The sequence below is a fragment of the Dipodomys merriami genome, unplaced genomic scaffold (genome assembly GCF_024711535.1).
Source record: "Dipodomys merriami isolate MVZ:Mamm:240054 unplaced genomic scaffold, mDipMer1.0.p SCAF_10, whole genome shotgun sequence".
NCBI classification, from domain to species: Eukaryota; Metazoa; Chordata; class Mammalia; order Rodentia; family Heteromyidae; genus Dipodomys; species Dipodomys merriami.
The window spans coordinates 53,025,823-53,097,067 of NW_027202271.1; the positions used below are offsets into that span (position 1 = coordinate 53,025,823).

The 71,245-nt window shown below is 42.4% G+C and overlaps 2 protein-coding genes across 5 annotated transcripts; both read left to right on the forward strand.

The window, feature by feature from the left end:
• Positions 1 to 6,209: 6,209 nt before the first annotated feature.
• On the forward strand, positions 6,210 to 51,249 carry Txnrd1 (thioredoxin reductase 1). 4 transcript variants are annotated; one of them, XM_069991732.1, is made up of 14 exons: positions 6,210 to 6,309; positions 20,305 to 20,427; positions 22,454 to 22,526; positions 24,596 to 24,715; positions 27,301 to 27,443; positions 29,031 to 29,146; positions 33,968 to 34,193; positions 36,053 to 36,145; positions 36,772 to 36,848; positions 37,717 to 37,873; positions 41,407 to 41,514; positions 42,958 to 43,053; positions 45,358 to 45,492; positions 49,453 to 51,249. In XM_069991732.1, the coding sequence occupies exons 2-14, from the start codon at positions 20,341 to 20,343 to the stop codon at positions 49,513 to 49,515; spliced, it is 1,494 nt and encodes a 497-aa protein (XP_069847833.1). In that variant the 5' UTR covers positions 6,210 to 6,309; positions 20,305 to 20,340; the 3' UTR covers positions 49,516 to 51,249. The 4 variants fall into 4 exon arrangements, with proteins under 4 accessions (XP_069847833.1, XP_069847821.1, XP_069847827.1 ...); XM_069991720.1 differs by lacking the exon at positions 6,210 to 6,309 and adding an exon at positions 7,119 to 7,200; XM_069991726.1 differs by lacking the exon at positions 6,210 to 6,309 and adding an exon at positions 8,976 to 8,994.
• Positions 11,861 to 13,129, forward strand: Eid3 (EP300 interacting inhibitor of differentiation 3). Its single transcript, XM_069991709.1, has one exon. The coding sequence runs from the start codon at positions 11,945 to 11,947 to the stop codon at positions 13,052 to 13,054; it is 1,110 nt and encodes a 369-aa protein (XP_069847810.1). The 5' UTR covers positions 11,861 to 11,944; the 3' UTR covers positions 13,055 to 13,129.
• Positions 51,250 to 71,245: the final 19,996 nt, after the last annotated feature.

Genomic DNA, 71,245 nt, shown 5'->3' on the forward strand with positions numbered 1-71,245 from the left:
TCACTTATATCCTACTCCAGAATTTAGTCACCTAGCCATATATGTGTCATGTGTCAAAAGGAGTCTGGGAAATTAAACCTTGCTTCAAGTAGTCACTGGCTCTGGAGTCCAGTCAGAAGTGCTAATAACATCTTAGTTTTGACTAAGATGGAACAGTTGAGATGGGTTCATCTGAAAAGATAAGTTCAATAATTTTCATATAACCATATATGGAAATACTGGTGCTGTGGAGAGTACCTGTAGTCCCAGCTACTTGGTTGAGAGGCTAAGGCAGAAGGATAACTTGAGACCAGGAGTTTAAGACTAGCCTGGGCATAGAGATCTATCTCAAAGAAGAAAAAGAAAAAAAAATCAACCCCAAATCTTCCCCCATAATTATGGAAGCCCTATGGTATAGTGTTTATATGATAGTTGTGAGATGTTAAGTTTTTCACATTCTTAGGCCAGTGACTAAATTAGAGGCCTAGTGTATGCTTTACCTTTAAGAAGGAAGAAATCCACTTAATGATTAACCTCTAAAGCCTTATCTGGGTAACAAAATTTCAGAGCGTTCTTGAGGTCATTAAAAGATTAAATAAGCATTTTAAATCTGTAGGTAAATAAAATTTAAAATCTTTGATGGAAAACTACAAGATTCCTATATGCATTTAGTGGAAAAATTAGTGTTTTAGTTTGGTTTTAGTGCTAGGATCAAACCCTGCCATTGAGCTATACCTGCAACCTGATCTTAATACATCCAGACAAAACATAGGTCACTCTTGGTTCAACCCAGGGCCTAGAGGTGCTAGCTATGACCCAGCAAATTACAGAGCTACTTCAGGATCAACTTCATGGAGGCGATTGTAGTCCTCCACTAATGACTACTTGTAGTCATAAACTTTCTAGAATTTGGGCTCCTAGAGTAATTAGAAGAGGTTGTTCCTTCTCATATTAGTTGTTATTAATTTAAAAATTGATAATAAGTTCTAGGACACTTCTTTCATCTGTAGGATCTAAAGGCTATTTACCACTATTAACATACAACCCATTGGCTGGAGAAGAGGGTGGCAGATCTCCAGTTTTATAAGATTAGACATTTGAAAGTTGACTAGAATGGAGCCTGCATTCCTGAGGCACTTCAGGCCAGTGTTTTTCTACATTGAAAACTTTTCCCTTCCTTTGGAACGGCCAGGTCATACTAGAAAGCTAGGTGAAATTGAAGGACTGGTTCAGAGGTCCATGAAAGAGATCTGGGTTCATTTGGTGGGCCTAGATAGTCCTGCATACAAAATAGGGAGGAGCAGCTTGAGATATATGGGTCCCTAAGATGAACTGGGGTTGAAATAGGCTGTGGAGCCATAGCAGACCAGAACAGTCCTTATTTTTGTGTACTCAGGTTGCGGTAAAGTCTTAAGTTCAGATTGTTGTTGTGAACGTTATCATGGAAGGCAAAGTAGCTTAAGCCTAATGACCTGAGTTCAAACCCTTATACTGCCAAAAATATTAAAAAATTAAAATTAACATAGACAGAAGATGTTAAAAAAAAGAAAAAATGCAAACGAACCAAAAATGAAAACCAAAACCACAAAAGACAAAACAAAACAACAACAAAAACCCCAAGTCATTCAGGATTGTGAGTAGTTTTGTAGCTTGAAATGGTTTACAGTCAGAAGTGTTTCTACCACCAGAGTAGGCAAACGGTACAAATCAGGCTTCTCCGCCAGCACTCCAAACTGGCTTGTCAGAACACCTGGGCTCCCTTCACCACTCCACTGGTATTCAGAAGCTTCCTGAAGGGCCATTTGGCTTCATCCCTTGAGTGAGTACCTCCCAGGTGGATGTATTATGCTAGGTATAAGGGAAACAATGAAACAATTCATGCTGGAGAAGAGCATGCCAGCACAAATAGGTCTTGGGCCAGTAGCTTACACTTGGGCTATGGAGAGGACTGCTGAGAATATGTAGAGTCCCCTGGCACACAAGTGCTCTTGAGTGCTGAGGGGGGCAGAGATGTCAAGCGATGGCTTTATTGTCATGTGACATGAGATACAAGGGAGGGGTGACTGGTTCAGTGTAAGACAGGTTAAGTCTTTATATACTGTGGTCCCCAAAGCCAGATTTCAAAATTTTTCAGGGTGGATTTTTCACAGATGGACTTCCTGGTTCTTGTCTGAAAGTTACTGCAGCATATTGCTTTTACTGCTCTTTAGCCTACATCTTGCTATATATAATTTAATAGGATAACAAGCAATGGGTTTGTAGGTCAGCACCAGGAGAGCTGACCTGGTGCTGACCTCTTAACACTCACCTACTTTGTCAAGATTCTTTTTTTTTTTGGGTGCGGTTGTGGGGCCTGAACTCTGGGCCTGGGCGCTGTCCCTCAGCTCTTTAGCTCAAGGCTAGCGCTCTACCACTTGAGCCACAGTGCCACTTCCAGCTTTTATTTTTGCTTACGTGGTACTGAGGAATCGAACCCAGGGCCTCAGGCATGCAAGGCAAGTGCTCTACCACTGAGCCACCTTCCCAGCCCCTGTCAAGATTCTTAATGTTCTGGAATCTTAGTTTCTAATATAATAATCTAGATGTACTATTTGGGTAATTTTGAGGATTCATTAAGAATGTATGAAGAGAGCCAGACACTTCCCTGTCTGTGAACCTCAAACTGAATCTAACCTGTCTTTATTGCTTTGTCTCCCTTTGATGCTCCTAAATTCTGTGTCTTTCCTAGGACTGTACATATAGCTGCTTCTGCCTAGAAGGTTTTGTTTAAGAGGCAAACAGCACTGTGGTAAAAAATTAAGAGCTGTGGTCAGTCTCAGCTCTGTTGCTTATGCCAGATGGCAGTGGGCAAGACATTTACCTTCTTCATACCTCCATTCTTTCTATCTGTAAAAAGGAAATAATGGTGTCTACTATCAGATTATGAGGATCCAGTTCATCCTGGAAAGATCTAGATTCACGCATGGCACATGCTAGTCACTGAAAATTCCTTAGGCATCATTCCTACTGCCATTCTTCCTGCCTTCATTATCCCTCAAGGTGTGGACTAGCGATCACTGGCTTTGTAAAACCTTGCCTTGTTTTCCCGTACCATCTGTAATTCTCTGCCAAGTGATGTTTACAGACTACCATATTTGAGCATTTCCTAGGTCAGGTACTTTCCTAAGCATATGACAGATGTAAGACTACTAGTATGTTCTCATCTCTACCTTTCCTTTGAGATTATTCAAATTGTTTTTTGTGTTGTTTTGGTGTTATGAGATAGAGTCCCATTATGTAGCCCAGGCTGGTCTCCAACTGTTTCACTTTTACAAATGCTTACCACACTCAGCATGAAATAGACCAAATTTTTGAAAGTCAAATTCACCTTGACAGGAGAATGGAGGACCCCTGACATGTTATATAAAAACTTTTTTCTTTCCTCTGTGGAAAAAAAATAGAATTCGAAGATTAACTAATATATCCTCATTTTCTAGATTTGACAAATACTTTTCAAATGAACACTATGTGTGCACACTGCACTTAGTGGTGGAATACAGTGGTGAGTGTGAATAGTAACCCTTATTTCTGCTCACACTGAAATGAATCAAACAGAAGTAGCTTCAGATCCATACTTTCGCTAAACATCTTTTGAATGCTCAATAATCACATGTGGTTCCTATCTGCAGAGCTGTACAATGCAAAGTTTTAGTATACAGTGCTTTTCTATAGGAGGAAGGAGGCTGATACTGACTAGATAGCCATAAATAGAAGTATAATAGCCATTGTGATAAGTAGTAAGTAGAAAGGCCATATGGTGACCTGTTTCATAAGAGGACTTGACTGCTTTGATGGCTTCCTCAAGGAAGGCGTGTTTGAACTAGATGAGCTGAGCACTTACTTGGGAGTTAGCAAAGCCCTGTGGTGAGAGAGAATAGAGTAATTAAAGGGACTGAGAGAAGGCTAATGACTGGGGTGGAGGAGTTGAGGAAAGGTTTGGGTGAGATGAAGCTGTAGAAGGACCACAGAGGGCCTTGTAGAAAGAAGATAAAGAAACTGGAAGGCTGAGTAACTTGACTCTCTGGTTAGTGACAGAACCTGGATTTTACTTCAAAGTCTATGCTGGGTAATAAATGTATGTTCAAAGGACTTTGTTCTGTAACAAACCTCCCACATTTCCTCTACTGGATTATGATCATTCTGTCTTAGACAAACAAAACCCAAAAAACCTTTCTTGATCCTACATCTCTTCAGGTTCTTTTCTTATCTTTTTTTTTTGTTTGTTTGTTTTACTTTGTTGTTTGAAGCAAAACTTCTTTAAAAAGCTAGCTAAAGTTACTACTGCCATTTCCTGACTTTCTGTTGCTGGTTGAACTATCTGAATTTCTTCTTCTCATTATTCTCATGAAACAACAATGACCTCCAGCCTCCATAACCAGCCCTTATCTCACAGGATTTCTCAGCAGCTCTTCTTATAGTTGATACTGTCTTCCTCCTGTCAGGAGTACTTTTCAGTGGCTTCTGAGACACCATGCTGTCTGGACTTCCTCCTATCTCCCTCTAGCTTTTCTCTGGCTCCTTCGCTTAATCCTTCTCCTTTGCAGTTTGATGTGCTTGGGCTGTGACTGGATTATCTTCTCTAAACATATTCACTCCTTGACAGTTCCATCTAACGCCTTCTAATGTAAGAATTCGTGCACTGATGGGTTTTGTTTATTTAATTAAAAAGAAAATCACTATGAAGTCCCTCAAGGGATCTGTGCAATAATTTGCTTACCTAGGAGCCATGTGATATGAAAAATGCCTCATCTAGCCTGTACCAGGCTGTTAGAAAATATGGATTACAATCACTTTGACCTATCTGTCCATACAAGATGCTTGTCAATTCAAAGGCCCTTGGAATTGATCCTTACCAGTGGCATTTAGTATAGTATTCCAAGTTATAAGATTTAAAAATTCCTCTCCAACTGAAGTCATGCTTTTCAAAAAGTAAGTTGTACTTTTTAATGTATATTTAAGAATGAATCATTCATGACCCTGGTTCATGGCCTGTTATAGGTTAAATAAGACATGGCATAAAAATGGTTAATGCAGAGCTTGGCTCAGGAGGAATCAGGCACAGGTGTCTTGGGTTCTCTCTTAGTTCCAATTTTCTCTTCCTCACAGGTTTTATTCTTTAGTCTTCAGTTGCATTGTTCTGGAACAACTGAGAGCATAGGCTGGACCATTTGTTTAATGTGTGCAGATAGGTGAGAAGCTGGACTAAGCCTCCGACTTTCACCTTGGAAAGAGGCTGGAGGCGTGCCAACTCGAGGAGGTGTGGTGTCCTAGCCAGACTTAGAAGCAGCCACCCTTTCACCTGTGTCTTTTTCCTTTACTCTGGCCTTGTCCTGACTAAGAAGGGGTGAAGATGAGAATCTACTTATTCATCAACCATTCCTTAAGGAGGGACGGTGGAGAAGAGCTTAAGAGCTGGGTGGTCTGGCAGGGCAGGAGGGCAGGGCCCTCTACGGCAGCTGCAAGAAACTTGGCACAGCTGGAGCTGAATCTACTGTTTTCCTCACGGCATACAAGGCAACCCCAAACTCAAAACTCAAACCAGGAGGAAGTTGCTGTGCTCTGCGGGGAAGCACGCAGGATTAGTCAGGGTGAACTACTAGATGTTTCTTTAAAAAGCCAGATAATAACTTCCTTTAGGGAATTACCAAAGTGAGTAATCCATTGCCTTCCGGCAGTGGGTTCCCTACTTCTGCCGTCTAGCAGAACCACCTTCGGAGTTCTTAAAAGTCAGATTACCCAGGTCACACGGTGTACAGTCCCCAGGTGATCAGAATGTCGGGATGGGGGCGAGGTGTGTGTGTGTGTGTGTGTGTGTGTGTGTGTGTGTGTGTGTGTGTGTGTGTGTGTGTGTGTGTGTGTGTGTGTGTGTGTGTGTGTGTGTGTGTGTGTGTGTGTGTGTGTCACGTGATCACCTACCCCTGCAGAGTCCCGGTCGTTCAGTTCACACACACAAGGACTTGCTCCAGGGTCCCCACGTTCCTTCCGCCGCGAGAGCGATGTCGCCCCATTAGGAGCTGTCCCTTGGCGGCTGGCCCGGGCTGCACGGGGCTGGATTTTGCTTCGTCATTCTGACACGGGCGGTTCGCCGCCCTCCTCCAGGGCAGGGCGTGGCTTCCCGCAGCCCCGGGGAGCCCGGCACCCTTTTCCCGGGGTTTGCGCCGGCCCTGGCAGTGCCTCGGCGGACGTCGGGAGGAGCGGGGCTGCGGGAGACCAGCCTGTGGGCCTCCCAAGTCCGGAGTGGGTTCCAGCCCCAAGCCACTGCGACCCGACCACCCTGGCTCCGGCCTCCACGTGAGTGCACCGGGGATCGGGACGCCGGGGCGGGGACCGGGCGGCTGGCGGCTTCCACCTCTTTCTCCTGGCAGAGACAGTGAGCAGGCTCGGCGGAAAGGGAGTCTTGGAACGTGGGGGGCGGATTCTTGACAGCACCGAGATCGCCTTCACGGGGTGCGCGCCGCCTCGTGCCCAGACCGGTGCCCGGGGAGACCGGTGTCACCAAGGCCGCCTGTCCGCCCGGGCCCGGGCCGTGCGAGCGCAGCGCTCCCCACCGGAGGCTGGCAGGGCCACGGTGCGCACAGCCCGCTCCGGGTTCGAGGCCCGCCTCCGCCTTTGACTCGCTGCTTAAACGTGGACAAGTCGGGTCGCTTTTCCGTGCGTGCCTCCCTCCGCCCGGGTGCAGTGGCGGCGCTGACGCGAGCCGCGGGGCGGCCCTCGGTGTGAGCCGGCTGCACCCGCGCGCTGGCGTCCGTGGTTTTAACCCTGCCCCTCATTCCCGAGGGCTGCCGTGCCTCCTCCACATCCTTCCCTGCGGCCAAGTCCCCGGAGCGCCTGCTGGCGGCTCCCAGGCCGCCTGGAGGCCATGTTTTCTGCGGTTCTGGGTGTCTGCGGAGCGGGGCGGGCGGGCGGCGCTGGCGGGAGCCGCCGGGGGACGCGGCGCGCGCGCGGCCGGAAGCCCCGCCCCGCGGACAGTGTTCCCGCCTCCGCCGCTGCCGCCGCCGCCGCCGCCGCCGGCCTCGGTCACCTCAGCCGCAGCGGCCGCCGCCCTGCGCTCCGCGCTGCCAGCCGTCCGGGCCCGTCCGCCCGCTTGGTGCGCGGCCTTCCACCTGCCGCCAGACCCACGGCCAGCGTGGGCTTGGGGAGGCCGCGGGACCGACGGAGGGCCGCCGTGGCCCGGCCTTGGAGGTAGGAGAGCCACGTGGCCCTTTCCCGAGCCCCGGGTGTGGGCGCCGCGGGAGGGCTGCCTGCGAGCCCACCGGGGAGCCCGTGCTCGCGCGCTCCCCGGATCCGCCCGCGCCTCCGTGTGGGGCCTCCCGCCCTGCTGCCCCCCTCCCCGCTGCCCCCCTCCCCGGCCTCGCCTTCCGCCGCGTCCATCTCCTCCCCTGCCCTCCCCCTCTCCCCCTCGTCTACTGGGACCCCTTTCTTCCGCGGCGTTTCTCTCCGCCCATCCTCCCTGCTTTCCTTCCCCTACCCTTGTCTTCCTCCCCCTCCTTCCCCCCTTCCCGCATCTTCCCCCCCCCCCCCGCCCCCCCGCCGCCCACTGGAAGTGACCTGGCGCTTGGGTACTGGGTGTCCCTTCACCAGAATAGATAACTTGGTGGTGGTGTGTAACTGCTTTGGTTGACTACCAGGTTCGAAAGCCTCTCAGTCCCAATATCTTGATTGTCCCGTCGTGATTTATGGAGGTTAACTTTGTCTTGAACCTTTTGTATCTATGCAACTTTTAAGAAATGGGACTCACATTTGAACATTACCCCCTGAGAAATAAATGCCAGGCCTGCACTAAGGGGTGAAATCTTAGTGCGTGTGCCCTTCGGAAGTACATTAACAACTAATCCACATTTTTATTTAATAACTGTCATTTCTTCTAAAAGAATCTTCCTTTTTTAAAATAACTGAGTGTAGGAAAGGGAGCTAGACAACAAAGACAAATAGCAAATTAATGGAAAATAATTGAAGAAAATTAAGGAAGCTTTTAGCTTTAAATGAATTGTATTACTCAGATCCTTAGTTTGCAACTAAAATGAAAGAGATCTATTAATATTTCTTCCTGTCTGATATTTCTTTTCACCAGTGTCATAAATTTAGTTATATAGGTATTTGGTTTTCATACAGTCCTATTGATGCTTCTGATTTTAACATCAGTGTGAGTAAAAGAGTCATTTTTTGTTGTTGTTATTGTTTGCCTGTCCTGGGGTTTGAACTCAGGATCTGGGCACTGTCCCTGAGCTTCTTTTGCTCAAGGCTAGTGTTCTACTCCTTGAACCACAGCACCACTTTTTCTGTGCATGTGGTACTGAAAAATAGAACCCAGGAACTCATGCTTGCTCTGCAAGCACTCCATTGCTGAGCCACATTCCCAGCCCCCAAAGAGTCAATTTTTATAAGCTTTGGAACTGACTTTATACATCTGAAATTCTCAATTCCATGTGATCACTGAACAACAAGCATGATATCCATACATATTTAGTTACTTAGACATAAGTAAACTTACTCTTCTACTTTGTATCATCAGATTTAGTATTGTTTCTAATGAGTGCCAAGAAATGGATTAGGAGAGACACAAGTTACTAACTGCTGTTTCACATGTCTGTAAATGTCCAACCAGATATGGCTTGGGGAAGTGGTGGTGGTGGTGGGGGGGGGGGGGAGAACTAAGTGATTTTTTGTTTTGTTTTGTTTTTGTTTTTGGTTTGATCATAGGGCTTGAACTTGGAGCCTGGATGTTGTCCTTGAGCTCTTCAGCTCAAGGCGAGCACTCTACCACTTGAGCCATAGAGCCACTTCTGGTTTTCTGGTGGTCAGTTGGAGATAAGAGTCTTGTGGACTTTCCTGCCCTGGCTGGGTTTGAACCATGATCCTCAGATCTCAGCTTCCTGAGTAGCTAGGATTACAGGTGTGAGCCACTGGCGCCTGGCTTGGACATTCTTTTAACATAGTAGAAGAGATGGCAGACATAAAACAGTGCATCATTAACATGTAAGTGGGAATTGTATGGACTGTTGTGTACATGTAATCATGTTATTCTCAGGCTTGCCGGCCCCACTGTCCATCCTTAGGATAAACCCTGCAGCACGGGCTATATGAAGTCTGCCTTCTAAAGTTACCTAATGTCAGACTCTTAACTAAATAGCTTCCAGGAAGTGAATGGTGACTCTTTCCATTTTTTTTTTTAAACTTCTACCAAATAACTGCCAAACAGCCAGAAAGCTTTATTTCTTTGAATTCTTTTGGAGAACAAGTAGTGCTATAACTACTTTTTGCTTGGTTAAGGATGGAAAGATTGCCTTCAAGGTGCAGGAAGTGTATAGGTTCTCTGGCTCACTTGAGAGGAAAATGAGGGCAAGGACTAATGAGATTTCAGAGGGTCACAGGCTGAGGATGTAGTTTACTGTTAGAGCTCTTGCCTAGCATCACAGAGCTCCCAAGTTTCATCCCTAGCATGGCAAATAAGTGAAGAATGGATGAGGCATAGATTGTTGAGGCTATAGATAAATTAGTCTTGTGCAGATGATCTAAGTGTTGCTGCCTGTGGATCCATTTGGGGATAAAACACATCCATCCTTCTTTCACTTCTGTTGTCCAGTGACAACACAAAAGTTTTTGCTTTGTCCAGTCTTTTACCATGATATCACCATTCTTTTGGTGGTCCAGGCTTTCAGTTTTCTCTGGCCTTTCCTATCTGTCTACTTGTCCAAGCCTGACTGTGTGCCTACTGCCTCCATTTAGTGTTTCCTGTTTATATCATGTCCACAATCTCTAACTGGCCTTCTCAGAACTCCACCTTCCCAACCAATCTGCTGCCAGTCATCTTCCTGATTATTACTTTCCTGTTGCTAGCTAGCTCTTCATCCAGGATAAAGGACACACTTATTTAGTGTACCGTCTGGGGGCCAGGCCCAACCTGCTTTTCTTATCATCTCTCTTGTTCTGCTCCTGCACTGTGTATATTGTATGTATTCCTGGATATATTGTAATAATGAGTCCCTAAAATTTTTTTCCTTTCCTTGTTTTGTTCTATATTTTAATTCTTTTTTTTTTGGTTGGTTGTGGGGCTTGAACTCTGGGCCTGGCGCTGTCCTTGCGCTCCTTAGCTCAAGGTGAGCACTCTACCACTTGAGCCACAGTGCCACTTCCGGTTTTCTAGTGGTTTACTGGAGATAAGAGTCTCACAGACTTTCCTGCCTTGGCTGGTGTTGAACCGTGATCCTCAGATCTCAGCCTCCTGAGTAGCTAAGATTACAGGCATGAGCCACTGGCACCTGGCTATATTTCAATTCTTGACGTCTCTTTCTGCCCCAATCCAGCTTTCTGGTTTCCTACCTATTTAGAGTACCAAGGCCTCATTTGGCCATTCCGTCCATCCTCTTTGTCCCCATAGCACTCTTACAAATCTTTTTTTTTTGTTGTTGTTGTTGTGGGGTCTGAACTCTGGGCCTGGGCACTGTCCCTCAGCTCTTCAGCTCAAGGCCAGCGCTATACCACTTGAGCCACAGCACCACTTCCAGTCTTTTCAGCTTATGTGGTGCTGAGGAATCCAACCCAAAGCCTCATGCATGCAAGGCAAGCACTGCTGTCAGTCATCTTCCTGATTATTACTTCCTTGCTGCTAGCTCTTCATCCAGGATAAATGACACACTTATTTAGTGTGCTTTCTGGGGGGCCAGGCTCAACTGAGCCACCTTCTCAGCCCCACTCCTACAATCTTTATTTCTGGAAAATGAGGGATTCTGTCAATAGTAAGTTTTTGGCTCACTCCAAATGTACTATCTAAGTGAATATGCCTTTTATTGATAGGCAGTGCCATTTATCAAATGTTTCTTGTGTGCTAGGTTCTAGATCCTCACTGAAGGAAGTGATGTTAGCCAGTATTGCAGGGAGGAAAATAAAGGCCTCCAGAATTAAAGGTGTTAGAGATCACTCATAGCTAAGGCTGGATCTGAGGTCCTCTTGTATATGAAGCCCACTGTAGTGTTCTCATGCCCCTGGCTCTCCTGTGTTACTTCTGTGGAGGACGCGTGCCTCCTTTAGGCAGTTGTATGCTCAAGGGTCAGGATTGAGCACATGCAAATCCTGGCATTCTTGTGATAATTCTGGCTCACTAGAGACATTTTCATTTGAGGCTTTGGAGGCTAGTAGACTGGAACTTTGTTCTACTGTGCCTACTAAATTAGAGGAGCAATACATTCTTTTTATCGTCTATTTGTTTTCTAGTACTTCACATGCACTCTGTAAATATTTGTTGAATGAATGGTGGTAGAGACAGAAACTCGTTCAGCAGCATATTGGGAAGCAATTCAGAATTTTAAGAAGCTGTATGGCAGTAATATTTTCCTTCAGCTTTTTATGCAGGTGTGTCTATCTTAGTGCTATCTCCACGCTGGTGAGGATACTGCACTCTGTGTGCACACGCATGTGTGTACATGTAAGCATGTGAGCATGTGCACATTCCCTGGTTCTAGGCACTGTTCCTGAGCCTCTTTGCGTAGGGCCAGTGCTCTACCACTTGAGCCATAGATCCACTTTCAGTCATTTGATGGTTAATTGGAAGCAAGCGCCTCATGAACTTTCCTGCCTGGTCTGGCTTCTAACCGGGATTCTCAGAATCTTTAGTCTTCCCTAAATTTTGTCATAAGGTCTCAAAGTGTTGCTTTAGAAATCGGAGTATTGCCAGTTTTGTTAAAATTTGCAGTAGCGGCCCCCCTTAGGGGAATTACTCCTGTCTGGGCCTGGGTCTGGGGCTCCTTAGTATGCTCTTAGGGGCCATCCAGGGGGCGGGGCCGTCCTGTGGGCGGGGCCTGGGCGGGACAGCCGAAGTGCGCACGCGCAGAAGCCTTCCAACGGTCCCAACTACCTGTCGCTGCTGCCGGCGGGCGGCCAGCGGCCGGCCATCGTTGGAAGTGTGAGGTGGTTATTGCCGGCTGCCAACATGTCGGAGGAGAAAGGGCCGCTGAAGAGAGGCCTGGAGAAAGGGGAGGAGCCCTTCTCCTGTGGAGAGCGCTGGGCCAAGCTGGTGGTGGTGGAGGGGAGAGAAACGGCGAAGATGGAGGCGGTGGTGGGGGCCGGTGACTGCCCGGACCACCTCAGCTCGGCCGACTCGGACGACTTGGACCCGGAGCTGCTGGCGGCCCGCGAGGACGAGGGGAAATGCCGGGTCCTGCGCAAGCAGTACCGGCAGCTCATCAACAGCGTCCAGCAGAACCGGGACAACATCGTGAACACGGCCAGCAACTCGCTAACCGAGGCCCTCGAGGAAGCCAACCTGCTCTTCGACGCAGTGAGCCGAACGAGGGAGGCGGCCCTTGATGCCCAGTTTCTTGTCTTGGCTTCGGATTTAGGTAAAGAAAAAGCAAAGCACTTGAATTCTGGCATGAGCTATTTTAACCAGGCAGCGTTTTGTGGCTTTCTTTTTCGAGCTGCGGGCCTGAATTGGTTGGAAGACGAGTGTGACGATTTCAGTGTTTGTGATGACAGTATTGTTCTTTCCTTCTGGAAGGCAGTGCAGAAGGAAGCAACATCCTGGATAATGCAGGCCGAATCGTTTCACTTTGTTTTTGGTTCATTCAAGCCAGAACCTTCTTCACGAAAGCCCCGACTTGACCATCACAAAAAAATGCGCAAACTGGAAGGAAATGGAGCTATGCCTACGAAGTTGAGGAAACTGGACCTGAGTTCTAACCAAGAAGCAACAGAAAAAGAAGTGGAAAGAATCTTGGGATTGTTGCAAACCTGCTTTCGAAAATATCCTGATACTCCTGTCTCCTATTTTGAGTTTGTGGTTGATCCACACTCATTCTCCCGGACTGTGGAGAATATATTTTACGTTTCTTTTATTATAAGAGATGGTTTTGCAAGAATAAGGCTTGACCAAGATAGGCTGCCAATACTAGAGCCAATTAATATTAACCAAATGGATGAAGAAAATGATCCTGGTTTCTTTGGCAGAAAACAAGGTGTTATATCATTAAGCTTACAGGACTGGAAAAACATTGTGGCAACTTTTGAAATTTCAGAGGCAATGATCAAAAACTCATACTAAGATTTTTCTTTATATATAGAAACATATTCTGTTGTTTTCCTGAATATCTCAAAATAGAATCTAAGCAGAAGCACATACTATGCTGTTCCTTTTGCATTTCTAAGAACATCTGAAATTGCCTTGTGCAGTATATTTTTTCATAACTTATAAGATTATGGTCTTAATGAAAAGTTCTCTAGCATGCTTGGGGAAATTGTTAATAAGTTTAGAATTACATATAAGATATTGACCAACTTGCAAAAAAAAAACATCAAGGGCTGGGAAGGTGGTAGAGTGCTTGCCTTGCATGCATAAGGCCCTGGGTTTGATTCCTCATCACCACATAAGCAGAAAAAGCTGGAAGTGGTACTGTGGCTCGAGTGGTAGAAAGCTAGCCTTGAGCTGAAGAGCTGAACAGCGCCCAGGCCCAGAGTTCAGGCCCCATGACCGACAAAAACAATCAAAATACTCTATAATAATACTTAACATTTGTTACAGTGAACTAAGAAAATCTTGTAAGGAGTGCCTAAAGTTGGGAATGTGTAGATGGAAAAGTTGGTCAAGAAAAGTTATCTGTAAGGTAAAAGATGCCATATTAAGATAAAAAATTCTCAGATAACATGCTTTGTTAGCCAGGAGTGTTATATTCTAGTTTCTCCTGTAAATGGACCCATCAAAAACTACTATATTGCTAAGTGGTTGAAACATTAAGGACTGATACTCGAAGAATTAGAGACAGGAAAAGCATTGTAGGCAGGGTAATAACAAGGTCAGGTGCATGGAATTGTTACAAATCATGACATGAGAAAACCATCAGATTTATGGGAACAAGTTGACTGTTAAGCTGGGCAAGAATTTACAGTGACCTCATCTATTTTTAGAGGTAGCGAAGATATTTTTGTAATCCACTTGGTTAATTCTTTGGCATGCTTTTGGCACGCCTTTGCCAGTTTTTGCTAGTACAGGATGCCCTTCAGAAGCACACACTGTACTGTAGCCTTTGCAGTTTCTGCTAGTACAGGATGCCCTTCAGAAGCACATTCTATACTGTACTATATATTGTTTCATCATGCAAAAACTTGGGAGTATTTGTCCCAGTTAAGTTAGCAATTCTTAGAGGGCTGGGCATTTCCCTGTTGAAAAATCTAAATTTATCCAAATGTTTGTTAAGAGTGTGAAACCATACAGGAATTTTTTAAGCTCAGTGGTAGAGTGCTCATCCAGCGTTTAGGCCCCTGGCTTCAGTCTCCAACATGAAAGAGGGGATTACAACCTAAGTTTAATCTGGAGATTACAGAAAATTATGGAAATGATTTTAGAAGTTGCTGTAGGTGAGATGAGCATGCCCATAAACTATTTTTCTTATCGCTTCAGGAATGTATACTTTGGTAGTGGAGGAATTTTGTCAAAATAATTTGGCAATGTCTTTGCTTAATCATAATAAACTTTCCTAAGTGTGGTACTTGGAAGGGAAATACAAAGTCTAAATGGGCTGGGAAGGTGGCTCAGTGGTAGAACACTTGCCTTGCATACCTGAGGCCCTGGGTTCGATTCCTCAGCACCACATAAGAAAAAAGAAAAAAGCCGGAAGTGGTACTGTGGCTCAATTGGTAGAGTGCTAGCCTTGAGCTGAAGAGCTGAGGGACAGCGCTCAGGCCCAGAGTTCAGGCCCCATGACCAAAGCAAAACAAAACAAAGTCTAAATGGATGACATGAAGATTTAAGAGAAAGATTTTAATATATGTCATGTGTTTTCACCAAAATAGAGATTTTAGATTTCTCATGAATCTTGAAGTTATTTTCTGAAGTAACCTCATTTTCTCCTTTCTCTCATAAAGGAGTGTTAACCTTTCCAGTGTCTGTCCTTTAACAAAGTTCAGCATATCTTTTCAACCAAGTTGAGATGTAGCCAGCAGCTCAGCTTCTGAAAACAGTGTACTGCTATTTCCAACCCTTCACCACACATTACTGATTTCAAACTCTCTAGACCAGGGATTAACATTTTTCCCTATAAACCCAAGGTTTTTTGTGTGTGTGTGTGTGAGTGTGTGAGAGAGAGAGTGTGTGTGTGTACACACATGTGCCTGTATGCGTCTGTACCTGTGCCAGAGCTCTTTCTCGGCTTTCTTGCTCATAGCTGGTACTCTGTCACTTGAAAAATGTCTCTAGTAGTGAATAAGATGGAGTCTCCTGGGCTTTTCTGCTTAGCTGGCTTTGAACTGAGGTCCTTCAGCTCTTAGCCTCCTCAGTAGGATGACTGATAGGAGCCATCAGCTCCTGGCTGTGCAAGCCATAAAACTGCAACAAATGAACTATGTTGCAGGAGGTTGGGGTGCGGGGAGTAAACAATATGGAAACAAATGGCTGTGGCTATTTGAGCATGTATGAAGTATTTTTCCAGTTTTCCCCAACCCACCAACCCATTCTCTTCACTCTCCCCCTCCCTGCTGCCAGTGGTTTAAAAATGAATAAGAGCCATTCAAGGGCTATGAAAAAAAAAAAAAAAACCCCAAAAAAAGGCCACTTCATTTGCCCTTTAGGCTGTAGTATGCTAACCTCTGTTGTAGGCCTAAGGCCTAGTCTTTTTTTTTTTTTTAAATAACATTTATCACATAATTTCACTTGATTGCTTTCTTGGCATAAAAAAGACGAAGTACTAAATGAGCATATAAATTTGTAATATCACCAGATTTCAAAGGAAACAGGTGGCTATACCTGGCATAGACTACATAGCCACTATAAAGGCTTTTGGTTTTATATGGTGTCAGTGAGGTTCTGTGGATGGAAGCCCCGTGGCCTTATAGCTAAACTACATCCCATCCTAATTAATTTTTCGAGAGGCCAGATGTGTATGTAGCATTAGGAAATGTCACACTGTTTATACACAAAGTATAAAACAATTCAAGCAATTTGGCACATTTGGGATATTGGGAATAAGAACTGATAGTATTTAATGCCTCTGACTTTTACCTGTTCTTTAGCTCTTTCTCTAGCTATAGCCTACACTTCTAACTATAAAACCATTCCTTTTTTGTTTGTTTTTGATACAGCATCACATGTAGCCCAGGCCAATCTTGATCTGCTTTTCTATCTTCTGAGTGCTGGGATTACTGGCCCTTGCTACTCAATAATTCTCATGCGCACACGTGTGTGTGTGTGCTGGGGCTTGAACTCAGGGCCTGCGCACTGACCCTGAGCTTTTCTGCTCAAGGTTAGCATTCTACCATTTGAGCTCTAGCTCTACTGGCTTTTTTGGTAGCTAATTAGATAAAGAGTCTCCTGGGCTTTTGCTGCCCAGGCTGCTTCAAACCACAATCCTCAGATTTTAGCTTCCTGAGTAGCAAGGATTACAAATGTGAACGACTGTAGCCTGGTATCAACCATTCCTTTTTAAACCCTGGTGCCACTTCCATGTGCAGGCTCTATATACACTTCTATGGAATGAACGAATACATCTTTGATTTTGTAAACTAAGCAGGCAGGACATTTTAGACATTCTAGCCCAAGATTACCTGTAAGTGGCAAAGTTGGGTCAGGTTTGGAATAAATGCAAGCTCCTAACCTGTTTTGTCCTACTCTAGTTTTCCTTTTGTCCATGTTTTTAATTTTATGAAGAAACTGGAGCTCAGCTACTTAGTACATATAAGAGTTGGAGCTAGACTTTCTAAAAATGTTTTTGAGGATCATACACATCAGATTGTCACTGAGGATGCAGAAGCAAAAGACATACAACTGATCCATGGAGTTGGTGAGAATATGTGATAGTGACAGTGGGGATTCCAGACAAAGAATACCCAACCCTGGGCTATCAAAGCCATCAATTAAATCTTTAAAACAGGAAGAGCTGAAGTGGAGAAAAGAGAACATTAAAGCTGGGAAACAGTTTGTGCTGAGTGTCTTGACAATATGTGTAATTGGAATTTCAAGAAAGAAAAGGAGATTGTTTAGGAATTATAGGGAGACTAGATGGATAAATAAAACAGTAGTGTTTGTAAAAGATCTCGGGGAGTGCTGTAGATGGTAGCACACTGTTATTATAATAGTGCATATGTCTCCTGGATCAGGTTTGACCTAGAGAGGTTATTTTAATGTAGCAGTGGGTTGTCCATCAGACACACACCAGAGCTGCTTGACTTTGAGCACAAGGCAGTTTGCCCTGTGGAGGAGAGAGGGGACATTTTTCTTTTGCCTCTCCTTACCTTGGCTCTATGTGCTATTTCAGAGAGCTGTTTTCCATCTACCTTTATTTTGTTCTGGGCAGTACTAAACTTTGAACTCAGGGCCTTGTGCTTTCTAGGCAAAGCACTCTACTGCTTGAACTATACCTGTAGCTTTTTTTCTCTTTATTTTTTAGATAGGGTCTTCTTTGCCAAAGGCCATTTTGGACCAGGATCTTTCTACCTATGCTTCCTGTGTAGCTTTGATGACAGGCTTTTTTTTTTTTTTTTTTTTTACCACTTTGGTTGAGACACTAGGATCTTAACTTTTGCCTGATCTGACCTTAAACTGTGATCATTCTGATTCTGCCTCTCCTGAGTAGCTAGAATTGCAGATATGTGCTATTGCTGGCCCTATCTTAATTGTATTTCAGTTGAGATACCTATTTTTTTTTTGGGGGGGAGGTTGTGGGGCTTGAACTCTGGGCCTGAGTGCTATCCCTCAGCTCTTCAGCTCAAGGCTAGCACTCTACCACTTGAGCTACAGTGACACTTCCGGTTTTCTGGTGGTTTATTGGAGATAAGAGTTTCACGGATTTTCCTGCCCGGGCTGGCTTTGAACTGCTATCCTCAGATCTCAGCCTCCTGAGTAGCTAGGATTATAAGCGTGAGCCACTGGCTCCCAGCTAAAACAATGAAGCTTTTTTTTTTTGGCCAGTCCTGGGACTTGAACACAAGGCCTGGGCACTGCCCTTGAGCTTCTTTTGCTCAAGGCTAGCACGCTACCACTTGAGCCACAGCGCCACTTCTGGCTTTTTCTGTGTCTGTGGTACTGAGGAATCGAACCCAGGGCCTCATGCATGCTTGGCAAGCACTCTACCACTGAGCCACCTTCCCAGTCCCCATCAAATTAACATGTTTTTAAAAGTTAAAAAGCTAAAAACATGTTTTGTTCTAGGATTAGTTGAATGCTTCTATTGTCTGTGTCTTACTGATTTTTCCTTAACCATCCATTTTTTTGTCCAGTAAAGTTTGCACTGGATGATAGAATTTTACTTTAAGTTTGAACTGTAAGAATTCAGATCAGATACAGAATTTCAGCAAAGGATAGATTATAGCTGGGTGCTGGTGGCTCACACCTGTAATCCTAGCTACTCAGGAGGCTGAGATCTGAGGATCGTGGTTGGAAGTTAGTCCAAGTAGGAAAGTCTGTGAGACTCTTACCTCCAATTAATTACCAGAAAACCAGAAGTGGCTCAAAGTGGTAGAGTGCTAGCCTTGAGCACAGTAGCTCAAGGACAGTGCCTAGGTCCTGAGTTTAAGCCCCACAATGACCAAAAAAAAAAAAAAGAAAAAGAAAAAGAAAAAAAAAGAGAGAAAATATTATAAACTTTATTGGAGTAGCATGTGGCTTTTTAGCACGAGGATATGCTTGATTTCACTAGTTCTACTAGATATTTTGTTGGGGAGAGAAGTTCCAAGAACAGGTAGTTTTCCTTTTACAACAGAGAGTGTTTATCACCATCTGTGCATGCCAGTAAAGAGGGGCTGTTATTACCAACTTTTTTTTCCCCACAGTGCCCTGCATCGAGGAAGGAGCCTCAGCCATAATGCCAGTTGATGAGCACTGGTTGTGTTTACCAGTTTCTCACCTTAGCCCTTTTGTGCAGACTATCAGGGTGGTGCAGACTTGTCCCCACTGCCGCTGGTTTCCACGTATTCTCCTTTCTGTCCCTGAGCCACCATGTGCATCTGGCATGCTGCCCAGGGGCACCCACAGGGCTGTGCGTCCTCTTCCACATTCCTCCATGGCATCCCCTTCCATACTTCAAGCACCCAGTTCTGCTGACCCCAAGTTCGTCCTTTCATCCCCCACACCTGATTGTAGGCAGGAGAAAAATGTACAGTCTGGGCCGGTAAGTTTGGGGACTTTTTAGTTGTCGAAGTTAAAAGTTTTTAAATAACATTCTAACATGCATGTTAATTTTTTTTAGTCAGTATTTCTTGATAGTACTGGTATTTATTTCAATAAAAGGTAGTATTACCAAAACTGTTCCAAAGTAATATGAAATATAATGTCTGAAAACTAATATAATGAAAAGGAGTTTTAAAATTTAACATCTAAATTATAAAACCTGTGGTATCCCAAGTATATGGACACTGTAGGAGACTTAAAGCATATGTAGATTAAAAGATTTTGCCAGAGCTGGAGGTCTACTCTGGTAGAACACTAACCTAGAATACACATGGCCTGATGTTTGACTCCACTGTTGAAACAAACCAAACAAAAACCTCCAAGCAAATGCTTTGCAAAAGGCTTTTATTTTGTTTGTTTTTAATGGGCACAGGTAGCTCAAACATAGAATCCTAGCTACTTAGGAGGCTGAAATCTGAGGATTGAGGTATAAAGCCAGCTTGAGCAGACAAATTTGCTAGACTTATCTTCAGTTAACTAGCAAAAAACTGCAAGTGGAGGCATGGCTCAAGTGGAAGAAGGCTAGGAATGAAGAAGCTGAGTGAGAAGGCAAGGTCCTTAGTTCAATCTAGCATACACACAAAAACATTAATATTTTTTTCCCCCTCAATGAGAGAAAAATAACCTAATTTAAAACTTAGTTTGAAAATTCAAGGAATAACAGGAGGGAAAAACTGGAAAAGAGTGTAAGAAGGTGTGACATTGTCCAAAAAGAAATGTACTCGTTACCTGACTTACAAAAACTGTAACCCCTCTGTACATCACCTTTATAAAACAATAAAAATATTTAAGTAATTCTAGGAATAAAGGGCTGACAATCAAACTTCACTCAGATCTAAGTTGATTTTGTTGGTTTGTCAGGACCCTTTCTGTTTATATGTAGAAGTTCCAAATGAATGCTTCAAAGTGGTGGCAGTGATATAGGAAGCTTTACAAATGTCATAACCCAAAAGAAAACAAGTATTAGTCAACCCTTGAAGGGAGGTGGGATCTTTCTGTTTGTGAACTGTAATAGAAAAGTAACATGTGCCTTTGAAAATTGTTTTTGCTTTTCTTTACAGAAAGCTTTCTTCCAAAGCTTTTTGTAGCATTGCTTCTTTTAAGCTAAATTATTTTCTCTGCCATTGTTTATTCTTTAGGCTTATCAGGAAAGCCAACTTCAAAAGCCGATAGAAATGAATAGCGCTAAAGACCTCCCTAGGACCTATGACTATGATCTTATCATCATTGGAGGAGGATCTGGAGGACTGGCAGCTGCTAAGGCAAGGCTCCTTCTGTTGTGGGTTTGTCTGATCATGGTTAAAATACTCATGTGCCTGGCACAGATCTCCCAGTTCCTTGAGGAGTTTATTTGATCCATTCTTGAGTTTGTTAATATTAACTTGGGCAGGACATGTTAGAGGACCACTTTACAAATCACTTACCCAATTTAAATATATATGTCTATGTATATTTGAATATAAAGTATAAGGCCAATGGTTTGAGACACATTTTCATTCATTTTAAGTTTGCTTGATTTTTTTTAATGATAAAGTTGTGTGGGGACTGTTTGAAATGAAGCAAATATATCTTATTCTTTACTAGTATTTGATTTATTTTCACTTTTGTTGATTTCCCTGTTTACAACTTCTCTTCCTCAGTAGAAATTTCCCAAACTTATTAAAAATGATTTGCCTCACTGGGCGCTGGTAGCTCAGGTTTGTAATCCTAGCTTATCAGGAGTCCTGAGAACTGAGGATTGCAGTTTGAAAAACCAGCCTGAGTAGGAAAGTTCCTGAGACTCTTTATCTCCAATAAACTTCCAAAAAGTTAGAATTGGGCCTGTGGCTCAAGTGGTAGAGTGATAGCCTTGAGCAAAAAAGTTCAGAGACAGCACCTAGGCCCTGAGTTCAAGCCCCACTACTGGCACATACATACATGCAAAAAAGATTTGCTGATACTAGGTGCTGGTGGCATATGCTTAAAATTAAGCAATTCAGAGGACTGAGATCTGAGGATCTTGGTTAGAAGCCATCCAAGGCAGAAAAGCGTGTAAGACTCTTATCTCCAATTAATCACCAGAAAACTGGAAGTGGTGCTATGGTTCATAGTGGTAGAGCACTAGCCTTGAGCATAAAAGCTCAGGAACAGTACCCAGGCCCTGAATTCAAGCCCTATGACCAACCCTATGACAACTGGACTGGAGAGTGGCTTAAGTGGTGTAGTGCTCCAGCCATGATCAAAATAACCAGTTGAATGTATGCAGAGTTTGACTCCCACTACTGGCTTTAAAACATAGAAACAAAACAAAAATGATTTGCTGGCTGTATATGAGGAGATCTAAGAGGACGAGTAGTAACTTTGTGGTCTAGGCATGATTGAGAAGAAGGTGTACAAATAGGCAACGTTTAAGGCTCCTGACTCTAACTCAAGATACATTGCCCCTTTGAGGAACCCTTAGGCCTGTTATCCTTATCAACAGGTTTTTAAAGATTAAGTGATTATGCCCCCTAACTTATAGCTTATGGTCAGTAAAGATAGGTTCACATGAAGCAGCCTACATTAGGCGCAGGCCAGGATTTCAAACGAAGCAGGGCTTTGCTGAGAGCGATGCACTGATGTACTTTATTCTAGTGGTGGTGGTCTGAAGGGTACACAGATAGTCCTGTCAGGTAATCTTGAGGGCAAGTGGCCAGTACACAGAGTTTATTCTCCCACAAAGATAGAGATACTCTGAAAAATGAACCCAACTCCTTTCACTCCCCCTAAATACATTTAGAAGGATCCCAGATACTGTCAAGTACCTCATGGACTCGTCTGATAAAAATATTAGGAAAATTTTGGAAGAAAAGCTTTCCTAGTATTCTGATTTAGCAACTTAATTAGGTAAAATGTAGAAATACTTTTGAAGATATTACATTACAACATCAAGTTGAGATAACGCTGAAAGCTAATAAACAGGCTTTCCTAGCTACCTACTCTGGCTTGGAAATGGCTGTGGGTTTTATTTTTAGATTGCTGCTTGATCTGTTATGGTTTGCATGGAATTATGTAAGATTCTAAGATTTCTAGCTTTGTAACAGTTATACAAACATCTGCATAATCTTTAAAACTACCATCACAACTATCTTACTATCCTTACTTTTTACCTCAGAATTGAACTGATCATCATAGTATATGAAATTCCCAAGTATTAGTAATTAGTAATTATAATTAATAATTATAATGCTTTAGGCATTATAGCGTAATAAAAGCTATTAAGTTTTAGAAGCTCATTTCCAATCTATTGTTGATAATCTTATTTTCCAGGAGGCAGCCAAGTATGACAAGAAGGTATTGGTCTTGGATTTTGTCACTCCAACTCCTCTTGGAACTAGATGGGGTAAGCCTCTAGAACATTTTAAAAGTGATTTTTAGAAATATATTTTTCTTACAGTGATCTGAAGTGACACCGAAAACCCAATTAGAAAAGAAAAGACCTCATACCAACATGTATTTCTTTCACTTGAGTTAAGTTAAAATGGACTCGGCTTAAACGCTGTAAGTTTAGGTTCTTTGGGACAGTCAGGGTAGTAGAAATCCTATCCACAGCTCTGACTAAAACTTAAATATTGTGTCACATATCATGCTTAAGAAGCTTAATAGGCCTGGGAAGGTGGCTCAGTGGTAGAGTGCTTGCCTTGCATGCATGAGGCCCTGGGTTTGATTCCTCAGCACCACATAAACAGAAAAAGCCAGGAGTGGTGCTGTTGCTCAAGTGGTAGAGTGCTAGCCTTAAGTTGAAGAGCTCAGGGACAGCCTCAGGCTCAGAGTCAAGCCCATAACTGACTCCTCCCCCCCCCCCAAAAAAAAAAAAAAGAGGCTTAATAGCGCAAACTTTGAATCTTAAAATATTTTTAAAACATTGTTATTGCAAAGGTGATAGAGGGGTTACAGTTCCATAAGTTAAGTAAAGAGTACATTTCTTTTTGGACAATGTCACCCCCTTCTCTTGCTCTCTCCCAGTTTTTCTCTCCAAACTCTGAACTTATCCCCTCCAGTCAGTGAGAACTAACTAGGACCAGATAATTGAGTGGATGATAGCCTTGCTACTTGAATCTTGGTGAACTATGCGTTTATTGTTACCAATTTAACAAATATTTATTGATTCTTTATGAACCAGGGCCATAAGGATAATAGCAATTGACTACAGCATGAGACAAGTTTTAGTTCTTTTGGAGCTTACATTCTAGTGTGGAGGCAAAAGATGAGCAAGAACTTACCCAAAATGTGATGAGTGATTCTTTAAAATTTTACATAGTGAAATAAAGAAGAACTGAAGGAGAGTTTTAACCTGAGCAGTTTAGTAAGCAAGGGAGCTGGCATCTAGAAGAGACCTAAAGATCAAGAATGAGCCAGTTATGCCAAACACAGAAGCAGAACCTCCACACAACTTTTCTTTCTTTCTTTCTCAGTGAGTAGTATATTCCAAGGCCCTGAGATAGATGAGTCTTTTATGGTTATGGTTGTGGGGACTAGAGAGTAGTCTGAAGCAGGACTAGAAAAGAAGGCAAGTCAAACTGTGAAGGATCCTGTAGGCCAGGACCAGGACTTGGGACTAATCCAAGCACATGGTAGAAGTCATTGAGGAGTCTTAAGGCCAGAGAGCAGAGGGATAGGTAAATTATATCTAGAGTAACATTTAACTGCTTGATTTAGAAGAGAGGCCAGCAGCAGGAAGTCAAAATCAGACATCACACTTTCTTAATTTATCCATTCAGCAAGTACTTAGTAAGTGTCAACTCTGTGACAGACACTATTCTTGGTGCTAGATATATTCCCCTTCCTGTGGATTTTGCACTTCATAGTAGTATTCTCACTGGACATGTCTTTGTCCTATGAGTTTCACTCTTTGTACCCTGACTCCTGTCATTTTAGCCACCTCTCCTATCTGCTTGTCTTTTGTACTGACAAAAATAAGCTAGTATAATGTTCTGTAAGTGTACAGCTATCAGACCTTCTGGGGAAGAGAAAAGAGGAGGAGATGAAACATGGATCCTTAGGAGGATCAAATGAAAGCTGTAGGGCTACCTCATTTAAAATGTGCATAAACACAAGGTGTGATGCAGAATTTCAGATCCCCTGCAGTCTGCCAGTGCTTATATAATCCTTTGACCAGTTTCATTCACACATTCAACAGCAATAGTTGTGTACACAGAAAAGTTTCACTTTCTGGCACCATTATCAATATAATTTTGAATCTTTGAAGTATGTGGAAATTTGCCTCTCTATTTTTAGGATGATGTTACTATGTTCAATATATAGAGCTCTCTGAACTTAGAAATGTCATGAGACTTAGGACTAAACTTATTGGAGACATTAAGCACACAAAAATAAGACTCCTTATACTTGTTGGCTTTTTCTTTGCAGTCCTGTAGTAGGTTACAAGCTGACTTCTCAATGTTGTTGCAGGTCTTGGAGGAACGTGTGTCAATGTGGGTTGCATACCTAAAAAATTGATGCACCAAGCAGCTCTGTTAGGGCAAGCCCTAAAAGACTCAGGCACCTATGGATGGAAAGTTGAAGACACGGGTATGGAAGGAAAAGCTTTTCTTTGTGTTTTGGGGCTTATGCCATTATCTTGCAATGTTCTATTTTTATGAGGGTAGCAAATAACTGGAAAACTTTGTATTGTATATATCTTTGTTTTGTTCTCTTGCCTCCTCTCTCCTTTCTTCTCCCTCTCTCATGTCTTTTTCATCTTTCTCTCTTCTCTCTGTCTCCCTATGTGTCCCCCCTCCCCCCTCTCTGTCTCTGCCTCTGTCTCTCTTTCTCTCTCTTTCTCTTTCTGTCTGTCTCTCTCTTTCTTGGCAATACTGTAGTCTGAATTTAGGACCTTACACTTGTTAAGCAGGTACTCTACTGATGAGGGATGTCTTTAGCCCTTTTTTTGCACGGATTATTTTTGAGATAGGGTCTTACTTCCCTGCCCCATATGTACCTAATATATGATCTACCTATTTTGAGCTTTCCTCCATAGCTGGGTTGTTCCACCCTACCTACCCATCTTTCTTCCATTGAAGTGGAATCTCCCAGACTTTCCTATGCTGGCTGGCCTGGAACTGCTTTCCTCCCAATCTTAGCTTCCTAAGTAGCTTGATCTCAACAGGTGGATGTTATTACACCCAGCTACAAAGCAAGGAGTCATACAAACTTTTTTGCTCAGGCTGGCCCTGAGCTATGATCCTTCTGATCTTAGTCTCTCAGATAGCTAGGATTATATGCATGATAAGCAACTGGCTCTGGCTTGATGACATTTTTTTATGGATAAAATTATTTCACTTACTTTGTCAGGTAACTTACATAGTTATAATGTTTTTGGAGTATGGCATTGCTTTATTTTGAGAGCCTCACAGTATAGCCCAGGCTTGTGATCTTGCTTAGTCCTTCCAGGTGCTCAATTAGTATAGGTGGCTAGTATGCGTGTGGAATATGATACTTCTAAATGGTAAATCAGAATTCTTTCAAATGAATCCTTAAATGGTATGTATCACACATGAAGAGTTCATAGCATGAAAAGTATACAGATTACATTTGCTTTCTTTGGAAGGTGTTGCTTTTTTATCTCTAAAGAAGTTGGTTTCATGATGAGATGGGGGCCATTGTTTGTTAAAGAGGACTGTGTTTAGACTATGTTGGATTAAAAATATTTAGGGTACTCTAGAATCTCTAGATAAGTTGAAGGTAGAATCAATGACTTTCCAACTCATAAAAGTCAGTTTTGTATAATTACTGATGTAATTGCGCTAATCCTTGAATAGTGAAACTCCAGCCCTGGTCTATAACTGTAATTTTGAGATTTGTAGTGTGAGGGGCATTTGAGGGAAAATCTTCTATATCTATTTAGATATTTATATCTATGATATCATAGATATTTATATCTATGAAGACAGTGTATATCTATGTATAGATATTTATTCATAGATGTAAATATCTTAAGTAATTGTGCAAAGGAATTTCAATTTTAACATGTTAGTTTATGAGTATAATTATGCATCTTGGTAAGTGTCATCTCTTCCATCATTCTGTCATTCTCTCTCATCTCTCTTAACCTATTCAGTCCATCAAGTTACCTGCTCTTTTGTTTTACTTTTTGTTTTTGTGCTGGTATCAGGGCTTGCACTTTGGGCTTTACATTTAGCTTTTTCTACTCTGGTAAGTATATAATAAATCAGTCAGATAGATGGTGACCTACAACTTAATAATGGCAGTTTTTTCCCAGCAAAATAATTCTGAAGATGTCATATAACATTAAAAATAGCTATGACACTTTAAAGTTATTTCCAACCTCTACAGTTCAGAACTAATAAAGGTACAATGACTAAGGTAATAAAGAGCTAATACTTAGCATAGTCCAGGTTTATACATTGCAATTCATAGAAACTCCTTGAATTTCCAGGACTTTTAAGTCCTTCTGTCCTAGTATAATTACAGTAGACAATGGAAGTGATAGTGGCTGTCTACTCACTACAAGTTGAAGGATGTCAAAACTCAATAGGGAAGAAGGTTTGAGGAGTTTGGAAATAAAACTAAGCCTAAGAAGAAGACCTAATCTTTGAATTTGAATTTCAGTCATTGAAATAATTGATACTATTATGTGATTTTAATCATGTCTTATTTTAGGGTATGAGATCTCGTAGGGAATTAGCAGAATAGTACTTCAGTGCTGTATTTAGTAATGCTATAATTGCGAAGTTTCAGGGATGTTTCTTCCCATGCTCTAGCTCATTATTTCTCCATGGTGGTGATGTTACTGGTACTTTGAGCTGACAGCTCCTAATGGTAATGAACATTAGTTAGCATTAAATGACAAGGGCATCCCTAAGTCACTGACCAATGATACATGTCTTGGATTTACTTAAAATATTCTATTCTGTTTAAAAAATAGAGAGGTATATGAGCACAAATTAGTAAAACATTGGTGATTATTGTAGTTGGATCACTAGTTATAGTTGGCAGGTGGGTCTTCCATTTTTGTCTATTCTTTTTGTAGTGGTGGTAGACAGAGGCAGAAAGGCAGGCTGGTCCAGGCTCTCTACAGTGCTCCTTATTCCATATGATTAGTTACTAAGAGACTTACCAGTTGAAGAGCTAATTGTTTTGTCTTTCTTACATAGTTCAACATGACTGGGAAAAGATGACAGAAGCTGTGCAGAATCATATTGGTTCTCTGAACTGGGGCTACAGAGTAGCTCTCCGGGAGAAAAAAATAACTTATGAGAATGCTTATGGGAAGTTCGTTGGTCCTCATAGGATTAAGGTAATTATAACACCTACATCCTTTGTAGACTTAAACAAGTTATTGTAGGGGAAAAATTATTGTGAAGTATTATAATAAAATCTAATGCTACTGTGACCCAGGCTGTCCAGTTTGATTTTTTTTTTGGTCAGTCATGGGACTTGAACTCAGAGCCTAGGCGCTGTCCCTAAGATTTTGCACTCAAGGCTAGCTCTCTGCCACTTTGAGCCACAGCTCTACTTGTGATTTTCTGGTGATTAATTGGATATTACAGTCTCATGGACTTTGCATCCTGGGCTAGCTTTGAACTGTGATCCTCAAATGTTAGCTTCCTGAGTAATGGGATTACAACAGGAGTGAGCCACTGGCTCCTGGCCAGTTTGATGATTATGTGGCCTCTGGAATGAGGTGAGCACATGGACCAGATTGCCTGCATTTGAGGTTTGACTCTGTTACTTATTAGCATTTTAACCTTGAGTGAGTTCATTAATTACCCAGCCTTAATGTCTCTTTCTTATGAGTTACCATTTTTTTCTTTTTCCCTCCCTTCTTCCCCCTTTCCTTCCCTTCCTCTCTCCCTTCCCTTTCTTCCTTCCCTCCCTTCTCCTCCTCATATTTATTCTTTCCCTCCCTCCCTCCCTCCCTCCCTCCCTCTCTCTCTCTCTCCCTTCCTCCCTTCCTCCCTTCCTTCCTTCCTTCCTTCCTTCCTTCCTTCCTTCCTTCCTTCCTTCCTTCCTTCCTTCCTTCTCTGTCTGTCTCTCTCTCTCTGTGTCTGTCTGTCTGTCTCTGTGTCTGTCTGTCTGTCTGTCTCTTTTTCTCACTGAGTCATGAACTTATTCTGGTCCTTGAGCTCCCACTTTTTTGTCCAAGGTTGGGGCACTACCATTTAAGCCACCCCTTTACTTTCAGCTTTTTACTGGAAGTAAGACTATCAAGGATTTGTTTGTCCAGGCTGGCTTTGAACTTCGATTTTCCTGTGTAAGCCTCCTGAGTATTGTAGGCATAAGCCACCAGTTCCAAGTTTGAGTTATCAATTTTTGTTGTTGTTGTTCTACCAGTTGGGGATTTGAACTCATCCTGGGTGCTATCCCTGAGTTTTACTACTCAAGGCTAGTACTCTGCCACTTGAGCCAGAGCTTTACTTGTGACCTTTTACTGGTTAATTGGAAATGAGAGTCTTAGACTTTTTTTTTTTTGGGTCCGGTCGTGGGGCCTGAACTCTGGGCCTGGGCGCTGTCCCTCAGCTCTTCAGCTCAAGGCTAGCACTCTACCACTTGAGCTACAGCGCCACTTCCGGCTTTTTTTCTTTTTGCTTATGTGGTGCTGAGGAATCGAACCCAGGACCTCATGCATGCAAGGCAAGCGCTCTACCACTGAGCCACCTTCCCAGCCCCGCGAGTCTTAGATTTTCTTGCCAGGACTGGCTTTGAACTTCAGTCCTTATATCAGCCTTCTTGAGTAGATAGGATTGTAGACATGAGCCATAAGTGAGTTATCAAATTTTTATGAGGATCAGATGAGACGCTGGTGAACAACCTTTACTAACTGAAGTTTACATTTCCAAAGGATAATTACATAATTAGAAATGACTTATTGTTTCCTTTACAGGCAACAAATAATAGAGGCAAAGAAAAAATTTATACAGCAGAGCGATTTCTCATTGCAACTGGAGAAAGGCCACGATACTTGGGCATCCCTGGTGACAAAGATTACTGCATCAGCAGGTGAGGAGAAATAGGAAGAGGAAATCCCAGGGTGGACTTCTGCTTCTGCTTTTTTTTTTTTTTTTTGTCGGTCGTGGGGCTTGAACTCTGGGCCTGGGCGTTGTCCCTCAGCTCTTCAGCTCAAGGCGAGCGCTCTACCACTTGAGCTACAGCGCCACTTCCGGTTTTCTGGTGGTTTATTGGAGATAGGAGTCTCACGGTCTCTCCTGCCCGGGCTGGCTTTGAACCGGGATCCTCAGATCTCAGCCTCCTGAGTAGCTAGGATTACAGGCGTGAGCCACCAGCGCCCGGCTGCTTCTGCTTTTTTATTTAAATCCTTTTCATTAATTTCTTAGACTTCAGAAAATTTACAGTCACATTTTACCATCTTTGAGCATAGGAAGAAAGAGAAAAAGGAGAATAAAAGAACATTTTAAAAATCCAAAGCTACAAATATTGGTTCTCAACTATGGCAATTTAAATTAATTCAAACATTTTGTATATAAATACATGTTTATATTTATATTTGAGATTTATTTATATATATGTGTGTACATAAGTATATAAAAATCAGAAGAGTGTGGTACATGTGTACCATATACTTAGTTTTGCAGTATGAACTATATTGTTCTTTGGTGGTTGCAAAGAATTAGGGGATGTCAGTTCATTAGACTTATGAGGCTTTGGGGTCCGGGGTCCCTTTTAACTATTCAGTGATTGTAGTCTTCCTTACAGGGACCTTCTGAAGTCCATAGGTCAGGCAAGGAGGTTTTGCTGTGTAATTTGGTTTTGTTTATAGTCATAATACTGCTGGTGTTGTTTAAGAGTTTGAAAGTGTGAAGTTGTCTCAACAGATTATTTGGTAAATAGGCCTTTTTGGATACCTTTTGCTCCTGAGTTTCTGACTTACTGTTCTTCATTAGGCTCCCTCTTTTGATGGTATAATTTTATCCTTTGTGCTTCATTGAGGAGCATCCCTGATGTCAGCTGTTGTCATTGCTGTGTTAGTGTATTTGGGTTGCTGTAACAAAATACCTTAAACTAGATAGCTTATAAATAAGAGAAATTGCTTTCTCTTCTTTGAAGCTGGCAAGGTCAAGATGAAGGCATTTTCAGATTTGGAGTCTGCTGAGGGCCGATTTTCTGGTTGGCTCATTATTGCTATGTCCTCAAGTGGTAGCAGAAGTGAAGGCATTTTCTGTGGCATTTTCTGTGGTTCTTTTTTCTTTTTTTTAAATTGTTGTTATCATAAAGGTGATGTACAGAAGGATTACAATTACATGAGTTAGGCAATGAGTACATTTCCTTTTGTACAGTGTCTTCTGTTCCCTTTTTCTACTCCCTCCCGTCTGTACTCATCATTTTTATTTTATTTATTTGTTGGTCCATGGGGCTTGAACTCTGGGCCTGGGCCTGGTCCCAGAGTCAAGGTGAGGGCTCTGCCACTCGAGCCACAGTGCTATTTCCAGTTTTCTGGTGGTTAATTGGAAATAAGAGTCTCATGGACTTTCCTGCTTGGGCTGGCTTTGAACTACAATCCTCAGATCTCAGCCTCCTGTATAGCTAGGATTACAGGCATGAGCCACCAGTGCCTGGCTCCACCCATCAGTTTTTTTAGCTCACTTTTATCAGTGTCCAGTGAGCTCTATTGCTGCACTTTTCGCCATTTTCCCCTTAAGTTCTGTACTCTTACCCCCCTACCCCCTGATGATATACATGTGAATATACCATACATAAAGTAAAGAAGACAGAATCATCAAAAATTTAAAAACTAATAAAAGGGGGGGGGTCAGGGAAAGAAGTCTCTTTTTCCATATCTTGGAGCTAATTTCAGAATGTATATAATTTTGTGTAAATATGAAGAGCACTTAGGCCTTGTGCTTTTTGTGTTTCTCTCCTAAGATTATCCTCTTGGTCTTACTGTGTGAGTGGCTAGAATTTTAGAGCTGATTTCTGCATATCAGAGAGAACATGTGCTGTTTGACTATGAACTTAAGTTACCTCACTTAATATGATTTGTACTGATTCCATCCATTTCCTTGCAGATAACATTCTTTCTAATGGCTGTGTAAAATTACATTGTGTATAGGTTCCATATTTTTTGGATTTATCTATCTATTTTGGGGCATCTGGGCTGTTTCCATATCTTGGCTATTGTGAATAGTACAGCAGTGAACATGGATGTGCAGGTATTCTTAACATACCCTGAATCATGATGTTAGATGCCCAGGAGTGGTATGGCTGGAAGCCTATCTTTAGTTTTTTGAGCAATCTCAGACTGTTGTCCAGAGTGGTTGTATGGTTTACATTCCCACCGACAGTGCAGTAGGGTTCCTTTTCCTCACATGCCTGCCAACATTTGTTGTTCAAATTATTCAGAATGTTAGCCAATCTTACTGGGTTAAGATGGAGTCTCAGAGTTGTTTTGATTAGCATTTCCTTTCTGACCAGGGATAGATGTGTTTCTTTGCCATTTTTACTTCTTCTAAGAAATTCTTCTTACCTCTCCAGGGATTGGTTTATCAGGTTTGGGAGGGATTAGTTTCTTGAGCTCCTTGTATATATTGGATATAGGCCTTTGTCTGACACATTATTGGTAAAGCTCTTTTCCTAGTTTGTTTACTGTCTTTCTAGTTTAGTAACTATGTCTTATTTTGATGTTGTCCCACTTGTTAAGTCTCTCCTGTCTCTCTGGGACTCTTGTCAAGAAGTTTCTGCCGATAAGTTCTATAATGTTTCTTCTACTATCTCTTGCAGTAGTTCAAGGTTTCAGGTCTGATGTTGAAGTCTTTGATGCACTTTCAATTGATATTGCTGCATGGTGATAAGCAGGGATTCACTTTGAGTTTTTAGCATATCCATGCCCAGTTTTCCAAACACAAATTATTCAAGAGACTTTTTTTTTTTTTTAACCACTGTATGTCTTTGGCTTCCTATCAAATATTAGACAAGTGTATAGTTTTATTTCTGGATCTTTTAATCTATTCCATTGATCTTCGGGTCTTTTTTTGTGCCAATACCAAGCTATTTTTGTTATTATAGCTCTGTACTAGAGTTTGAGGTCTGTTATTGTGGTACCACCCACATTGCTTCTTTTGCCTAGAATTGCTTTGGCTATTCTAGGTCTTTTGTTATTCCATATGAAATTTTGGATTGTTTTCTGTATCTTGGTAAAGAATGTCATTGAGATTTTGATGGGGATTGCATTGAGTTTGTATATCATTTTTGGCAATATGGCCATTTTCACAATATTGATTCTATTTATCCATGAACATTGAAGGTTTTTCCATTTGTGTCCTCTTTGATTTCTTTTTTCAGATTTTTACAGTTTTTGCTATAAAGATCTTCTATGTCTTTGGTGAGGTTAATTCCCAGGGTGGTTTTTTTGGTGTGTGTGTGTGTGCGTGCGTGTGTGCGTGCGTGTGCGTGCGTGTGTGCGTGTGTGTGTGCGTGTGTGTGTGCGTGCATGTGTGTGTGTTTTGAGGCTATTGCAAATGGAGTTGTTTTCATGGTTTCCCTTTTTGCTTGTACATCATTGGCATACAGAAAGGCTACTGATTTTTGAGGGTTAATGTTGTATCCTGCTACTTTGCCAAAGTGGTTCATCAGCTCTAGGAGCATGGGGACGGAGTTTTTTGGGTCCTTTAGGTATAAGATTATATCACCTGTGAATAGGGATAGTTTGATTTCTTCTTTCCCTATGTGAATCCCTTTTACATCTTTTTCTTGCCTATTGCTCTGGCTAGGAATTCTAAAACTATTTTGAAGAGGATTGGAGAAAGTGGACATACTTGACTATTGGTCTGTCATATATAGCCTTCATTGTTTCAAGGAATGTTCCTTCTATTCCTAGCTTCTCCAAAGCTTTTAACATAAATAGATACTGTATTTTGTTGAAGGCCTTTTCTGCCTCTCTGGAGATCATCATGTGGTTCTCATCTTTGGTTCTGTTGACACGGTGAATTACATTTACTGATTTGTGTATACCAAACCAGCCTTGCTTCTATGGAATGAAGCCTACTTGGTCATAATATATGATTTTTTTTTTGTATGTTTGTGGATTCTGTTGGCTAGTATCTGTGGTCTCTTTTATATGACACTAATCTCATCCATGAGAGCACCACCTTTATGACCTAATCACCTCTCAATACTACACTTGGGGACTAGGATTTCAGCACAGAAATTTTGGTGAGGACAGGGCCACACACATTCAGATCAAGAAGTGGCGCTGTGGCTCAAGTGGTAGATCCCTTGCCTTGAGCTGAAGAGCTGAGAAACAGTGCCCAGGCCCAGAGTTCAAGCCCCACGACTGACAAAAAATAAAACCAAAAAAAGCAAAAACAGAAAAAGCATTTAGATCATAGCAGGCTCCCTTTTTGTATTCAGTACTTTTAATTTTTTAAATAGTACAAAAATAAGATTTTGACGTTTTTTCCAACCATTCTTTCTACTCCTAATAATGGTTATTCTAGGTGAGAAGTAATGTGAGTTTTCTACCTTGGAAAGAAGCTGAGTGGTAGGATGAAGGATTGGGAGTGTGATTTAGGTGTGCAAATGTATATTGTATTCCAGGCAGTTCAAAATTATTTTGTATGGCTAGATTCATCTAGTATCAGAAGTTACAAAGTTTGCTGTACTTGGTCTGTGGCAGCATGAGCTATTTTCAAAGCTACTAAGTGACAAGAAAGAGAATGAATGTATCTAAGACCTTATAGAAACTTGTATGTTATATATGTAGCTAATTAAATGTTTATAATAAAAATTTCTTATCCATGAATGTAAAACTATTTACTTTAGTCATTATTCATTATATAAACATTTCCTCCCTTGAATTTTTTTCAGTGATGATCTTTTCTCTTTATCCTACTGCCCGGGTAAGACCCTCGTGGTTGGAGCATCCTATGTTGCTTTGGAATGTGCTGGATTCCTTGCTGGTATTGGTTTGGATGTTACTGTGATGGTACGGTCCATTCTTCTGAGAGGATTTGACCAAGATATGGCCAATAAAATTGGTGAACACATGGAAGAACATGGTATCAAGTTTATAAAACAGTTTGTACCAACTAAAGTAAGTAGGACTATCTAGGGGTCGTTGTTTCCAAACTCCTATAAAAGGCAAAAAGAGAGTTGAGATTAGTGATGAGGGCATCCTTTGAATATTACAAACTCTCAGGAATGCTGTGATTCCTTAGCTATCAAATACACATCAACTTGTACTTGCCTGCTGCCTAAATAGCTTTGCTCTTATTTGTAGATTAGTAGGGGCTGGGAAGGTGGCTTAGTGGTAGAGCGCTTGCCTTGCATGCTTAAGGCCCTGGGTTCGATTCCTCAGCACCACGTAAACAAACAAAAAAAAAGAAAAAAGCCGGAAGTGGCACTGTGGCTCAAGTGGTAGAGCGCTAGCCTTGAGCTGAAGAGCTGAGGGACAGCGTCCAGGCCCAGAGTTCAGGCCCACGACTGGACCCCCTCCCCCCCCCCCCCAAAAAAAAATTCAACATTATTTGTAGATTAGTAGTTCTTTTCTTCCTTTGGTTCTTTACCATTAATTTGCTTGTCTGTTGTTTTTTCTTTCCTAATATATACTAGACATTATAAGACTTTTAAGAAGACTGAAAAATTTTTTTTTTTCCCATTTAATGTTTCCCCTGGGAATATGATGTAGTCAGCAGATGCTCCCTACTTTGGACTTCCTAGAAACAATTATCACATTTTGTTATGTGGGCTGCCTGTTTTGCTCATTTAACTTTCATTTCAATGGTTCTGAAATATATATCGTAACAATCTGAGTCTGTTAACATAGCACATAAGATTAACAAAATTTATTACTTAGTATGTCTCAGAAAGTTTCCTTTAGTGCAGGTAAAGGTGGGACTATTTATTAACGTTTAGAGATTTAGTTATTTGTTTTTCCTTTGAGTGCTTCCCATGACCATAAGTCTCACTGATAGATGTGAGCTTTGGGTTCATAATAACCTAATTTCTTACCATGTGACTTAAGACATATTTAACCTCGAAGCCTCAGTGAAGTGAGGAAGATGATAGCCTTGTCTCAAGAGTTCTTTTGAGGATTACATTAGCAGCCACTTAAGCCTACAGTGAATCCATCTCATATTGTTATGAGGATCAAATTTCAGATTTCCTGGGAGTTACCTGAACTTGGATAATTGTAGCTGTTTTTAGGGACTAGAGGTGTAGATGCTATGCTTACATTGTGACTAGGAGATAACTATTTGAATACTGACAGAAATGTAACATTTTACATGTAATATATAACATACAAGGTATTTTAGTATAATATATAATGTGGGTCCTTGAAAAACTGTTGGGCTAGAGTGCTCATGGGGTCTGATTTCTGTTAACTGGGTTATAGAGTATGTTGTATTGTCAAGTGACATAGTAAAAGGGCTCTCTGCAGATAACAGGTGAGAGGGATGGAAGAGAAAGTTAATTAGAAATAAGAGAGTCTCATAATGCTGGATAATGGTGGCTCTTGCCTGCAATCCTACCTTCTCAGGAGGTTGAGATCTAAGGATTGTAGTTCAAAGCCATCTCAGGCTGGAAAGGCTGGGAATCTCTTTATCTTCAATTAACCACCAGAAAACCGGAAGTTGTGTTGTGGCTCAAAGTGGTAGAGCGCTATCCTTGAGTGAAAGAGCTCAATGACAGCACCCAGGCCCTGAGTTCAAGCCCCATGGCTGACAAACAAAAAGAAAAATTTCCAGCCCAGGCTGGCTTCAAACTGTGGTCCTCAGATATCCACCTTCTGAGTATCTAGGGTAAGAGGTGTGAACCAGTGGTGCCTGGTAAATGTTTTAGGCTTCATTTTGTTTCAACTTTAGGTTAACCAGATAGAAGGATAGAAGGGGAAGGTACATTTTTCCTTCTTGATAATTGTATTTATTTCAGAGCAAAACTATCTCTTTACAGATTGAGCAAATTGAAGCAGGAACACCAGGACGACTCCGGGTAATAGCTAAGTGCACTAACAGTGAAGAGACCATTGAAGGAGAGTACAATACGGTAAGGAATAGGCTCAAGTCAGTATTTCATCAGAAAACAGATGCCAGACGTGCTTAATAGTATACTAGGAATGACTGCTATTTCTATATTGTAGGGCTACCATGCCCATTTGAAGACACCTGGATTACTCTGATATTATAATTTGTTTGGGAACCAAATGGCTTCATATTGTCTCTACTGTAACTTAAACTAAGTTTGTCTACAAGAATGGCCATTGAAAAGCAGTAGAAGTTTTGAGTGAGCTGGAATGTTCCTGTCCCATGTTCTTCCCTTTCATCTCTCCTACCATTTAGAAGAAAAGTTAATTCATTCACAGATTCTGTTGTCTTGGTTAACAAGCTTGTCTAGGTTTATTTAGACATGTATTTATTTATTTTTTTAATTAAGAAATGGGACAGGATTCCTGCTATATCATGTCATTTTTGCCTAGGACAGCGTTGGACCTTGATCTTCCTACTTAAAGTAGGAAATCCTAGCTCTGCTTCTCAAATAGCTCAATTACAGGTGTTAGCCACTGGACCTGATACTTTTCTCATTTATGGAAGATGAACTTAGATAATAATAAAAATATAAAGAATTCCATGTGACAGTTTTTGTTAGTAATCAATAGTATATTATTTTTTCAGGTGTTGTTGGCAATAGGAAGAGACTCTTGTACAAGAAATATTGGCTTAGAAACCGTGGGAGTGAAGATAAATGAAAAGTAAGAAAAATATTACCATATTTTGTACTGTTCCAGATACAGATTGAACAATGATAATTTTAGTTCTTTTTTTTTTTTTTGGATGAGGAGGAGGGTGCAGGTTTGGGGCTTAAACTCAGAGCCTGGGCCCTGTCCTTGAATTAGTTTTTTTTTCCCCCTCTCAAGATTATCACTCTTATTACTTGAGCCACAGCTCTACTTCCAGCTTTTTGATGGTTAATTGGAGATAAGAGTCTTACAGACATTTCTGCCCAAGTTGGCTTCAAACCATGCTCCTCAGCCTCCAGAGATTACGGATTACAGGTGTGAACCACCAAAGCCTGTCAATATTCTCCTTTTTGGGTTTAGAAAACACTCATGTTAGTGTTTCCTGGTTCTGGTGACTATTGCAACTTGGAATTTTTACTCTTAACTATCATAATTCAAAGTTTCTCATCGTTTTCTTATTTCTTTGAGGTGGCTAGGTTGTCACTATACATAATGGTTCCTCTGAGCTGTTCATTTTGTGTTTAGTACTTTCGAATATTGTGCTCAGATGGAGTCAGTTTGGTGCTTTTAGGGGAAGAAGGGAATTTCGTTCTGTCAATTCATAGTGATAACTGATGAGTTTTATTTATTTATTTATTTTTATTGTGAAAATACTGTACAGAGGGGTTACAATTACATGGGCAAGACAATGAGTACATTTCTCATCAAGCATTGTAGCCTCCTCCTTTGTTTCCCCTTCCCATCCTATCCTTCCCCCGCCCCCCCCACCCAACCCTCTTCCGTCCCCCATCCAACCCTCTCCCTCTCCCCCCCCCCCATTTCTTTGTTGCTTTGTATGTTCCTCCCCCAACTGATGAGTTTTAACTGACTGAATTTTCAGGACTGGAAAAATTCCAGTCACAGATGAAGAGCAGACCAACGTGCCTTACATCTATGCCATTGGTGACATACTGGAGGGAAAGCTGGAGCTCACACCAGTGGCTATCCAGGCAGGCAGATTGCTGGCTCAGAGGCTTTATGCTGGCTCCACTGTGAAGGTGAGTGCCTGAGGTTATCACCCACTGAGTTACTTTTCAGTAATCTTCTAGCTCCACTGAAGGGGCAGCTGAGAAGGTTTTCCATGTGTTGGGTAATGTGATTATTTTGGTGATAACATCCTGATTGAGTCTCTCAGCTTGTATTTCAAACAGTGCATTGCTAGGTCTGTTACATGACGTTTGTAATTTTGTCACACTTCCATGTGTCGGTAGTAGGTTTCATTGCTACCACTGTAAGTACAATTTTCAAAAGCTTTCTTGGACCCTTTATGAGCTATTAAAAGCTTGGGTATAATTTAGGTAAGGGGGTTTAAGCTTGTTTGGGCATGTTTTCCCCCTGTCCTTTGTAAGAAATGTCTTTTGCTCTTGGAATGTTGAATGTAGCCTATGTTAATTGAAAGTGGTTATTTTTAAGTCACTGTAAGAAATTGAAACTCTTCATTATGTTGCATAAAATAGGGAGGCTACAAAAGACTAAATACACCCTAATTGTTCTTGAAAGTGTTCTAGAAACACAAACTGTGCTTATTACAAACACAAACTGTACTTATTACACATTTTCCTTGAGCATATATCATTGTGGGCTTCTTTCAGTTGCCTATAATAATAAAATCTCACAGAATGATGCTAATAATTGGAAGTTATTTTGGATTGTATCGTAATAAAAATCTTACAATTTGAAAAGAACAGACTAGAAGTAGAGGGCTTTGAGTAGCAGAGTAGCTGAATGTGCAACCCATGTTCATATTCCTGTTTGGAATATATATTTTCCTGTTTGGAATAAAACTAATGAAGCTACTTCCTTGAGTATATCTTGTATTCATTGTAGTAGTTACTGAGTGTCTGGTAAGACAAGGAAGTACATTTAGAAATAGTTTGAAATTCATTTAGTTTGTTATTCAGTATAGAGTTTGTGGTTTCCTGAAGGTTTTTTCTGAACCAGCAATAACTATGGGGTGATGATGCAAGAGATGGCACCTTCATCAGTCATTCACACTATATAGCACAAAATTTCTAAGGAGAAAATCAGTGTTTCTTTTCATTGCCTTTTGGGCATTCCTCCCATGTGTCATTTATAATCTCAGAAGATCTCTGCAGATCCAAGAGCTCCCTGAGCTGTGATCTCTGTCTGCCTAAATAGGGAAGACTTCTTGGCTTTGTTGGAGCTACACTCCTTGCACCACCTCTGGGCAGTGAGCTGGAGCCAGCATTGGTCACTTTTGTTTTGTCCTTTTTAAAGGGTTACAGATCTGTGCCACCTGTTGTTCAGTGTTTAAAAAAAATCCTTCACCTTTTTCTGGTTTTCTAATTTAAAGCAAGAGAACATTGGTGTATTATTGGTTGGTGATACATTATTATGGCTATAAATGGATGTCTGCCTTTACTTTTGAGTTAGAGAACTCTAAGCAGTATTCTTTTTAGAAAAGAAGAATTATAAAATTTCTCTAGTAGGTCACCCTACCCTACTGTTGTAAAGACTGATGATTCAGTTTCTTCTATCTTTTTTTTTTTGGGGGGGGGGGGTCCGGTCGTGGGCCTGAACTCTGGGCCTGAGTGCTGTCCCTCAGCTCTTCAGCTCAAAGCTAGCACTCTACCACTTGAGCCACAGCGCCACTTCCGGTTTTTTCTTTTTGCTTATGTGGTGCTGAGGAATCAAACCCAGGGCCTCAGGCATGCAAGGCAAGCGCCCTACCACAGAGCCACCTTCCCAGCCCCAACCTTACAGATTTTTAAGAGATCTGTGTGTATGTGTGTGCACATGCCAGTACTGAGGCTTGAACTCAAGGCCCAAGGCACCTTCCTTTAACTTGTTCCACTCAAAGTTGTCACTCTACCCTTGAGCTACAGCTGCACTTCCAACTTTGCTGGTTAGAGATAAGAGAATCATAGATTTGTGTGCCTGTGCTGGCTTTGAACTGTGGTACTCAGAGCTCAGTCTACTAGCTAGAACCTAGGATTATAGTCATGAGCCACTAGCATGATCTTTTTAGCCAGATGCCGGTGGCTCACACTTGTAATCCTAGTTACTCAAGAGGCTGAGATCTAAGGATCGTGGTTCAAAGCCAGCCTGGGCAGGAAAAGGTCTTGAAACTCTTAACCACTAGAAAAACTGGAAGTGGCTCTGTGGCTTAAGTGATAGAGCGCTAGCCTTGAGCTGAAGATCTGAGGAACGGAACTCAGGCCTCAAGTTCAAGCCCCATGGCGGACAAAAAACAAAAAAAAACTTTTTTTAAAGAATTATTTAAAAAATACTTGTATTATTCTGAAGTAGTGCAAAGAAGTTTATATTCAACAAAACAGTTTATGAATATTGTAAGGTCCGCTCCTGGATGACGAGCAGACTCCACCCTCCTCGCAGCAAAGTCTCTGCCCAGTACCTGCGTTACCTAGGCAACTGGCACACCTGGAAGAGGTCACATCTGCATCTGCTGAGGTCACATCTGAATTTGATGTGGCTACACCTTTCTCCGCCCATACCCTAGATAAGGCCTAGCCCATGCCCAGACGCTCTTTCTCAGCTCTTTCCTTCTCAGCTCTTTTCTAGCTCTTTTCTAGCTCTTTCCCAGCACTCTCTCTCTCTCTCTCTCTCTCTCTCTCTCCCAGCTATTTCTCAGCTCTTTCCCAGCTCTTTTTCTAGCTCTTTCCCAGCTCTTTCCCAGGCCTCCCCCCACCCTCCCCGTGGAGGGTAGAGGGCCAAGATGGCCTGGTGCCAGCCAGAACGATGAATAAACCTACCCCTTACCTGAATACCACGTGCGTGGTGCTACCTCTTTTTAAAAACCTAACAAGTATAATGTGTCTTGATCAGTGTCACCTCTGTCAACATTCTTACCAATCCCTCCCAACCCATTCCTTTCCTCACTTTTCTTTTTTTTTTTTTTTTTTTTGTCGGTCGTGGGGCTTGAACTCTGGGCCTGGGCGTTGTCCCTTAGCTCTTCAGCTCAAGGCGAGCGCTCTACCACTTGAGCTACAGCGCCACTTCCCCTCACTTTTCTTATGTAGGATATACATTGAATTTTTGGCTGCATTCTCCCCCTTTTTGTCTACCCCCACCTCCGCTTGACCCCCACCTAACCCCTTTCAAGTACCTGTTTCCTGCAGTTTATTTTGTTAAATTATTATTTTAAAGCCTTACTTTTAAAGTAATCTCTGGATTATTGAGCCAATGATGTAAAGTGCTTTTATGGGATTCTTCATATTACCTAGTTGAGCTTCCAAAGACTTCTGTTTTTGTCACTGGTAATTGAGATTGTCAGTATGTTTTTGGCTTCTTTAGTAAGATGAAAAAGCATGATCATTGTTCGTATCAATAATTGGTAGATGAACAGAAAAATAACATGAATTTTTTCTTCAAATCTCTACTTTTCATATAGGCAAATGATTCTCTGTGAACAAACTAATGTGTGAGATTAGAACTTTGCTTGCTTTCAGTAGGAATTTCTAAGTCTTTCCCAATATTGAACTGTTTGAAATACAACTTTTTTTTTTAGTAAGTTGTAATTTTTTCTAATAAGTTTTTTCTTTAATTTCAGTGTGACTATGAAAATGTTCCAACAACTGTTTTCACTCCTTTGGAATATGGCTCTTGTGGGCTTTCTGAAGAGAAAGCTATTGAGAAATTTGGGGAAGAAAATATTGAAGTAAGTATTCTTTTTTTTCTTCTCCTATATTAGGTTACTACTTTTATTTTCCCCTCCAGACTTTGTGCATGTGCCATGTGAGTGTGCACGCGTGCGTGCCAGTCCTAGGCTTTAGAACTTAGGGTCTAGGCACCGTCCATGAGTTTGTTTGCTCAAGACTAGCACTCTAGCAATTGAGCCACGGCTCAATTTCTGACTTTGGTTAAATGGAGGTAAGAGTCACAGGAACTTTCCTTTCTGGGCTGGCTTTGAACTATGATCCTCAGATCTCAACCTCCTGAGTAGCTAGGATTATAGGTATGAGCCATCAGTGCCTGCCTTCCTTCAGACTTTTAATGTATACAGAAAAAGTTGAAAAATAGCCAGGTGCCAGTTAATCTCCAAGTAATCACTTCCCTCCTGCTCCCAAAAAAAAAAAAAAAAGCCAGAAGTGGAGCTGTGTCTCAAGCAGTAAAAAGCTTAGGGACAGTACGCAGGCCTTAGTTATGGGCACATACAAGAAAAGTTGAAAAATAACTAAGAACTTCTGTATTACCATCATTTAGATTCATCTATTTATTTTGCATATTTTGCGTATTTTCTTTATGTATTTTTTTTTTAATTTTTAATTTTTTGTTGGTGGTGAGTGGTGGTTGGGGGGGCTTGAACTCAGGGCCTGGGCATTGTCCCTGAAATCTTTTGCTCAAGGCTAGTACTAGCTTTCCCACTTTGAGCTACAGTACCACTTCCAATTTTCTGTCTCACAGACTTTCCTGCCCCTGCTGGCTTTGAACCACAACCCTCAGATCTCAGGCTTGAACCACCTGTGCCTGGCTTGTTTATGTGTTTTTACACTGGCTTATATTAGTTATAGGAGGGATTTCATTGTTACTTCTCCACAGGTGTTAACAATGTTCTAATCAGTCTCACCACTATCACATGTCCTCTCCCTCCTCCCACTCATAGCATCTTCAGCAGGTTTCCTTGTTTTGTGTTCAAAATTGCAAATAATCTATTTTGACAGTATTCATCTTCCTCTACTCCTTTATCCTCTCTGCCAGCACAGCCTCCTCCCACTAGTCCTTACCCTGTTTGAGAGTAAGTTGAATTCCCCTTTACTTTTTAATATGCCATTGAACAAGGGCATTTTAAGGAACAAGACAGTATTGAGGTTTTTGTGTTAGTTTTTAGAACAGGTTAGTAATTTTATGGTTTCTTTCATTTGTGTTTTCTTTTTGTTATTCGGGTTTACTCGAGATATAACTGAAAGGTGCCTTATAGAAACAAATACCTGACTATAAAGAGTTTTGAGTTATTTACCTTTTTCCAGATCTTGTTTATTCCATGTATTATATTGTTTTATGAAATGTGATTATTAAAGAATATATACTGTTATTTACCATATCTAGTGTTTGATGATAAGCTCTTGAAGATAAAGAATAAATTGTGCTTTTATCTTCTCAGGTTTACCATAGTTTCTTTTGGCCATTGGAATGGACACTTCCATCAAGAGATAACAATAGGTGTTATGCAAAAGTAATCTGCAATCTTAAAGACAGTGTAAGTACCATTTAATCTTCTAGTAGTTTCATGTAGTTTTTGCTACTGGCTCAACTTTGATTGTAATACATAGGTACGTGGGGGTATTCCTTTGTCTTTCCATGCTGGTCTTCCCAATATGGACATGATTGGAGTGAAGACCCAAGGGACAACTTGAACCTTCTATATTCAAATGAGCAGTGAAGTTGCTGACTTATAGGAAATAATATAAAGCAGAAAAGAATAGGAATATTTCAAGTTTACCCTCAGAACTAGCACCAAAGAGAAAACTGGAAGGGGGAGGAGCTCTTTGTTGATTTCTGATTTGAGATTTTTGTTATCTGCTATTAAATACAGCCCCTGTAGCTGAGCCTGTGGGCATACTCCTTCATCTTGCAGATTTGTTTCCATATCTATAGCAGGGATTGAAGAAATCAGGGGTTTCTGAACATTGGGATTGCTGCCATACAGTAAGAAGTATATTTGAGCTTGTTCAGATGGCATTGCTTATATGAAATCTCAAGTAATATTCGCTACCAATTGTATAAAATCTCAAGTAACATTCTCTACCAAGAGACATATCTTACTTTTGAGTTACTTTCATAGATGAAGATAGTAATTGAGAAGTTATATACTTGTCATTGCTGTTTTTGTTTAATGCAGAAGCATGCTTCTAGAAGCTTTGACTGTCCTTGCGCATTTGCAGTTCATTTTGAGTTAGTTACTTGACTTCAAGGTGTCTGAATGTCCTTTTTTGAAATAGTACGTGTTTGTCCTCTAGCTTTTATTCCTCTGTGATATTTTTTTTCTTAACATAAAATATTTAAAATATACATAAAGACAGGGAAACTACCAATAGAAGGTATCAATACCAGATTCAATGACCTTTAACATTTTGCAGTGCTTTATGAGATAAGTCATCACAGAGGTAATTTTTAATGCTTCTGTGTACAGAGCACTTGGCTGTTTACCAGACACTACTTCAAGGGCTCATTAATACCTATTGTATCAGTAATATTTTTGTAGGTTTACTATAGTTTCTTTGAGCTATTGTAATGGACTGTTTATTAAGCACTACAGCATATGTTACGTGATCATATTAGGAATGTGCCATTAGCTTTATTATAGCAGAACTCAGTTCTATTCCAGGCTGCATAGCAATGTAGATTCCATGCTAGGGACTGCGATTCCTCCTGGTGTGGCTTTTTATATTCCTTCACTCCCAAAGGTGGAACATCATTCTGGTCTTTTTGTTTGCTGTGGACTTATGCATAAACACTATATAGTGTTCTGTGGCTTAATTTAGAGCATTATCCTCAGTAAATAGAATATAACACCTAGCATTTGGATTTCATTATATTTTGAGATTTTTTTCCCACAACATCATGTAAATTTAGTGTATTTTAAGTGTCTTATAGCAGTTCACCTTTAAGTGCATCCTACATCTCTTGGTTGTTCAGCATAGACTATATCACAGAACTTGGGCAGCAGAGGTTCCTTTCTCATTGTTTGCAGGAAGCTAGTGTACCTTGGGCAGGTCCTACAGCTACAGCTTGAGTTGCCTGCTCTGTTAAGAAATCAGACACAGAGCTACTCTAGAAATCTGTCAGCTGAACTATAGACTACTCTGCCTTTCTCTGCCTTTGTAGAGGTCACCTGAGTTTGGGACTTAGAATTTATCCAAAATAATTGCCACATAGGGGTTTTAGAATTGGCAGGTATCTTCCTTTTGCTTGCAAGATTGTTTTTGTATTAGTAGAGTCTTATTAGTCTGATTTCAGTTCAGTTTTTAGAACATTAGTTAAATGATGTTTTAGTGAGTAACTGCTCATAAGCCTCACAGTTACCATTGATAAAAACATGTAGAGTACAGGAAGGCACTTTTTTTTTTTTTTTGGTCAGTCGTGGGGCTTGAACTCGGGGCGTGGGCGTTGTCCCTCAGCTCTTCAGCTCAAGGCTAGTGCTCTACCACTTGAACCACAGCGCCGCTTCCAGTTTTCTAAGTGGTTTATTGGAGATAAGAGTCTCATGGCCTTTCTTCCCCACCACTGGTGCCCAGCTCAGGATAGCACATTTGCCCCTCTCACCATGTTTCCTGGAATAGTTGGATGGATAAAGAACTGCAGACATTTTTACTTTGAGCTTTTTTCTTTGTTGTCACTTGAAGCCCTCTGGCCCATATGAGGGTCTTTAGCTTAAATATGTCTGGCCATATCTGAGATGCATGATTTTTGGAATAAGCTGAGGAAGTAATCCAGGCTGTAGAGATGTGATGAAAGGAGAAGAAAAACAAACTTACGTATAGTATCTTATTTTATGTTGTAGGAACGTGTTGTAGGCTTTCATATCCTGGGTCCAAACGCTGGAGAAGTGACCCAGGGCTTCGCAGCTGCACTCAAGTGTGGGCTGACCAAAGCACAACTGGACAGCACAATTGGAATCCACCCTGTCTGTGCAGAGGTGAGTAATCTACCATTTACCAGCTCTGGTGCTGCAATTCTGCTGCAGGAACTACTTTTGTGTCCCACTTGATAGTCAGTGAGAAGGCTTAACCCTAAAAATGAGCTTTCCTTCTTCAGATATTTCAAATCCAAGTTATAAAAAGTAAAGAGTTCATGAGAGGTTCATAGAGATGTCTCTTAAATCTTTTATTTCTCTCCTAAACTATTTTCATGACAATTAGTTAATAATGCCATTCAAATCTAGAAAATTTTAACTGCCCAGAGATATTTTGAGGCTAAATGATATCAGCCTTTTAAACTTCTGTTCTAAAAAAGAATGATGTTGGAAAGTGATGCTAAAAAAAAACTAGCAAATGACAGTGGAGTTGGAAGTTGACCAGTGTAGGCCTCTGGGTGTCAGTGTTTCTCCAGTATCTGATCATACAGGGGTTGAGCACTGTGATGATGCTGGCTATCCAGGATGTATAGTTGGGGAGCAGTGGGTTTATGTGAGAGGTATCTGCTCAAGTGTAGAGTTTATAATCATAGCTCTTGTTTGTCTGGTGTAACTAGTGTTTTCCATCCAGTGTGTGCATACATGTGCTTGTGTACATGCATTCATTCCAGATTTCATTGGCAGCTGGTTATTTCATTTGGTAACTGGTTAAGTTCTGTTCCTGGACACATGCACAACTGAATATGTGAAAGTCCAGCTTTGAAAGGATATGAAAAGTATTCTAGTTTCCTCTTGCTTTGTCTTCTCTTGATTAGGAATGGTGTCCAGCTCTTGAGTGTGCATCTCACCTGGTTGGAAACATACAATATTAGTTGTTTCTATAAGGAAGCATGTTAGAGAGTATGATTGGAGCATGATAGAAATCTGCTATTTTTGTAAAAGAAAAATTTCAAAAAATAGGAAAAAAAACTGCTGAGTGTAGATGAATGCTCTGAAAGAATGGTTATATATCTTTATTCAGTGTAATGTCTCAAGGCTTTTGGTGTAGAGAAGGAGCCAATTAACTGCTTTTTTGAGTGAGTTAGTTTCATAATACTGTTAAACAAAGCACCAGAACTACTTTGCTTGAAACAACAGAAATGCATTCTCTCATAGACCAGAAGGTTAGAAATCTGGAACCAAATGTAAGTAGGTTCTTGATCCCTCAAAAAAATTCAATGAACTGGGCACCGGTGGCTCGCGCCTGTAATCCTAGCTACTCAGGAAGCTGAGATCTGAGGATTGTGGTTCAAAGCCAGCCCAGGCAGGAAAGTCTGTGAGACTCTTATCTCCAATAAACCACTAGAAAACTGGAAGTGGCGCTGTGGCTCAAGCGGTAGAGCGCTGGCCTTGAGCTGAAGAGCGCAGGGACAGCGCCCAGGCCCAGAGTTCAAGCCCCACGACTGACCCCAAAAAAAAAAAAATTCAAGGGAAGAGTCAGGATCCTTTCTTGCCTCTTCTAGCGTCTGGTTACTGGATCTATGGTATTCCTATGCTTGTAGGTGCCTCCTTCCAATAGGTCAGCCTCCCTCCATCATTGTTTGGCTATATTTCCTTCTATGATCATTGTTCAGCTTTCCTTCTTATAAGGACATCAGACATTAGATTAAGGACCACTCTAATCCAACAGGGTCTCATTTTATCTTCATTATACCTGCAAAGATGTTTCCAAGTAGGATCACATTCATAGGTCTGGGGGTTAGGATATATTTTAGGGGACCATACTCCAACCTACCACAGTGAGAAAAAGAAAATTTAGGTATTAGATGACAGACCTGAGTTATCTTTTCACTTAGCAAATGCATCTCAGTGAGACCTGGTCAGTCTCACAGTGTTTCCAAATTAAGGTGGACATAATACCCAACATACAGTTGACTGGAAATGCTTCGTGTCAGGCATTTGATATGTAAGCAATAGGTGAATGTGTCACTTGTTTTTTCTGGAGTACTTTATAGAAGATGCAAAGTCATCATTACAATGTTTATTAATGAAGGAGGAGGAATATGGATATATATTGCTCTGCTCTGGAGAGTCTAGTTTTCACTCTTTATCCCTGGCTATGAATTCTACTTGTTTTGGGAACCAGAATGAAAACAAAAACAAAGGGTTTCAGCAGGGCGCTGGTGGCTCACGCCTGTAATCCTACTCAGGAGGCTGAGATCCAAGGATTGCGGTTCAAAGCCAGCCCGGGCAGGAGAGACCGTGAGACTCCTATCTCCAATAAACCACCAGAAAACCGGAAGTAGCGCTGTAGCTCAAGTGGTAGAGCGCTCGCCTTGAGCTGAAGAGCTGAGGGACAGCGCCCAGGCCCAGAGTTCAAGCCCCACGGCCGACCAAAAAAAAAAAAAAAGGGGTTTCATGAAACTTATGAAACATTTTTCAAGCTTCTTGAACAATTTCAGTTGTTAGGGTCGTCTTAGGGAATCTGTGTTCTATGCTAAGGTGTTGGGTTCTAACTCATTGAGTAGTTGGCAGCAATGCCAAACTTTACTCAGGGTGAGGCAGCTGGTAGCATTTTATTCTGGATTTGGAGGCTGCAGTCAATGAATAGGACACTGATTACAGTGTACTTTGAGGAGTAATTTCAACTAATCAAGTCTGCTTGTAGGGGATAAAAACAATAGCTCAAGAGGAGAGAACATTTGAAAAGATTGTTTGGGATGTAAATTGGCATGTTGAACTAAAACCCTTGTATACAAGTACTTACAGATAATAAAAGATAAATAAGAAAATATTTTAAAATGAATATTAGTAGTGCATATCTAGTTTCAGTTTCTTGTAACAGTTAACAGGATTTTATTCTGAAGGGAGAGCCTTGTGTGGCTGGCACAGAGGTGGGAGGGGTGCCTTGCCAGGACTTGGCCTCTGTGAGTACCTGCACCTACTGCTTGGGTCTTCTTTTTCTTTTTTCTTCCTTCTTTCCTTTCTTTTCTTTCTCTCTTTTTTTTTTCTCTCTCTTTTCTTTTTTTTTTTTTTTTTTTGCGAGGGGGCCAAAAAGTTTGTTCAGATGTGCCAAGAGGTCTCATATAAGCCTTGGCCCTCCACTCAGGAAGGACTGTCTGGGCAGGACAGGTGGAGTCCGAAGATTGTGTCAGGATAAACAGCTAGGATTTAGATGTGGTTTAATGTTTCACGTGTGGAAGTTTAATCCCCACTCTGAGATGATCAGTCTGGCTATGGTGTTTATCAAAGGCATTAAGGTTAGTAAGGTCATTCAGGTGGGAGCCTTTTGATTGAATCTTGAATACATAATAAGGGAAGAGAGAGGGACTAGAAAGGACTGGGAAAGGTTAGGTGAGACCATCCTAAAGGGCTGCAGAGGAGTTGTATGAAACATGAAGATTCCCAGGCTGCAGAGTGTGGAGGCAGCCAGAGAAATGCCCAAAAATGATCAAGTATGGACATAGAGGGAAGAGGTATACTGTGGGCTCTATGTTTGTTATAAAGCTGCTGAACTGACTGGGCATATGGCTTCATCTGAAACAGGATACTTTGTACTGTCTCATCAATCCTGCTATTTTATCATGAATTTCTCTTAGAGCTGCCAGGCAGCTTTGGTAACATTGGTTTTGTTTATCCCCTGCAAACTGCCTTCTTCATTAACTAGAACCTGTTTCTTCCTTTGACCTGGCCTATAACATCCAAGAGGACATCCTTGGTCATGTTACCCTGTTTTGTTCATTTAAAAGTGGTTACCAAGGGGCTGTGAATGTGGTTTAGTGGTAGAGTGCTTGCCTAGCATACATGAAGCCTTGGGTTCAATTCCTCAATACTATATAAACAGAAAAAGTCCAAAATGGTGCTGTGGTTCAAGTGGTAGAGTGCCCAGGCCCCTGAGTTCAAGCCCCAGGACTACCCCTCGACTCCCCCCCCCCCCAAAAAAAAAAAAGGTCACCGAAATCATTTTTAAAGTGTGTGGTATTACCTGTCACCTTGTTTGCCCAGGGGTCTGACAGTGCTGTGCCTTCTTTCTCTTCCTCACAGATATTCACAACGTTGTCCGTGACCAAACGCTCTGGGGGAAACATCCTCCAGACCGGCTGCTGAGGTTAAGCCCCAGTGTAGATGCTCTTGCCCAAACTGCAAACCACTGACTTGTGTCCTTGCCCACATCCAAGGTGAAGTCTTCAGAAAGTCTCTTGGCACTTGTGCAGGGTGCTGCATATAGTGGCTCCTGAGGCCTGGGGTTTCCGGGCAGGAGGTGGTGAGTGGAAGGCAGGCAGCGTCACACTGGGGTCACCGTATAACGGACTCAAGCTGACTCTCGGCAGTGCATCAGAGGGATGCGTCCATGAAGTCACCAGCCTCAAGCCCAAGGGGTGGGCAGTGATGGAACAGCTGTCGAATCAGTTCAGCATGGCCTTTTCTTTATAGGTTTTCTTACTCTCATTTTCAAGCTAGTGAATGTTGATTATATGTTTCTCTTTTCTCCAGGGGGTTAATGATTCTAGAGATGAAAGGAAATAGCAATCAATTTTTGTCATAAAGCAAGTCACAGCTACAATATCCAAATACAGTGTTTGGTTGAGTAGGTTTGTCTGTGAAAGAGGATGCTGGATGATTAACAGTGTATGCTTCCATTTTTCTGACTGTTTCACATTGTCTCCTTTAAAAGTTATGTCTAGACAGATGAAACTGAATGACTCAGCAGATTCACCCCCATTGCAACGTCACTGATTGTTACTACCAAATTCTGTTGAGGAAGGGAAGCGGCGTTCAGTCAGCCCACTCAGGCGGTCTGTCGTCTGTCATGCAGCTCCTAGTGTCAGCATTCCTACAGTCAGACATAGAGGCAGAGGCACAGCCAGAGGGGAAAACAGCAACTGTCTCACTCAGTGTAGTGTCTTGTGCATTGAGTTAAGTGAGCTGAGATCATTCGCAATGGAAACACTTTGCTTAAAACTTTGTGTTTTGTTTGGTGGGTTTAGCTTTCAACTAAAATCACAAAATACTGTGGTGCATATCTTTCTATCTCTTGCTAAGAACTACATTCATCAGAAAGTAGGTCTTTCCATGCTTAGTGATTTAAATCTTTTGTGGTAATTGCTTTAAGGATGTTAATACCATAAATTATTATTTTTGAACACAGGTGGATGTGAAGGATTTTCATTTAAAACCGAGTAGTTTTCTCTTTTTCTGTTGGAGATGATAAAAATTTGGCACAAGTGTGTATAGATTTCACCTTGTATTTGGACAAGGAGGAGTTTACTCCTCAGGTACTTGTGTACAAGTGTGCTGGCTATGGTTATTTCAGCCGTAAGTTGGGCTGCAAACACATTCTGTGGAAATTGGGCCTCCTGCCGGTGGTTCTTATAGCTCCTTTCTGTACCCTTCCTCTCCGGTTGTATCTTTGCTGCTGCACGGAGTGGTCATTTCACAGTGTATTTCTGAGCCACCTCAGGGCACCCACGTGTCTACCAGTTAGCAGAACCTGAAGCTGTGCAGGCTCCACTTCACGGCTTTCCCCTCTGCAGATGAAGATGATGGGAGGGGAAGAGGGGAACTGATGGATGGGCTTGTGTTGAGTTTTATTTATTTTTAATCCCTCTCAAGTCTGCAGTCTCTGAGGTTAGAACAGTGGGGCAGTATGAGGTAATCGTGCCTAATCATGTGATTCTCTCCTAGCAGAATGGAATGTTCTGTCCCCACAAGAAGGGTTAGACTTCATAGACTTGTCTTATTTAGATTCATAATTGCCCACTGTACTGTAATTCATATTTCAGTTCCATGTATTTTTGTTACACATTTTCTAAAATAATAAAACAATGTGAAACATTTAAAGGTGCTCATACCCATGTGTGCCTTCTTCCTGTATGATGGTCTGGGGCTTTTGAAAGGCAAGGTCAAGTGGTCCCCGTTCGGGGTGAAGACCCAGCTGTTCAGGATGCCTTGGTAATGTCATGCAGTTAGCTGGCGTGGCAGCTGCTGAGGATTGGGCTTTGGTTCTGATGGCTTTCGGGTTTCACTTCCCATCTTTCTCTAACTTTACCTGTCTCTCCTCTGAGAGGAGACCATGCCACTCCATTAAAGCTGGCTGTCCAGAAGTTTGTCCACCCAGCGCTGGTGTCCTTGATTCTCATGAGCACTACAAGACTGGAACTTTTTATTCCTTTCTGAATTGAGCATACAGAAGTTCTTTGGATATAGCACCATATCCCCACCTGTAAACTCAGGAGGATTCACAGAAATGTTAATTTTCACGCGCAGACTGTCACTCACATGCATTGAATCTTCTGTATCAGTTAGACAGAAATGTTTATTTTGTGGTAATTCTTAGCCTTGCCAGAGTAGGCTATAATCAGAAATAGTGACATGAGTATTTCCTGCGGCGTGTGCCAGACGCTGGGCTTTGACACACTGGCTGGCTAGCCTGTTACGGAGGTAGACATATACGCTGGGTGAGTCACCTGCTCAGGATTTCACACTTGGCAGCGCATCCAGTGATTGAGGGCAAGGCTCAATTGTTCTCGGAAGGCCCAGCCTCCTTCTTAGTCACCTTGCTGTGCTGTGGCCCATTTCTCTGTGGCAGGGGAACTTTCAGAGCTATAACATCACTGCTCACTCTGTTTCCCACATATATCAGTCAGTGCTCTGCACTTTTCCCTCACCTGACATATCAGCACCTTTCCCAAGGTCTTCCTTTGGTTGCCACTTCACACAGGAGCCAGGATCTCATTGTCACACTTGACCCAAGCCCTCAGGGTCTTCAGAGGCCTTTTAATTATACCTGTAGTCTCCTGTCAAAGCCCAGGCCTGTCTTCTGCTTCTCTAACCATACCTGCTTTCTACCTTAAATACACTACTCATATCTACCCTTAAAGTTCACCTGTCCAGACTGCTCCCTGCCTTCTCAATATTGTCCAGAACATTTTGAGTTACCCCTAGTGGAGCCTGGCAGATGTGTTGTCTCTACCACTAGATGACGAGGACTCTATCCCATGCCTTCTAGAAAAGACCTAGAACTTAGAAGGCTGATATAGCCGGGTGCTAGTGGCTCACACCTGTAAGCCTAGCTACTCAGGAAGCTGAGATCTGAGGATCACAGTTTGAAGCCAGCCTGGACAGGAAAGTAGTGAGACTCTTATCTCCAATAAACTACTCACAAAATCCAGAAGTGTTGTGGTTCAAGTGCTCTTGAGCAAAAGAAGCTCAGGGACAATACCCAGGCTGGGCACTGGTGGCTCCTGCCTATAATCCTAGCTACTCAGGAGGCTGAGATCTGAGGATCATGGTTCAAAGCCGGCCTGGGAAGGAAAAGTCCATGAGACTCTTCAATAAACTCACAAAAGCCAAACCACAACCCAGGGAAACCCTAATGGGCTCTGAATAAAGCTCCCCTCATGCACATACCTGTTGCAAGTTATCTGAGCCTTGAGGGGCCTACCTAGCCTAACAACTTCCTTGAGCTGCTTCTAGTCTTCTGGCATTGGACATAGTCTGGGACATCAGTGGCTGCACTGGTCTCAGGCCTTTTGGTTTTGAACTGGAACCATACCACTGGCATTCCTGAGCCTCTTTGCAAGCAGGAAACGGTCCTCTCCAGCTCCATTATCTTGTGACCCAGTTCTTCATGACACATGCCCACATATCACCCCCAACCCCACTGGTTAGTTCTGTTTCTCTGGAAACTTCTTTCAAGATTGAAGAGTGATAGTTTCAGGGTGAAGCAGCTAAACATGGAGCTGCCACCAGAGGTCAGTTCTTTTTTCCAATTATGTGCTTTTTCATGCCACTTGTGCAATTCCCCTTGGACATGCTTAAATATGCTCAGCCATGTGGCACACTTGAATGCACAGTTGAGTGCAGTTGGAGATCTTCAGAGTATTTGATTGTAGAAAAGCCAACAGGTGGATCCTTGGTGCTGTGGCTGCACACAGGGCCATTAGAAAAGAAGAGGCCAAGCCAAATGTCCAGCAGTCTCCACCAATAAGATGAGAGCCTTGAGGGGTATGTCTCATGGTATCTCCACAGAAAAGCTAAATGATATCCACAGATAGAGCAGGCCAACCATTTCACCAAGTGTCATAAGCAGAACATGGAGCATTTGCAGAAACTTTCAAAAATACTTCAGAATATGAAAAAATGCAATGGATAATTTGTTTTTTGTTGTTATTTTTTGAGAGTCTCACTAGATAGTCCAAATTCACCTGGAACTTGCTATGTAGAATAGCCTAGACTCCAAATGATCTTCCTATTTCAGTCTTCCAAGTGCCAAGAATACGGGCATAATCTGTGCCTGGCTCACTGGGAAAAGAAAGCGAAATGTCTACAAATTTTAGCCAATCAAATGTAACTGGAGCCAAGTCCCATATATATTAATGAACTGTGGTTAGTGTGGGTTTTGTCTGGGATGATAGGGCTTCACAGCTCTGACATACAGATGCACAGAGAATGAAGGCCTTCAAGGAGCCTGAGGGAAAATAGAGAAGAGACATTATGGATGGGAAGTTTGGCCAAAGAGGAAAAACTACATATCCATGACTTTGCTATGCAATGCTTCAGTCAGTCTTGTAACAGACCTCAGAGCTGGTGTGGGCTCATTTTCAGGTGAGAAAACAAGTTTGGAGTCAATTCCTTGCCTAAGTTGTGCTTTTGTGGCCTATACACAGCACTTTCAAAAGTCTAAGAAAAGGCATGCTCCCTAGTGTCTATCTGGGGATGGCAAGCCACACTTCTGCTAGACTCCCATCATTCTTCCCTTTTTTTTTTTTTTTTTTTTTAAATTCGTCTTGAGCCTGAACTCTGGGCCTGGGCACTGTCCCTCAGCTCTTCAGTTCAAGGCTAGTGCTCTACCACTTGAGCCACAGCACCATTTCTGTCTTTTTCTGCTTATGTGGTGCTGAGGAACCAAACCCAGGGCTTCATGCATGCAAGGCAAGTGCTCTACCACTGAGCCACCTTCCCAGCCCCTCATTCTTTTAAAACACAAACTTTGCTTGAATGGATAAGACACAGTGCTCAAAAGTTGAAGGACATATATATCAAGGCAAAAGATAACCAGCTTAGAGATGATTCTATGAAATAGAATTGCGACTTAATACTACAAAGAGACTTGAAACAGATCAGACTTAAATATGAGTGGTTATCAAATCAACACATGATTTGATAAATAGAATAGTTCTAGAGGAGCTAAAGATTTCCTTCCTTCCTTTTTTTTTGCCAGTCCTGGAGCTTGAACTCAGGGCCCAGACACTGTCCCTGGGCTTCTTTTTCTCAAGGCTAGCAATCTACCACCTGAGCCACAGCACAGCTTTTTCTGTTTCTGTGGTACTGAGGAGTCAAACCCAGGGCTTCATGCATGCTAGGCAAGCACTCTACCACTAAGCCACTTTTTCAGCCCCTAAGGATTTCTTAAACTTTGGCCAGACATGGTAGTGCACATTTAGAATCCTAGCAATCAGGAAGTTGAGACAAGGATCATGCCTTCAAGGCCATCCCAAGCTATCAAGTGATACTGTTTTAACAGTGACTGCAGCAGGGTCTTCTGACCCTTGAAGACTATTGTGGAAACCGTTAACACATTGATCATAAAATAGGAACAGTTTCACTATCAACAACTGGCCAAGGACTCAAAGATACAGCACTTCAGGGTTTTTGATAGAGCAGCTGACGGGTTCTCTGACTAATATAACTATCTAAAACGCCTTCAAATACTTAACAAACACGAGTTGGGGGTGGGAGAGCTCACAATTCAGAGCTCAATGAAAAAATAAGAAAACTAGGTTTGTAGGGCTGTGAAACTACTCATGATACTGAAATGGTGGAGAGTATACTGGTGAAAATGATGTGTGGACATATGTCCATTGTAGGCAGCTGCTGTGGGCTGGGCAATCTATCCTTTCTGTTCAATATTTCTCTGTACCTAATCCTGCTCTAAAAATAAAGCTTGCATAGGCATACAATAAACATATCAGACCCACATGTTTTTCTGTGCTTTGACTCCAGCCTTCTCTAGGCTGACTAAGAGGCCTCCATGTTTATTTGAAGGCTGCTTCTGGGACTTGGAAGTTTTATTTCTCAATGTGTACATCTCTCAATAAGATGCTTGTACAGATTTTCTGAATGTTCTCCTGGGCACAAGAGTCATACCATTTCTCCCAACAACAAATGAACAAGAACCCAACAAATGGTTTCTCAAGGAAATCAAGCCTAGCATCATGGAACTGTGGAACCTAAGAGTGACCCCTGAGGATGACCCCATGCACAGGTGAGCATGCTTTTATTTGGACCATTTGAAATCTCAGAATTGTTCTGTGCCATTGGGAAGATGTCCTATCTCTTAAGACTTCAACACGGATCCTAATGTGCACAAGAAGGGCTGATTTTGACAACTGTGTTTTCTTGTGGTGCTAGGGATGGAACCCAAAGGCTTGCTCATACTTGGCAAGGGCTCTACCATTTTCTGCCCCTAAGGGCTGGATTTGAGAGGCTGCATATGTATCTACTTGATTTATTACACTCATGAGATGGTATATCTGAAAAGGAGATCATTAATTATATTTATAATGACATTAGGTCATAAAACACATTAGTAGTTTATCTGTAGCTATTAGGTCCTGCTAGATAGGCATGCATCATGCTGGGGATAGAGTTCAGGGTCCTTGCTTTATTTCTACAGTTTCTTTACCCATCACTTAGACTCACACAGCAACTCTTGCTGCTCCCTGCCCCATAGCCTCATGCAGCTTCTAGATAGATTATATTCACAAGATGTTGTCTTTCTGGAAGGGAATTATGGTCAGGCATCTCCACATGAGCACAGCAAAGAGACAGGGATCCAAGTGGTCCTGGTGTCTCATTCAGGTCCATTTTACAGGCTCTCAATGGCCTGGGTCAGAGGTTGTGCCCGCCGGGCTCCTGATGAACAGAAGTTGGAGAGGTGACTGCTCTTCAGCCAGGGCCCTTTACAAGGCATGTTGCTCTTGGCCTCTGTCCCTGAGGAAAGGAGAACCAGGAGTCCTACCCGCCTCCAGGAAACTTGGGGTGGGGGGACTTTGCTGTCATCTGGGGCCTCATCTTACCATCACCTCCCTGTTTCTTAGCATTGTGCTCTGAAGCAGATCCTTCTTTCTTTTCAATGTCAGCATGCCCATTTGAACAGAATAAATCAAGATCATAAATGGAAAGCAGTTTCATTTGCTGTGGAGACTAGTGCTGAAAGTAAATACCAAACCACAGAGCTGTGTTTGCTTGCATGTGCACAGAATTTTTCTAGAAGGTACATAGGAGGTGGGTTGGAATTATATGGAGCTGGTAACTAGGGATTGGAATGGGGCAATGTTGAGTGGATTTTCCTATACCTGGCCATTTACATCTTTTTGCTTTTGGGATTGAATAAAAGAAAATTATTTGGGGGTGTGGAGAACAAACATTGGCATTAGATCCCTACCAGGCCAGTTGTCTGTTAGGGTAGCTGTGCCCGCTCCCACTCTGTGAGAAAGGATTCTACGGCTCCCGAGACATAGGATGCTCTGGCCCCAGGATTTATCTAGTGGTCACATGTCAGATTCTTGTGAAGAACAGTAACCTGGGATGGAAGGATGTCCTTCCTGGCCACAGGGAAATGGTGAGGTCTGGCTTTACCTGCTGTCCTAGGACAAATGAGAGACCACTGAGGGCTTGTGTCCTCCGCTCTTCTCTAGTGGTGGGTCCTGGTTTGAATGTTTGGATGATTTAAAGAGGAGAATGTGCATGAGACTTATTTTCCCTCCATTTTCACGAAAGCCTGGAAAGCTGTGTGTGGCCTGCATGTCCGTCTGCAGCCTTGGTTCTCTGGGAGGTAGAGGGTCCTGCTTTTGATGAACTGACAGGTAGATCATGCTGGGACTTCCAGGTCTGTAATTTCAGAGCAGTGGCTCGATCAACCAGAGCAGGTTTTCTTTCCATGGGATAGTAAGGGCTAGAAGCAGTATTGGTTGTCACAACTGAATACAGAGCTGGCTGTTGCTATTGGCTCTCTGTGGCAGGCAAAGCTGCCTATGTAACAAAACTACTCACTGGATAAGCCAAGAATCCTGCCCTTGTGACCCAATTGGTGTATGGTGTGTGTGTGTGTGTGTGTGTGTGTGTGTGTGTGTGTGTGTGTGTGTGTGTGTGTGTGTGTGTGTGTGTGTGTGTGTGTGTGTGTGTGTGTGTGTGTGTGTGTGTGTGCGCGCGCGCACCTGTGTGCACCAGTGCTGGAGCTTAAACTCAGGCCCTGGAGGCTAGCTCTCAGCTTTTTTACTCATGGCTGATGCTCCACCACTTTGAGCCAATGCTCCAGGTCCGGCTTTTTTGGTTAATTAGAGGTGAGAGTCTTACAGACTCTCCTGCCTGGACTGACTTCAAATCATGATCCTCAGATCTCGGCTTCTTGAGTAGCTAGGATTACAGGCGTGAGCCACTGGCGCCCAGCATGACCTATCTTCTTACAGGTCCCATCTTGGGAATTAATTTTGACCTGAGTTTTGGTAGGAACATTCACAAACAGTCATTGCTTCTGAGCAATGAATACTCTCCTTGGATAATATTTCACAGAGGAGAATTCTAGAACAGGGCTTAACACTCTTAAAGGAGCCCCTATAACTGGGTATTAGTGTCTTATGCCTGTTATCCTAGCTACTTGGGAGGCAGAGATCAGGGGATCACAGTTCAAAGGCAGGCATAAAAATTCATGAGACCCTATCTCATTCAGTCTGGGTTCAGTGCTGTGTTTTGTCTTGGTTACTGGGGAAGCACAATGGCTGGGTATAGTGGTGTGTGCCTGTCATCCCCAGAGACACGGAAAAGCCCAAACAGAAGGATCACAGCCAGGCTTGACATAATGCAAGACTTATCCTGTAAATAACTATGGCAAAAAGAGGCTAGAGTGTGTGTGTGTGTGTGTGTGTGTGTGTGTGTGTGTGTGTGTGTGTGTGTGTGTGTGTGTGTGTGTGTCTCCAGTGTTAGAGTGCCTGCCTAGCAAACGTGTGTGTGTGTGTGTGTGTGTGTGTGTGTGTGTGTGTGTGTGTGTGTGTCCAGTGTTAGAGTGCCTGCCTAGCAAACATGGGCCCTAAGTTAAATACCTGGTCACACACACACAGCCTAAACAAATGAGCCAGTTGTTTTCTGTTTTCCAGGGTCTGTTGGGTGAGCTCCATTGGATAGGGGGCTTCTGGAACTTTCCACCTATACCCTGTGGGTAGAAGGCAATTTGGGTCTGGCAGATTGACTCTTGGCAAACACAAGCTGGTGTGAGTAAGGTGCTCAACTCCATGTGGACAGCACTGCTCGGTTCCCCACTGTCTTCCCTCCCCTTTCCCTTTTCCCTCAAATTCAACAAACAATCCAGAGCATGGCTACAGGCTCTCCCAGGTATGTATAGGGATAGATTGCATGGCTGTACTCTTGCATTGTCCCTGTCTTCCATGCTGCTCTGTCCTGCAGATCTGTGACACCCTTGCCACCCCACTACTCTCATACCCAGCACTCCACGGTAGCCTGACCAGACACCAAACTTTTGCTCCACACCGGGGTGGGCTGTGTTCTGGATGACATGGACACTTGGTGGGAACTACTGGTATCCTGCCCAGGGTTTAGCTGGCTTTGCTTTGGCTCTGTTGAGATCATTTTTAACCTCCATACTCTAGGACAGCAAAATAGGTCTCTGAAGAGGACTTGGAATGGCTGGCCTGGACTCCTGCCCCACCCCACAAGGGCATCAGGGAACAGAGGATCCAAGAAGCCACTTGGAGCCACTGGAAAAATTCCACTTCATCTCCCGTCGGCCCTTTCTCCCACCCAGATCTCTGGCCTCCTATTCTGGTGAGTTCTGTGTGTGGTAGGAAAATCCAGGGCTGTGGAATTCTAGCTCTGCCATTTACTAAGTCAAGGTGGTTTTGTCCCCCACACACACTTTTTTTTGGTCAGTTGTGGGGCTTGAACTCAGGGCCTGGGTGCTGTCCCTGAGCTCTTTCACACAAGGCTAACACTCTACCACCTTGAGCTACAGCGCCACATCTGTTTTTTTGGTGGTTAATTAGAAGTAAAAGTCTCACAGCATTTCCTGTCTTCAAACTGTAATCCTTAGGTTTCAGCCTCCTGAGTAGCTAGGATTATAGGTGTGAGCCACTGGTGCTCACACCTAAGTCAAATTAAATGACATGGTTATATACTGACTCAATGCATTTTATATATTCAATCCTTTGTAATCTTTCTAGCTCTGGTACATGTATGCTACAGAGAGGAGAAAACTTGAGGTCCAGAGGTGTCAAACCACCGGCCCAGAGTTGCCCAGCTTATCATAGGTGAAGCCAGGATTTAGTGTAGATCTCATCTTCCTTCCAAGAAGGGGACCTATCCTTACCCTCTGATACCTTCTTCTGTCGCCCTAAAACCAGTCTCCCTGGCAAAAAGAGCCAGGACATACAATAAGTAAAGCATGCTCCTCCTCCATAAACCCAAATTGTAAACATTCTGAAAACTGAAAGTTCATTTTGTCAAACATACTTCTAGCTCTGGAGCCCACCCAGGACCCTTTGTTGTCTGATTCATCTCACTTACTGCAGATGTTCCTGTGCTTCAGGAAGGAAATACAAGACCAAGTTGGATCATGGGTCTGCCCACAACCACAGGATGGTGCTGTGGAACACGAGTGTGACTGAGCTTCTCTGCACCATGAGAAACTGTGTTTGTGCTGATCGCCAGATACCAACAGCTATAAAGAACAGACTCTGGGACTCAGTGATTCTTCTTCTAGGGACTTAACTTAGGTTTTAGGGATAAGATATTCATGACTGTAAAAACCTGGATGCATTCTGAAATCACAGACCAAGGGACTAAAGAAAGGACTGGTCCATGACATGGAAACATCATGCAGCCATTTATAAAGTGCTGACCTTGTGATTTAATGACAAAAAAGTGTCTACTATATGCTGTTTAGTGGGGAAGGACCCCCAAAGTTACTATTTAATATGATTGTTGTTAAAAAGGAATCAAAAATAAAATGACAATGAAGAACTTTGTCAATATATTTCCACCCATTGAACAACTTGGCTTGGGCTTGCATGTCTGTCCTATCACAGGCAAGACTGATAGACTTAATTTAATTTTTTTTGGGAGGGGGGTCCGGTCATGGGGCCTGAACTCTGGGCCTGGGCGCTATCCCTCAGCTTTTCAGCTCAAGGCTAGCGCTCTACCACTTGAGCCACAGCGCCACTTCCAGCTTTTTTCTTTTTGCTTATGTGGTGCTGAGGAATCGAACCCAGGGCCTCAAGCATGCAAGGCAAGTGCTCTACCACTGAGCCACCTTCCCAGCCCCAAGACTGATAGATTAATTACTAATCTGCCATGATAAAGGGCACCTTCAGTCCTTGTGTAATTACACAGAGGCCATCCTGTCCCCGTGGCTGCTCCTGCACATGGCCAGGCTTGCTACAGCAATGTTAGAGTAGATTTTAGGGGCCACACTGTCTGTATCCTGGCTCGGGGGCTTTTCAGGATTTCCATCCATGCCTTCAATAGACATGTCTTTCATTTGCCAGTCTCGGTGCTAAATACTGAAGAAGCAGAAGTGAGCACAGCACGCGGCTCCTGGATCACGAATGCCTTGTTCTTCTGTCTTCCTTCCATGTGTGCCACAGTACCAGGTAACATGTGAGTTCACTGATCAGATATTGAGGGAACAGTTTCTCTTCCTTAAATTACTCTTGGTATCTGGAAAGGAAATGGATAAACAAATAAATAAGCTTAATAAAGCAGTCTGGGTGGTGCATCCAGGGGGACCACTGGTGGAGATGGGGAGGGCAAACAGTAGTACCAGCTCAGCCTTTGTAGATCTAGCTCAGAAACACTCTTTTCCTGGTGGTCTCGCTCACTGCCTGATTCCATGCCAAGCTCCATACTTACAAATAGTGACAGGTGTTCGTTACTGAGTTGTTGAGACAAACGGCTCTTGTGTTAGATTCTTTAAAAAAGAGTAATGAAGAAGAGATTTAGACTCCTGACTATTTAATCTAGCAATTTCCCTTTGCCTTTGCTATCCCTCAAGTGGGAGAATCCTAGGGGAGGGTTTTCAAGTGGGCCATTTGATATATGACCTTCCTGTTTCCTGGTCCATGAGCCAACAGGAAGGACATAGCTGGGAGGCCCTTGTTTAGAGATGAAGCAGGTCTAGAGATGAAGCAGGTCTAGAGATGAAGCAGGTCTGGACAAGGAAGGAAATGGGTATCGAAAAGATACTTAGATGGGGTTGGAGGCATGGCTTAATTGGTAGAGTGCTAGCCAGTGAGTGAAACTGGCAGGTACTGAGTTCAAATCCCAGTCTTGGAGAAAGAGAGAGAGAGAGAGAGAGAGAGACAGAGACAGAGACAGAGACAGAGACAGAGACAGAGACAGAGACAGAGACAGAGACAGAGACAGACAGATAGACAGACAGACAGACCAAGACAGAGAGACAGAGAGACAGAGACAGACAGAGAGACAGAGACAGAGACAGAGAGAAGAGACAGAGAAGAGACGGGAGGAGGGAGAGAAGAGAAGAGAGGAGAGATTTAGATCTATTTTTAATGGTCATTTTAACAAGTTTGTTACAAAGTGCTGGTTTTGTGTGGGATGCTAGGTCCTAAGGACACTGAGAAGACCATAATGGCCTTGCTCCCTCAAGGGAGAAACATAAAAGTGTGGGAAGGCGCCCAGAGGACCCTTGGGACACTGAGGATACCAGATATGGTCTCCATGGAGAAGTGTCTGTAGGCACGTGAAGGGGGACAGGGGAAGGGACATCCAGTGGTGATCTGAGGCCTTCCTATATCATCTTCCTAACCCTGAAAATCCATTCTTCATCTGTTTAGAGGTAGCCAGAGACCTCTGTCTGCCATCCTAAAAATTCAGACTGCTGCTTCCAGGGTACCATGAGGTTACTCTCAGTCTCTCAGTGGCTTCTCTTGCTTTAATAATGATAATTCACACTGCTGAGGATTCTGTATACTGAAGGCACCATTCTAAGTGGTTGACATGCAGTAATTCACATTAAATTCTTGCAGCAACAACATGTGGCAGGCTCTCTGCAGTTCTGTTCTTTCTCTCTTTTTCTTTTAGATTTGAGACTGGGATTTGAGCTCTGTGCCTGATGCTTTTGCTCATTGGCTAGTTCTCTATCAACTGAGTCAGGCCTCCAACCCCCCTATGTGCTTCTTATATCCATTTTCACATGAGGCAGTGGGATAGAAGAGATGGGCGTAGCTTGTTTAAGCTTATATGGCTCCTCATCCATAGAGGTAGGATTTGAACTCAGGCAGACTGGACTCAGCACCCACTCTTTTACCATTAGGCTTTGCCTAGGTATGATGAGTATAGTGAGTAGAACATAGTCCATGTACACAGAGAAGAAACATCTGTTAATAAAGACACTACGCAGTCAGAACTAGAGTCCTAGCATGTGTGGATGCCACAGACTATGTAGGGGCTGTAATTATAGGCATGAGCCATGGAACTTGGTGAGAATTCTTTATGTAGTCCAGATACTGGTCCTTCGTTGAATGTGTTGCTGACAAATATTTTCTACCACCCTATGCCTATCTTTTTATCCTTTTAGCAAAATACCTTACACAGTAAAAGTTTTTAATTTTGAACATCTTGGCTTCATCCACAGTTTGACAAGGAGTGGATTTAGTCTTTCACTACTAATTATAGTTTTTGTAAATGTTTTATTAAAGAAAGTACTCTATCCTCATTTTTCTGAGTTTACTTTTTTAACTTGCAAATAGGCACTGCGTCTTATCAAATGCTATTATTGCTGCATTAATTCATATGATCATGTGATTTCTGATTTCTAGCTTATTAATATGATGGGTTGCATTGACTGATTTTCAGTCAACCATCCTTGTATCCCTGGCAATTGCATACAATTCTTTTCATATACTGATGAAAGCTGCTGCTAATATTTTATTAATGATGTTTGTGAGAAATATTGATCTGTGCCTTCCTTTTTTGTACTTTCTCTAGCTTTGCTATCACGATGATGCTAGTTAATAAAAAGAATTGGGAGGTGCATTCTCCTATTTTCTGAAAGATAACATGCAGAGACGGTGTTAAACATTTGGTAGTATTCTCCAGCAAAGCCATCTGGTTCTGGAGAGTTCGTTTCATGCGTTTTAAAATTATAAATTCAGTTTCCTTCGCAGTTGTAGCTATATTCAAACGATCTGGTTCGTACTGGGTTTTACTCATTTGTATTTTCAAGGAATTGGTCTGGTTTTATCTAAGTTGTCAAACGAATGAATATGTGCTCAGGAAGCTTTTTACAAACTCTCCTTCCTCCTCACTAAAGTGAGATGCTTGTTCGCTCAGCACCCTTCTGCCACCATTCCACCTTATAAATGACAAAAAGCTTGATTCCTGGCCTTAAACACACCCCCTCCCTTACCCCTGCCCCGCCCCTCCCCAGCACCTTGGCTCTCAGGCTAAATCCAAGATGGGTTGTCCTAAAGGAAATTCAGACTTTCAGGAACCAACTAGCTTTGTTCTCTCTGCTGTACCTTACAATCGGAGAGGGCTAGTGTCCCTTTTAGTCATTCTTGACTTCTCTAGAGTGACCTTAGTGTAAAGTCCTTAGGAATTCCTCAAGACCAGATTTGAAAAGTTGAAACCAAGTGCTGCATACCAGTAGGTGGCGCTCAGGACATGCAGATGCTCTTAGAAGCCAACAGTGGCCGGAAGAAGACTGGTTTAGCTAGACAGGCCTGCTTGAGCTTGGAGGGTTGGGAAACAGAGTGTTGTTCTTTCAGGGAGGTCACTTTGGAGTCTAAATCTGCAAAGACTCATGGTGCTCTGGGCTGGTGTATTGGTATTCCTTTGTCAAGGCAGGATGGATTGAGAGATGGAGCTGGCCTGTAGGCTCTTGTAAGATTTTGAGAATGTCAAACAGGGCAGCATACACAGGAATGGCCACACGGAGTCTCTGGTTAGGAGGCAGCAGCCACCTCAACCAGACTTGGAGCAGAATCCTGAAGAGATGTCTTCAAATGCAATCTCCTTCCTGGCCTGGCTGTTCAGAGCCACCCTTTCTACCATATCCAGTCCCCTCCTCTCCCTCCCCCCTCCCAAGACACTTAAAGGACTGAGTCCACAGGAGCCCAGAGGGAAGCCTGAAGTTTGATCCTGACTCTGTCACTAACTTGTGCCATAGGCAAGACTTGTATATAGCATCTTTGCCAAATCCTGGCCTGTGTCCAAATCCCACTTCAACCACCTACCTTTGGGACCCTTCGTCTCATACCTGTAAGATGAAGAAAGAATGATGCCGGTATCAAGCATGCCAGGTAGGTCACAGCAGAGGCTAAGCACTTGATGGCTGTTTGCCTACTGTTGTTATCACTCCTATTATCAAGTTGTGTGCCTTTCGCATCCAAGCCCTGTTTCCTGTTGCCTTGTAACAAATAAATATAAACTTGGTGCCTTAAAAAAAAAGCATATATTTGTTCAGATTTCAAGGATACAAATGTGAACATTTTGGGGGACATTCTTTTGTCTTCCACAGTGGGAAAAATAGATAAAAGGAGGAGGAGAAGGAGGAAAAGGAGGAGGGGAGCTGAGAAAGGGATGGATATTTATTTATTTAGGGCCATCCTAGGGTTTGAATTCAGGGCCTGGGCACAGTCTCTGGTCTTTTTCGCTCATGGCTAGTATTCTACTGATTCAGATACAGCTGTACTTCTGATTGTGTGTGTGTGTGTGTGTGTGTGTGTGTGTGTGTGTGTGTGTGTGTGAGAGAGAGAGAGAGAGAGAGAGAGAGAGAGAGAGAGAGAGTGTTAACTGAAGAGTCTCATGGACTTTTCTTTTTGCTTATGTGGTGCTGAGGAATTGAACCCAGGGCCTCATGCATGCAAGGCAAGCACTCTACCACTGAGCTACCTTCCCAGCCCCTCTAATGGACTTTTCTGCCAGGCTGGCTTTGAACCACAATCCTCAGATCTTAGCCTCTTCTTGAGTAGCTAGAATTATACTTTTTAGACAATAAATGCAATGAGTGTATAACAAACCTAGGTAAGAACTTGAGGATGCCAGAACTCTAGGCTGTTCTTTTTCAACAATAACTCACTGGTGCTGGGCTGCCACTCATTTATTCATTCATTATTCACCCACCAAATTTTTATAGAGTACCTGCTGAGGGCCAGGTTCTATCCTGAGTAGCTCCAGGGTGAGACTGATTGGTGCCAGGATATTCCTACCCCTTTCTCTTGATTGGCTCAGAAATGGGCACATGAAGTCATGTTGTTGAGCAACTCTTTTTTTTTTTTTTTATTCTGAAGGCTCTGGAAAATTTTTGTCTTTTCCACAGAACAGAAAAGAAAATGAAAAGCAGCTTTAGTAGTAGATCCATAAAAATGCCATATGCAAAAGATTTTCATCATGGCATTGCCTGTAAGGGTGAACAACTGGAAGAAATCATCGAGTTTTGTTAAATAAGCTGTGATGTATCAATAAAAAGCAAGGCCATGCCATTATTAAAAACAATATAGCAACTATTAAATTTGAAGAAAGGTTTACAGAATAATATGAGGAGAAAAAGCATTCACAGAGCTACCTATACTGTGCCCATTTAAACATTATGTCAGCTTATAAAAATTAAAACTAGAAGACCATAATTAATAAATGAAATGAAAATAATTACTTTGTAAGGCAATCTGGGTTATGTGTAGTTAAAAAATAGCCTTTCAACTGTTTTACAGTGATCTCTACTCTGTTTCTTTCAGAGGCCTGTAGTTATTTCTGAGTAGGTGGACCAGTTGTCTGCCTTTTCCAGGCTCTACTTGGAGATCTTGATGTCTGATTTTCTTTGACAGTCATCTCCACGCTTGAGGTTTCCAGCCTTCAGAGGAAACTAGTGCAAGGTGGAAGGATAGAAAGAGACAAGGGAGCTCAGGGTTTAGGAAACTGCAGGCCCACTCTTCTGTTTTTTCCTTGGTGAGCCAACGCACTATTGGTTCTTCCAGCTGCACTTGGATTGTGGATGGAATATTCCAACCTAAAGAGGACCCCAGCTTCTTCCACATCTGTCATTGCATTTTCATAACAAAGTTATAGCTCCTTCAAGAAGCATTTGGAAAATAGCCGTCTTTTGAGAATGAATTCTGCAAAAATGTCCCCTCAGTTCCATCCCTTCTATCTTTTGCCTAACCTTGTGCTTGCTCAGTTTGCCTACCATTATTTTTTCTACATCTGTGCTGTCAAAATCTGATTGTGTCAGAACCACTGGAAGGAAGATTCCTGCATCTCATTTTCAGAGCCTGGTTTGGTCCAGGTCTACAGCAATTCCGTCTTTACTACATTCACCAGGTGACTGTACTGCCACTAACTCTGAGGACTGCCACAGGCAACTTTATGCACGAGCATGTGCCTGGAATCACAGACAAACGCTGGCTAGAAAGTGTTGAAAGGGACAACCAAAAGGACACCATATTAAGCTTGCTTCTTTCACCTTCGAATGTATTATCCAATACAGAAGTGAAACCTGCCTGGAAGTTTCCTTCCCAGAGTTACTTGGATAGTGACTGACTCATCCTAGGAGATATTGATGAAAACTTATGTGAACTTGATGTGAGTCAAAACTAAGTATCCAAACTAAAAACTTCATCTTTGTGGAGTAACAAATGGAATGCACTCAAAAGCTGCACTTGAATGACTGGTAGATGGGGATCAAGGTTAAAGTTTTTTTTATCTTATAATTAGATGTAACCTGAGCATTGGTAACACAGCCATTAGCAGGCTTTCTTTGCTCAATCGTAATAACAGCTATGATAGCATTTTCATAGGTAAGGTAGCAATATTCACACACTTCACTGATTCTAATATGCAAACCCACATACAACACATACAACACATTTTTTTTTGTCAATTGTGGGGCTTGAACTCAGGGCCTGGGCATTGTCTCTGAGCCTCTTTGTGCTCAGGGCTAGTGCTCTACCACTTGAGTCACAGCACCACTTCCGGTTTTTGAGTGGTTAATTGGAGATAAGAGTCTCATGGGGATTTTATGCCTGGGCTGGCTTCCAATGGTGATCCTCAGATCTCAGCCTCAGGAACTGGCCTCCAGCTCAATATACATTTTTCACATTTGTATAGTTAGGATATGTCTTGTGATCAATGTCAGTGGTTGTTGACACACAAGATTATGACACATTTGTCATCATCACTTGACAATGTCAGAAAGCACCAACAGCAAAATGTGTGTGTGTGTGTGTGTGTGTGTGTGTGTGTGTGTGTGTGTGTGCTCACCAATACTGGGGCTTGAATTCAGGGTCTGGTTCCTGCCCCTTAGCTTTTTTACTCAAGGCTGGTGCTCTATAACTTGATCCCAGCTCCACTTTTGGCTTTTTGCTGGTCAATTGGAGATAAGGGTCTCATGGACTTACCTGCCTGGTTTGGTTTTCAACCACAATCCTCAGATCTGAGCCTCCTGAGTAGCTAGGATTATGGACGTGAGCCACTGGTATCTGACTTGGATGGAAAGAAAAAAGGAAAGGAAGGAAGGAAAGAAGGAAAAAAGGAAAGAACACTGATAGGGCAGTTGAAAATCACTGAGTTAGACTCTGGGAAGTTGTCTTGGGAATCATTTAACCAATTATTTCACCTTTATTTTCCTGTTTAGCTATGTTAGGAGTGATCTGAGGTATCTCTGGAGGAGTAAAAAAGTACTTTCAGGGCGGGAGGTGTGTCTCAAGTGTAGAAGTCCAGTCAATCTAGCTAAGTTAAGCTCTGAGTTCAAGCTTCTGTACCAGAAAAATAAGTACTTTCCATAACTCTAAAATAGACACTTTAAGAAATAAGGAAGAATTACATTATAATTTAATTAGTAATACTTTTCCCTTTTTAGTTGTATACAAAATAATGTGGATGTTCCAACTAACGAATGGCATTGTAGATATGCTGAGATCCAGTAACAGCTCTTACTTATGCTGTGTACCTCAGACCCATAACTATGAACAGTAGGCTCACTCAGTGCCTCATTCCTGTGGACCCCATTTGCTAGATGAAGAAACAGGCATGTAGGAGATAAGGCCAGAGAGCCAGGGATCAGCTGGGTCCTAACTCCCCTATGCTTCATGTGCCCACCCCAATTCAACCTAGACTTTCTAAAAGTCCTCGGTACTTTAGCATTGTATTCATCAACTGAAAACAACAACAAAAAGAAGGTAAGAACTTTTAGGAGATTTTTCCTACATAATTAAAACCATTATTTTTGCATTAAACCAAATGCAGCTCTTATTATCCAGGAAAATGTAAAGTCCTAGAGAACTTGAACATGAAATTAAAACTAGTGGTTACATTTCTGGCTTCCTGGTCAACTCCAGACTCAATCCTTGGCCCCCAAGTTTGAGTGACCATTTTGTCTGCCCCGAGGGATACTAATGTGGAAAAGTTTAAGTAGCTCTGCTTTACAAAGAGCCCCTTGAGCTTCTTGGTCATTGGTCATTTAACAGAAAATTAAGCCCAGTTCCTTCTGTCCTGGGCTGCCTTCCATGGCTGTCCATCCATAACTTTGGTCTGCCCATTCATTGGTGGACAGGGGCTTCAGAGTTGAGGGCTTCTTGGCTGAAAGTTCCCTGTGGTTTTAGCTGTGGAGGTCCAGGTTGCACGGTTTCAGGGATAAATCAGGGGCCACCCTAGATTTTTGAGGTTAAGGTAGAGGCTTTCCCTATGCCCAGTTTCATCTGGTTTGGGGACAAAAGAGGATAGGGATAGGCAATAAGATGGTCCATTCAGGAGCCCAGTGGAACCCACAGAGTCCAAACTTAAATGTAAACTTAGTAGATTGAATCTTTGTAAATCTTTAAATAGTATTTTCCATATTGTATTGGGCTTTCAAAAGAAGACAATACATTTCCATGTATTTTAATAATCATTCATTCCACAGTAGTCTTTGGGCTGTTCTAGGTGTGGGGATATAGCAGTCAACAAAACAGGTAAAATTATATTAAAGTGGGGAGATATGTTTTTGTTTTGTTTTGTTTTGTTTTTGCCGGTCATGGGCCTGAACTCTGGGCCTGGGCACTGTCCCTCAACTCTTCAGTTCAAGGCTAGTGCTCTACCACTTGAGCCACAGCGCCACTTCTGGCTTTTTCTGCTTATGTGGTGCTGAGGATCGAACCCAGGGCCTCATGCATGCAAGGCAAGCACTCTACCACTGAGCCACCTTCCCAGCCCGGAGATATGTTTTAAAGATCATTAAAGCTGGTTACTGGTGGCTCATACCTGTAATCCTAGCTACTTAGGAAGCTGAGATCTGAGGATCATGATTCAAAGCTAGCCCAAACAGGAAAGTTTGTGAGAGTCTTATCTCCAATTAACCACAAAAACAAAAACAAAAACAAAAACAAAAACAAAAACCCAGGAGTGGCACTATGGCTCAAAGTGGTAGAGCACTAGCCTTGAGCAAAAAATCTCAGGGACAGTGCCCAGGCCTTGAGTTCCAGCCCCATGACCAATAATAACAACAACAACAACAAAGGAGACTCTCAGATAGTGACTGTGCTTTTTAAAAATAAGAGAGACAGAGACAGAGACAGACAGAAACAGACCGAGACAGACAGACAGAGACAGAGAGAGACAGAGAGGGAGAGAGAGACAGACAGAGACAGAGACAGAGGAGCAAGGAGAATATGCATGTTAATGGTGAGTTGTGATTTTAAGTGGGAAGACCAGATGTCACTGAGCAGGTGATATTGGAACAAACAACTGAGTGGTTCTACAGCCACTGTTTGGAAGGTACACCAGGTTGGTTTGCCTCGTGGATTGCCTGTAGGGTGTGAGGGAAGGTGAGGAAGTGGAGATGATGCCAAAGCATAGACTATAGTTTATGATGTCCATACCTGCCTGTCAGTACCATGGCCCTTGTGGAACTCTCTGCCTCTGAAGTTGCAGAATGACTTAGTAATGTCTTCCTCCTTCTCTTCCTCCTCTTCCGCCTCTCCTCCTTTTCTCTCGAGTTACAGATGGACTTAGTGATGTGTTTCTCTCTTCCTCTTCTTCTTTCTCCTCCTCTTCCTCCTCCCTCATCTTTTTGTGTTGGTGCCAGGGCTCCATACTCTTGGCCACTGCTGGTGCTCTACCAGCCTCCTGAGTAACTAGGATTACAGGCATGAGCTACCAGTGCCCGGCTTAGTGATGTGTCTCTAATGAGCAAGAATATGGCAAAGTTGGTGAGCTCTCACTTCTGTTACAAAGACAATGGGTTTCTTCTAGATGGCACATTCTATTACCTTCTCAGCCTGCAAATTTCAGTGAAGCAGGCTGTCTTGCTGGAGTGGTCCATATGACCAAGAACCAAAGGAAGTACTTGGGCAACAGCCAGGGAGAACTGAGTCCAGCCACCTGGAAGAAGGGATTTTTTTTCCCGGCAGTCCCATCAGTGAGAAGCAGGTCTGACCACACTGAGCACTGACATAGGGGCAGTGGGACTATATAGGAAAGAGCTTGAGAGTACGTGAGTCAGGAAGGCCAGGCTCAGATCCTGCACCCAGGAAACAGAGAGATAATGCATTGTTTTTTCATTTTGTATTGTTGTAGATCATTTGTTATTCAGCAACACATAACTAATATAAATGGTTTGTGGTCATGGTAACTGGAAGAATAAAGCTATCATTTATCAGATCATCAAATGAATGTAGGTAGAAAGGTTTATAGTATTTTTATTTTGTAGGTCTGACTGGCCCTAAACTCATGATCTTCCTACCTCAACGAACCCAAATGCTGGGATTTCAGGTGTGTACTACCACACCTAGCTAGAAGAGGTTATTTATTGTGTGTGTGTGTGTGTGTG

Excerpts from the sequence above, each read along its gene's own strand:
- Eid3 (XM_069991709.1), top strand. The coding sequence starts at position 11,945 with ATGTCGGAGGAGAAAGGGCCGCTGAAGAGAGGCCTGGAGAAAGGGGAG.
- Txnrd1 (XM_069991714.1), top strand. The coding sequence starts at position 18,801 with ATGCCAGTTGATGAGCACTGGTTGTGTTTACCAGTTTCTCACCTTAGC. Across the intron at positions 36,146-36,771 it reads TTGAAGGAGAGTACAATACG|GTGTTGTTGGCAATAGGAAG; the intron begins GTAAGGAATAGG and ends TTATTTTTTCAG. Across the intron at positions 43,054-45,357 it reads TCTGCAATCTTAAAGACAGT|GAACGTGTTGTAGGCTTTCA; the intron begins GTAAGTACCATT and ends TTTATGTTGTAG.